This window comes from Chenopodium quinoa, unplaced genomic scaffold (assembly GCF_001683475.1).
Source record: "Chenopodium quinoa cultivar QQ74 unplaced genomic scaffold, ASM168347v1, whole genome shotgun sequence".
Taxonomy (NCBI): Eukaryota; Viridiplantae; Streptophyta; class Magnoliopsida; order Caryophyllales; family Amaranthaceae; genus Chenopodium; species Chenopodium quinoa.
The window spans coordinates 1,813,682-1,881,038 of NW_018742980.1; the positions used below are offsets into that span (position 1 = coordinate 1,813,682).

At 36.2% G+C, this 67,357-nt stretch overlaps 2 protein-coding genes and 1 long non-coding RNA gene across 12 annotated transcripts; 1 reads left to right on the forward strand and 2 right to left on the reverse strand.

Annotated features, from left to right (window-relative positions):
* Nucleotides 1-5,497: 5,497 nt before the first annotated feature.
* On the reverse strand, nt 5,498-8,176 carry LOC110729370 (fructose-bisphosphate aldolase, cytoplasmic isozyme). The gene is made up of 3 exons (XM_021909106.1): nt 8,024-8,176; nt 6,684-6,911; nt 5,498-6,588 (listed from the first exon to the last, which is right to left on the reverse strand). Exons 1-3 carry the CDS (start codon nt 8,049-8,051, stop codon nt 5,771-5,773), a joined length of 1,074 nt encoding a protein of 357 aa, XP_021764798.1. The 5' UTR covers nt 8,052-8,176; the 3' UTR covers nt 5,498-5,770.
* A 23,379-nt stretch (nt 8,177-31,555) lies between these two features.
* Nucleotides 31,556-35,233, reverse strand: LOC110729371 (laccase-4-like). Its single transcript, XM_021909107.1, has 7 exons — nt 35,022-35,233; nt 34,737-34,888; nt 34,411-34,647; nt 34,214-34,221; nt 33,087-33,215; nt 32,023-32,982; nt 31,556-31,924 (listed from the first exon to the last, which is right to left on the reverse strand). Exons 1-7 carry the CDS (start codon nt 35,154-35,156, stop codon nt 31,794-31,796), a joined length of 1,752 nt encoding a protein of 583 aa, XP_021764799.1. The 5' UTR covers nt 35,157-35,233; the 3' UTR covers nt 31,556-31,793.
* Nucleotides 35,234-36,545: 1,312 nt separating this feature from the next.
* On the forward strand, nt 36,546-48,781 carry LOC110729372. Of its 10 annotated transcripts, none has more exons than XR_002512899.1 (11): nt 36,546-37,337; nt 37,540-37,671; nt 37,971-38,059; nt 40,897-41,074; nt 42,099-42,163; nt 42,308-42,370; nt 42,450-42,506; nt 43,815-43,931; nt 44,187-44,298; nt 44,427-46,833; nt 46,929-48,777. It is a non-coding gene; the product is annotated as an uncharacterized LOC110729372 (long non-coding RNA). The 10 variants fall into 10 exon arrangements; XR_002512902.1 differs by lacking the exon at nt 42,099-42,163 and having other exon boundaries at nt 36,547-37,337; nt 44,427-45,215; nt 46,629-46,833; nt 46,929-48,781; XR_002512897.1 differs by lacking the exon at nt 42,099-42,163 and having other exon boundaries at nt 36,549-37,337; nt 44,427-45,215; nt 45,524-46,833; nt 46,929-48,774.
* The last annotated feature ends 18,576 nt before the right edge of the window (nt 48,782-67,357 follow it).

Genomic DNA, 67,357 nt, shown 5'->3' on the forward strand with positions numbered 1-67,357 from the left:
GCTATCATGATAAGTTTCAGGTGTACGTTCTTCATTAACATGATTTTGTAGGGGAAACTCAGTGAGTGTCTGATGCTGTGGAGGTGGTTGCAAAGACGTATTGCCCATTATTTGCAAGAACAATTGAAACTCGGGATTAGTTAGGAAATCATCACTAAAACCAGAAAATTGTTGATGGAAATTTGGGTTGTTTGGATCCATTAAAAGATTCTGCATCACAAAACAAAAAATAAATATTTTTAAAAAGATTAATTTAAACAACAAATTAAAATGACAACAAATCAAAAAAAATAATCTAATACCACTTAATTTATTAAATTTACAACATTCACGTTCAACAACATATAAACAAAACATATAATACATAATATAGTGTAACGAAATTAACTACCTACACAAAAATAACATATAAAATATAATTTATCATAACATATTACTTCACATATACAAAACAACAACCTAATTTCGAAAAAATTGGCAAATAAACTCAAATTAAATTAACTTCAAATTTATTAATGTATGAACAAAATATCAACAACTTCTAAATTCAATTATATATATAATTGCAAGTACATTACATGAACTATATTTTTTTATTTGCAAAAAATCATATATATACTAATTTTAATAAATAACTGAATTTATAAATAAATAAAAAAATCATATTTACCTGAATATCGGTGAAATACAACAAAAATCTTCTCTTAAAATTCCGAAATATTTTAAAAAATAAAAAATATGGATGATTTATGGAATTTTTGAAATTATACCAAAATGCATGTCTATTTATATAGAAAAAAAATTATATGACCGTTAGTAATTTTTTTTTTAATAAATATTTTTTTCAAAAATTGAATTACAAAAAATATAACCGTTGCAACAGCTATATTTTTCTTATTGGTCAAGACCCTGCGCATGCCACGTGGCGCTCGCGGATTGGATCACTGACTGACGCGTCAGTCAGTTTCTTTATTTTTTTTTCAAAATTTGCAGCTCAAAACGCTGCGTTTTGAGCAGCGGTCTTCTTCCATCCTTATTGAAGCGCTGCGTTTTGTTCACCTTCCCACCGAAATTTTTTTAATGCTGGCAGCAACTTGTGGGGCCCACCTTAGCACTATTCATCTTCAAATTTGCCCAACTCTTGGGCACTTTATCAAATGCTCATGAGCATTTCTTCATTAGCCCATCATTGTAATTCATGAGTTAATTTTTTGCCCACCAAAATGCCCATGACCATTTTTTTTGCTCACCATTGTCATTGCTCTTAGGGATCTCAATGTTGTGGGGCTGGTTATTCCGTACAACCGTACCACCACCAAGTTGTCACTAAATAATATGCAGCCCACTAGGATACTAGACTAATTTATTCACAACCCTTGTTATGTCTATTTTAGGTACTCCAATTATAAGGTTTAATGCTTCAAATATTGGGAGAATTTTGGTTAGAATGAGGTTAGTTAAGAGTTACGACCATTTAATTTTGTTGGTTAAAGTCTGTAACAATGACACCGAAATTTAGAGTTTAATCTTGTTTATATGGTTTGTCTATTGTGATTATCAAAACTAAAAAATAATTTACTACAGCAAGTAAGACCCTGTTCACTTCACCTTAAAAAAATATAATACTAAGTAAAAATAATTTCAATTCAGTAAACTCGGTTTTAATCAGTAAAAAATAATTTAAGTTCAGTAAAAATAATTTAATTTCATTTAAAATAAGTTCAGTTCAGTAAAAATAAGTTCAGTTCAGTAAAATTAATTTCAATTCAGCAAAAATAATTTCAGCAAAAATAATTTAAGTTCATGTACATTGATGCTTTTTTTAGTAGGATTTTTTATGTAAATTATTTATTCCATATATTGCAAAATATTGTCGTACAAGATTTTTGTTTTTATACTTCATATATTTTTTTATGCATCACTTTTGTCTACACTTTTATTACATATTGTATAGTTATAAAATATAATATCTTTTTTTTATCAAGTATAAAATATTATGTCTTATTGATAATATTGTAGTCGATTATTTTATAAATACAAGTACTATCTATAGCTATACACTAAAGGCAAATCAGGAATGACACGTGTCATCTCCTGATTAAATATTTTCCCGCCTTTTTTTTATTTTGGTCAAACCCCAATAATAATAATATTTTCTTTCCATATTTAAGGTATTATATGATTAGAATAGTATTTTAGCCAAGGACTATGTATAATCATTCTAATTTTTTTTCCCTCCAACTTTATTATTTTTGGCAATAAAGTTTATTTCAATTAGAGAAGAAAATATTTTAATAACATATATAATTGTATATTCTTTAATTTTCTAATCTTCATATTAATAATATCATAATGTGTCAAAATTTTGTGCAAAAAAATTTTCAACTAAGAAAATTATAATAATACAATACGTACTCAATCTTAACTAATCGACAGCCTATTATGTACACCCGGGTGTATCGTATACACGGGTCATTTGCTCATTCAACCAACAAATGAGTAAAAATATTATTTGCTCATTTGTTAAATAAATGAGCAAATGACCCCGGGTGTACGGTACACCCGGATGTATATAACAAATTCTATAACTAATCAATAAAAAAATATATAACTTGTCGGGAATACAATTATTCCATTTCTACTTCAACATAATAATGTTTAATTTGCAATAATAACCTATAAAAAATTAATTAAACAAATATTATTATATAAATAAAAATTTATATATACTACTCATATATTATGTAATAAAAAAAAAATAATAATAATAATAATAATAAAATAAAAAATAAAAAAAAAACCTTGTATATTTGTGTATGTGTTTATTAATTATTAATTATCACAAAGTAAAATAAAATCAAATAAATTTGCATAAAACATTGTGTCGAACAAGTATGTTAACAAATTAGGGACGAAGGGTATATCCATGTATGTTTTTATTACCCGGGTACTAATCTAAAATTTACATTTTTTAAGGGGTAGTATAAAACCTCATAATCCACAAATTTCTTTCATTTTATTTGATATGTTAAGTTTTTTGCATCAATAATCTTGATATCTTTGGCATGAGTATAAATTGAAATTCTAGCTTTTTTATTTCCTTTAAAAAATATACTTCGTGATATTTTTTGGTACATAATTGTTGCAATATAATTCACTATAAAATTTAGTAAAATCATGCATGGCATAGGACTTAAACTAGTATTTTATAAAAGGGTAACAAAATAGTTATATGCAATAAGAAGCAATCCTTGTAATAATTTATGATTATAATAAAGTTATGATTTTATTCTTATTATTATTATTAGTTTTATTGTTTTGGTATGTTTGGTGGTAAAGTTCGGCAACGAAAGGCAATATCCCTAAATCTAATATCATAAACAAATATATGTAATATATCATATATATCAAATACATATTCCCATAATTTTCCTAATAATGTCTTAATACATAAGCGATATACAATGACTATCCAAAGCTAATAATCTTTTATTATCGTTCATCATGGGTCCAAACTCCAAAGATTGATGGCAAATATATAAATGTATGCACTCAAATCACTTCCCTACCTATTTATCAAGGCTCCAAGTTCCATCTAAAGCATTTTTAGATCATGGACATTATTATAGACGGACAATTCTTTGCAAAAACTCTTAAATTGTCAATGTACATTATCGGTATAGACCAACCATTTTTATATATGATATTATATTTAAATTTATATGGTTGGCATAATATATTATCATTATATATGCCAACTATATAAATTACAAAAATAGATTATTTTACCTAATATATATATATATATTAAATCAGTAGAAATAATATTTAAATAAGTAAAAATAATATCAGTTCAATAAAAATAATTTCAGTTCAGTAAAAATAATTTCAGTTCAGCAAAATTAAGGTGAAGTGAACGAGGCCTAATTGGGTTGGAGTATCTATTAGGCATTTAGAAAACAAATTAAAACTTAATATTAGCCTGATTTTGTAACTGTGTGTGTTGCCTGTAGGTGGTCAATTTATGCATTGATTCGGATGAAACTCAACAGGGTTGCAATTAAAAGAAAATTCGAAGCCATATACTCACGCCACCTAGAGTACCTTACGATGGAAATGGGAGTGAGGTGGGTGTAACTGAGTCCATGCTCTCTCAGTACTTGCGATAGGCACCACTTTACCTAATACCAACCCTCATGGCCACCGCCCATTATCAATGACACCCTTGCAACCTTGCCGGTTTGGCTCTCCTACCATGAACCACCAGCCTTATTAGAGCATTAGTAGTAGTCAGATGGTTAACATGAGATAAGAAAATGCTCCATTCGTAATATCTATGTTTATACTCTTATCATACAGAAAGGTTACAAGCTATTTCAGAATACATCCACTCGTACAATGCAAAAATAGCTTTACTAGACAAACTAGGGATTAAATGCTAATTCCAGGGGTAAATGACTTACTGAGAATTGCTCGTGTGAATTGCTCATGTGAATTGCTAAACCACATCCGGTAAATACCGGATAACGCCCGTATTTACATGACTTTACAAACATGCCCCATATAAAATGTACCCTATTTACCATTCACTTTCACTTTCTTTAACCACTATCTAACTTGTTACCTCACCAAACAACCATCACCTACGAACAACCACCATGTCATAGTTTTTAAAAAAAATTGCTTTACTCTTCACCAATTAGCGTAAACGGTGAATGAACGAGTTTAAGGAAGCAACGACGCCACTAGAAAGGTTGTCGGAGCATACGGAGTGGTGAATGCTCTGAATTTTTGTCGGGTTTTTTTTTCATAATCATAGAAGGAACGTCTTAAATTTAAGAATCATTCTTGGAACATTCTAAAATTTCAGGCGTTCCCAACGCCTGAAATTTTAGAATGTTATGGGGGAAAATGCCTGAAATTTTAGAATATTGCGGGAGAGATTAAAAATGTAAAACAAGTACCTGCTCGCCAACCCCCTTACCTTTTCGATTTTTTGACATCGTCCCTTGTAGCCGGTCGCAACCCTTGGTGGTGATGGAATTGTGGTGGCTTTGCTTGGTGGTGACGAAATTGTGGTGGTTTGCTTGGTGGTGGTTGTGGATGAAATTTTTAAGGGTGAAAAGAGAGAAAAGTAAAAGTGAAAGTAAGAGAGAAAATTGAAAAGTTATTTAAGAATGGGTTACTTAAGGGAGTTCATATAAAAATACGGGCGTTACCTGGTAAGTATCCCCTTGCTCATCTATGAGATTTTCTCCTACGGTATCACCAAATAAATCTGGAGACGTTATACGAGTCAACAAACAACTGCAAAATACCACGTAATAATAGTACCAGTTAACAGCATAGAACAGGTGACATTGCAGCAGCATCAATTCATCCTCCCTGGGTTCACCAAGCTGCTGCATAAACAAACATCCTCAAAGCGACTAAACTTGGAGAAGTTAGAAAGCGAACCACCTTTATAGTGAAACAGCAAATGAAAGAAAGCACAAAATTGAAAAAGAAGCAAGTCACTTTGATTTGTATAGTGAGTACACTTTTAACCAATCTCAAAAACAATAAGATCCTCTTTTCACAAGGATAAATCTACTGCATAAATTTTTTATTTTTAGCCACATCAAAACTAAAAACCAAGTGAAATCGAAAAATAAGTCACTAAAGACAGCAACACACCGCTTCTAAGATTAGGGCGCCCTTCACAGGGAGTAAAAAAAAAAACTCGAAATTTACTGCAGAAACGATGGCAGGACAACGAACAAAACTTTGCTTAGTACTTGTAGTCCTTGACGTGAAGGCTCTCAGAGGCATCAGCTCCTCCAGCACCACCCTGGTATTTACCAAGAGTAGCTTCGGAGTTGGCCTTGGCCCTAGCGAGGAAGACCTCCTGGGCCTTTGGCACATTCTCTTCCTTGCCTGACCATGCCTTCAGGGTACTCTGCTGAAGTGCACGTCCGTATGAGAAAGATAGAGTCCATGGCTTCTTGGTTTGAAGCTTGTTCATGGCGTTGAGGTTGAGGGTTGCTTCCTCCTCACTCTGTCCACCAGACAAGAACATGACTCCGGGAACAGCTGGGGGAACAGTCCTCTGCAGGGTACGGACGGTGTACTCAGCAATCACCTCAGGGGCAACCTTCTTACTCTCTGATCCAGGGGTAACCATGTTTGGCTTCAAGAGGGTACCCTCAAGGAGAACATGGTGGTCATTAAGGGCTTTGTAGCAAGCTGCAAGCACACGCTCAGAAACCTCAGCACATCTGTCGATGTCGTGGGTTCCATCAACCAAGATCTCAGGCTCAACAATGGGGACCAATCCGTTCTCCTGGCAGATGATGGCATATCTGGCAAGACCGTTAGCGTTCTCCAAGATGGCTAGGGGGGATGGCTCAGTTGGGCCGATCTTGAGGACAGCACGCCATTTAGCGAAACGAGCACCAGCAGCATAGTACTGAGCACATCGTTGGCCAAGACCATCAAGACCTTGAGTGGTTGTCTCACCGTTGGTTCCAGCAAGCTCAACGGTACCCTTGTCAACCTTAATTCCGGGAAGGACACCACCTTCCTTCATCACATCAACGAAGGGCTTGCCTGGAACAAAGTCATGCATGTTAGCAATAAGATCAAATGATAGAAAAATGCATACAACAAGAATTTACAAATTAACTATGAATAAAAAAATTTACCATCAGCAGTCTTCTGGTAGAGAGTTTCCTCGAAAAGGATGACTCCACTAAGATATGGAAGGGCACCAGGGGTGGTAAAGAGAAGCTCACGAAGAGCTCTCCTGTTGCTCTCAACATTTTCAACATTGATACTGGCGAAACGCTTTCCAATGGTGCCAGTTGACTCATCAGCGGCAAGAATACCCTTTCCGGGGGTGGCAATGTAGGCAGCGTTGGTGATGAGCTCATCTGAAACATAATCAAAAAGGTTTCAGCTTCTGAACATTTTCTTTTATAGCCTTTCAAAGAGAAACATACAATACTTAACAAAGACAACAGAATAATGGAAACAAAGACTAACAGAGGGCAGGAGACATTGTAAAACAATTAAGTACGAAAAAAAATTAAATAATCAAACACAATAGAATAATGAACTCTTACACACCCTATAACATCATCACATCAAATTGTATGACCCTCAGAAACATATTCAACTTTTCATATCTCAAATTTCATCCTTAATGGTGTAGACAAAACTTGAACACTTCTATCACAAGACAACAACACGAAATAAACTGAACACCGATCCTCAATGCTAGGAAAACGACTAAGACGATCATTGATTCCATCACAAACACCACATAATTAAGAAAATTCAAATAACACTAGACATTTTAGTGGGGCAATATTGACACCTCAAATCATCCCAAATCAACAGTTCAACACAGAATAAACATTGAAGCAACTACAAACCTCACATAATTCAAGATTTCAGAATACAAAACCAGTATTATGTTTTTAGCATCTGAAATACAAATCTCTAATGCAAACAAAACAAAAATCAACAAACTGCAAGAAGCTTCGCATACAGAATATAAAAAAACATTTAATTGGCTTATTGAAATCATTGAAAGTGAATCTAGAACATAATATCAACCAAAAACTGCGTCAAATTCGTAGATAATTAGAATCATAGATCTAAGCAATTTGAGGCAAATTAAGCTTTAAAAAATCGCAAAAAAATCAGTACTTTCAAAGAAGTTCCATTAAACAGCACCAAATCACATACAACTACAAACATCTAAAAACTAACATTCATGAAGATCAAATATCGCAAAAATCGTAAATATTTTGCAATTAAACACAACAGAAACAGGATTCTAGCGTCGATCTAAACCAAAAACATCAAAAATTGAAGAAAAAAAATCTCAAAACATAGAAATCAATCCAAAAACAGACACAAACAAATCACATATCAGATCTAATTACAAACCAAACTGAACAAATTCATCAAATCAAAACAAAAAATAAAAAAACGAAGCAATGATAAGGTGATAGATCTACATAAGTAAAAAAGATACCAGCGTATTTGCCTCTGTAAGCAGTCATGGTTGCGAGAGAATTCTAGACAGAGAAAATGAGTTTTGTTTTAGAGAGAGAAAGGTTTGAAACAGAGAGAGAAATGGAGACGAAGGAAGAAGAAAGGAGAAAGATGGGATTTATATAAGGGAGCTTTTTGCCTAAACTAAAATCGCCGCAGATGCCTCGAGAATATCGGTGTAACCCGATTATTTGACCCGTTGTTGAATTGTTTTTCAGGAAACCGTTTGTCGGGTGTGGATGACCCGTTTTGTGTTTGACCCGTATTTGAATTCTTCTCCAAGGAAATAATCTATGTGTATTTTAAGGCGGCTATTATTTTATTAATATACCCAAAGTGTCCTCTCACTTTAATTTTTGACTTATTTTCATTTTATTTAATTTATCTTATTATTATTTTTAGGGGTGAAGGGGTTGGTGAGGTACACTCTCTATATTTAGGGGTTGCATACTTGCATAGCATATTTTTGGAGGAATTCTAATTTAGATGAAAAAGGATTCACTTGAGGGGTTAGGTGAGAATTTGAGGTTTGGTGATATTTTAAGCTTTGATTTCTAATAATATAAAACTTTTCTTTGTAAAGAAAAAAATATTAAACTTATGATTATTTTTGGACTTCTTAGGTTTATATTTTACCGATTAAAACTGAATGGAATAAACATAGATTTTTATCGGTTGAAATTGAATACTTGTAATGTTTATCTTTTTTTTATTTTATTGCGGTTAATGATTTCAATTATGAGATAGAGTGCACAATTATTTCACAAGAAAGATTGTGAAATAAGGGAAGGTCGACGTTGTTGTCGTTGGTTTGGTGAGCAAGGATTAAGCAGGATAGTAGAGGTCATGTCATGGTGCACGCTTAGCTTGGTGGACCTTTTTTGGTTAGCGGATGTTCTATTCAACTTACTTAATAAGTTGATATCAACTTACTTAATAAGTTGATATCAACTTATTCCAAAAACAATTAGATTGGATCAGATCTTAATTTATTGTTTGCATTTATTTTTCGTAAAATACCTTTATTTTTGTAATTAAAAAAATAATGAAAATTTCATATTTAGAAAAGCACATCATATCATATCACTAATAAATAAAGTCGGTCTCCCAGCTAGGCCACGAGATAGCGACACTTGACATTCCAATTTTTTCGCCAAGTGTCGCGCTACGTAGGCGACAAATATGTATTATTGTGACACATATGTTGCTAATTAAGTAAGCGATTCTTGGATAGATTTTTTTTAAGATAAAAAATGTTGTATAGAGTTTTATTATTACATACTTCTAATATTTCATTTATACAATTTTTATCATAACTTTTAATAAATAGGAAAAACTGATTCTAATAATCCCACCTTTGGCCGGTTCGCTTTCAATAATCCCGCCTTTATTATGCATTCTCTTCTATTGGTCCTTTGTGACCGGTAACCTATACATCAGGTATTTTTTTATTTGTGATTTCAGAAACACGTGCCACTATGTAAATGGTAAAAAAATAGGAAAAAAAAAAGAAAAATAAAAAAAAAACAACCACCTACGCGCCACCCTCCCGACAATTCTGTTCTACGTATCACTAGTAATCCATCTTTCCAAGTATCTTTTCTTCTTCCACTCTTCTTTTTCTTCAATCAACCCACAAAAACCACCATCATCACAACAACAGAAACAAACAACCCAAAAACCCAAAATGCCAAACAATTATTCTCAAGAACCCTAACTACTTCCCCAAATCAAATCCAAAAGCTACTTTCCACTCAATTAGACCTCCTTTAGCCAAAGAAATCTTCGATTTAGCTTCTCATCAACCTAATTTTCGTCTTTCTTGATCCACTTATCACACTTTAATTCTCAAATTAGGAAATGCCCGACAATTCTCTCTCATGAAAAAGTTTCTTCTTGAGCTCAAACGCCTTCGTTATCCCACTATTGCAGGTTTATTTTCAAGCATAATTTGCATTTATGGCGATTCCTAGATGCTCAAAATGTTGGTCGACGCTGAGGATGGGGAGAGGGGTGGTTTTTGTTGGGTGGGGTTGGGAATCGTGGTGGTTTTAGGGGGATTGGGGGCGGTAATTGTGGTGGTTTTAGGGGAAGGGGCTATTTCGTTGGGTGAGGGTGGGAAGGGGGGTTCCGCCGTGGTGGGGGTAGAGAGTGGGGATGCCGAGGATGGAGCGGGGGCGTGGTGGCTGGCCTGTTTTTCATTTTCTTTTGATTTTTTAATTTTTGTAGTTTTTCTTTTTGTTTTTTTAATTTTACAACCAATCACAAAGTGACACATAACTGTTTAACCTATTAAAACCGGTTACTAACAGGTTAGGGACAAAAAGAAGAGAATGCGCAATAAAGGTGAGATTATTAGATAATAATCTAAAGGTGGGATTATGAACAGCAATTCGGCTAAAGGTAGGATTATTAGAATCAATTTTTCCTAATAAATATCGTATAACTCAGTTTTATTTATTTCCATCATAAAATTCCTTTCAAAAAGTTCTTTAAAACAAGATCCATTTATAATATATTTAATTTAGTTAAAAAATAATAGAGCATTAGTAAAAATAAGTTTTAACCAATAAAAACAATTTTGGTTTGGTAAAAATACTTTCGGTTCATTAAAAATAATTTAAGTTCAATAATAATAATTTCAAGTCAATAATAACATAGATATCTATTTACAAACAAAACTACAAAAAATACACTATTATATGATATTGTATGTCTAAATATCTTGCATTTTCAAAAGGGATTATGTGCTCATATTTAACATGTAAACCAAAAGTTTATCCTAAGATTTTATAAACAATATGGGCATCGCTCAGGCACAAAACTAGTCATTAATAAATAAAGTCGATCTCGCAGCCAAGCCATGAGACAGCAACACTTGGCATTCCAATTTTTCGCCAAGTGTCGCGCCACGTAGGCAAAAAAATAGATATTATTATGAAACATATGTTACTGTGGCGGATCCAGAATTTGGGGAATGGGGGTACGGAATTAAGTTTTACCAAAAAAAAAAAAAAATTACAGATTGCAAAGTAATATGTGAAGCGTAATAATTTTGCCTATTGTATTAATACTTGCGTACACTATACAACATGACTTATAATTGAGTAACTAAATATGTTTGGGAGTAACTAAAAATATTATCTAAAAGACTTGTAATTTGTGACAATAGGTCTCTTTGATCAAAAGTACTGATCTAACAAATATCACCAAAGAGACCTGTTATTTGTAACAATAGGTCTCTTTGATCAAAAGTAGTAGTCTGGCGTGAAAAATAGTCAAATATCCTAAGATACCACTTTTTAAAATAGGAGGTCTCTTTAAATTTTACACAAAAAGGCGAGCTATTAAGTGCTGTGGCAAACTACATAGCAGTACTAAGAGACCGTCTATTTATACATGCGATTTCTTTTGTTATCAGTTTATTTTTTTTAATTTTTTTTTTTCGCTGAATGGGGGTACAGTTGTACCTCCTCGCCACTGATAGTAAGTAAGTGAATTTTAGATAGATTTTTTTAAGATAAAAATGTTGTATAGAATTTTATTATCAATATACTTCTAATATTTCATAAATACAAAATTAATCATAACTTTTGATAAATATCCTATAACTCGGTTCTATTTTCATCATAAAATTCGTTTTAAAAAGTTTTTAAAAATAAGATCCATTTATAATATATTTAATTTATTTTAAAAAAAATAGAGAATTAGTAAAAAAAACAAAACAATTTAAGTTCAATAAAAATAATTTCAAGTCGATAATAATAGATATTTATTCACAAACAAAACTACAAAAAGTACACTATTATTTAATTAAATTAGCAATATGTCATCTTATGTCTAAATATCCTACATTATGAAAAGGGATTGTAGGACCGTATTTTAAATTCAAGTAAAAAAGTTTATACTGAAATTTTATCAACAATTTGGGCATTGTCCGGGCACAAAACTAGTAACTAATATATAAAGCTAAACTTTTAGCCAGCCTACGAGACAACGACACTTGGCGTTTGTACTTTTCGCCAAGTGTCGTGCCACATAAGCAACAATTGGATATTAGTATGATTTATTTGAATATATTTTTGAAGAATAAAAAGTTGGATAAATTTTGATAGATTATGTAGGATAAAAAATTTGGTTTAGAATTTTATTTTCAATAAAATTTGGATAGATTTTGTAGGATAAAATTGTTGATTTAGAGCGAGTTATATTTTCGATAAAATACCAATTTTCATATGTACAAATTAAATTATAACTTTATTCAAAAAAAATTATTAAATTATAACTTTCAATAATCATCTTATAAATTTATTATTTTTACATCATAATATTCGTGTTAAAGAGTACTTCAAAATAAATCCGGATATATTTTAATAAGTAATCTAATATATATAAATAAAGTAGGCATTTTTAGAGAGCATTTGGCGCGCCACATAAGCAAAGGTATATTTTCGACCAATTAAAATTAGATTTCTATTTTATTTTGGAATTAAAAAATTCGTTTGTCACCTAAACAAAAGTGACGAATGAAATTTAAGAATTTTTCCACGTAAGTAAAAACAACGAATGTTGATTTATTAGGATTGTTTGGGGGTTTTTATGTGTCCTACGGGAGAGTTACAATTTCCTAGTATGCTCCTTCCTTCGCCTGTACCTGCACAAATAACGGAATACTCCGGCTGGGGCTGGGGTGTTCCGCCTCCGAAGATTAAGTTAGTCTCTTTCTAAATGTGGAAATAAGACAATAAATGCTTCTCGATTTGAGAGCGTTTGCAAGGGGATTTGTGTTTTGTTGGTTTGTGGGGAAATGAATCGATCCCCATTAATGAGGTCTGCCCTTACTATTTATAGTAGGGAGAACTGTACCTCAATTAGGGTAAAATGACACGTGTCGCAAAGGGATTGGGCCTTTGCTGACCGTTGCAAGCTTGACACGTGGCAGGCCTTTATTGGGCCACGTGTCTTAGGGTATTTTTACCCTAAACATCTGCCCCTCACAGGTGTGACGTGGAATGTCCACGTGTCACCTGTGACAAGTGTCAGACGCATGGGAGGAGACGGTTCGTCTCCTTCCCTCCTTTTTTCAAATTTCAAGTTTTCAGGGCAGAAGGCATCGTTTCGCCTTCTGCTCCTTCTATAAATACAAGACACGCTCTCTCTCCTCCTCACTTTGCATATTTTTCAAAAAAATTATGAGCGCGCTCTGCTACCGGCTGCATTATTTCCTTAGCTTTCCTGCATCCGGCACTTTCAAATTAAGCACATCCGGCGACCGGTTAGGTTCCCTTTCTTCAGTCTCTAAGGTACCGGCTGCCCTTTTTCTTTTTACTTTCTCATTGACGATTTCAAACATTTCACCCCATCCGGGTTGCATGCCGCCTGGGAGGCCCTTAACCCATATCCCATTTGTTGAATCTTCTCCCTCAGCCGGCATAGCCCCGTCTGAGGGGTTTTCAATTTTAAAGCATTATGCATTCTAAACACCCCCATCCGGATTAACACCGTCTGGGGTACTTCTGAGTTTTTATCAAGGACCGATTTCAAAAACCCCAACTGGTTTTGAAGCCGGTTGGGTCATCATCCTTGTCTCTTTGGATTTTTCAAAGAAGTTTTTAAGATGCGTTCAATGCACCCCTATCCGGCATTTTACAGCATGGGGGTTATTTAAGCAGCATTTGCTTTCTTAATCAACATTCAAATAGCCCCCATCCGGTATCTAACCGTATGGGGGTCGTTTGAGCAGCCTTGACTTGTTCTCAAACATCATTCAAATAGCCCCATCCGGTATTTCACCGTATGGGGGTCGTTTGAGCAGCCTTTAGCTTTTTCTCAAACATCCAAATATCCCCCATCCGGTAATTCACCGTATGGGGGTCGTTTGAGCAGCCTTTAGCTTTTTCTCAAACTTTCAAATTGCCCCCATCCGGCATCTTACCGTATGGGGGTTGTTTGAGCAGCCTTTAGCTTTTTCTCAAACATACAAATAGCCCCCATCCGGCATCTAACCGTATGGGGGTTGTTTGAGCAGCCTTGACTTTTTCTCAAACAACATTCAAATAACCCCCATCCGGTAAAATGTCGCATGGGGGTGGTTTGAGCAGCCTCTTGCTTTTTCTCAAACAACATTCAAATAACCCCCATCCGGTACATAACTGCATGGGGGTGGTTTGAGCAGCCTCTAGCTTTTTCTCAAACAACATTCAAGTAACCCCCATCCGGTACATAACCGCATGGGGGTGGTTTGAGCAGCCTTGGCTTTTTCTCAAACAACATTCAAATAACCCCCATCCGGTACATAACCGCATGGGGGTGGTTTGAGCAGCCTTGGCTTTTTCTCAAACATTCAAATAACCCCCATCCGGTACATAACCGCATGGGGGTGGTTTGAGCAGCCTTGGCTTTTTCTCAAACAACATTCAAATTGCCCCCATCCGGTACATAACCGCATGGGGGTTGTTTGAGCAGCCTTTAGCTTTTTCTCAAACATACAAATAGACCCCATCCGGCATCTAACCGTATGGGGGTTGTTTGAGCAACCTCTAGCTTTTTCTCAAACATACAAATAGACCCCATCCGGCATCTAACCGTATGGGGGTCTTTTGAATGAGTCCATTTAATATATCTGATCCTTTTTTCTTTATTTCAGCTTCAAACACATTCGGAGACTTCCGCCTATGGAGGTTTCAAGCCATCATAATCAAATCTCAATTTTCAAAGGTACCGCCTGCATCCTATATTTGTCACTTTCTTTTATTTCCGGTTGCATAGCATTAGGACATGGACTACACCAATGCACACACGGCACAACCTACGACTGTGGTCAGCCGGTCACCTGGAACGGCTAAGTCTAGGACTGAGATTGCCGTCTAGGGGTGCTTGGAACAACCTTCACCTACATCGAATCCGACCGTCTCTGTTCATGTGCAGGACAGAATGGCTCGGATCAGAGTGACGACAATCGACCCTGATTATCAGTCCGATGATGCAGTCGCTGACCCGGCTGACCCTATAAACCAAGAACAAGCCGAGGAACCGGCTGAGGTGGGTCCTAATGAGGAAGTTCCGCAAAATTCTCCAAGTACACCTAGTACCCCGGGTGACAGTATCTTGGATCGCTCTGGTTCCAACGCTGAGGAATCCGGAGAGGGGTCCGGAGAAGGATCCGGTGAAAAATCCGGAGAGGGATCCGGTGAAGGGTCAGCTGATAATGGGGAGTCCGGCCCCGCCCCTGATGAAGAGTCTTCCGAAGAGGCGGCTCCCTTTGAAGAAGAGGCCTACAAATGGCCGGCTAAGGGTGACCCGACTGATATGACCATGTCCGCCAGGGATGTGGTCACTTTGAACGCCACACTCCCTGCTTTTTTGCAGAAAAAGCCGGTTGGAGAGGGATGGGAAGTGGTCGTCCCGCCTGTAGAGGCAAGCGTCGTTTGGACCGACGACGTTGATCATGCCGACAACTTTTTCAGCTGCTATGAGGCGGCGTTTACAGCCGGCCTCCGGTTCCCCCTCCATCATTGCATAAAAGCCATACTGAAGGGGTATGACTTAGGTGTATGGCAGTTGACTCCTAATTCATGGGTCAACATTCTTGGATATATTGCCGCCTGCGAACTGCAGGGTGTCAAGCCAAGCTGACAGGCGTTTGCGCACATGCATTATTTAAGCAGAGCGCCGGGTGGGTGGAATGCGTGGTACACTCTCACCACGCTTCCTGAGTACATGATGACCTTGGACAAGCCATCCAAGTGGAGTAATTGGAAGAGTAATTTTTATGTAGTCTCTTCTCCCTCCCCCCAACTCAACCGCCGGCTGCGTAGATATAATAAGCACCCGGTCTTAATGGGTAGGAAATACACTCTCCCTAGAGTACCGGGAGAGGCATGGGACCAAATAATGCAGAAAGGTCTCTTTCTGAAGACAACCGCCCCACTAGATGACGGGGGCGAGATCGTAGTTCCCAAATTTTGGGTGCCCCATCCGGACTGGTTTAAGGATGAGGGTTTTTTGTCCCTTTGTAACTTGAGCACTATGTTCACCAAGGGTAGGTTTACTAATTAATCAAGTCTTTCCCGGATGGGTATGCTTTGTTTGATTTCTAGCCATGGTTACTTTTCTTGTTTTGCAGAAGAAGCAGAAAGAATGGTGCCGCCAGAGAAGACTCCGGCTACCTCTGCCATCCTCTTAAGGAAGAAACAGCTAGAGGAGAAGAAGACGGCGATGGCCGCCAAAAATGTCGGGGTAGTCTTTTCTGAACCATCTCTTTTTTTTTTTACCGGATGCAGTTTTTACCTTGTTACAAGGTTTTTACCGGATGCATCCTATTGTGACTGTTTTCAGGCTGAGAGCCAAGTCATACTTCGCTCTGTAGCGAGTATGCAGAAACGTCTGGCTGGGACTATTCCCACGCCAGCCGCCAAAGTGCCTAGGGTGGCGGCTCCTACCCCGGATGCAGGTCAGAAACAGAAGACGCCTGACAAGGACAGGCCAACAACTGCAGGGAAGAGCATGCAATTCACTCCCCACTTTGAAATGGTGGTGGAGTCAGCAAGGCCGGATGCTCGTACTCAGACGGGCTCCGGTTCATTAGCGGCTGGGGGGGCTTTGACCCTACAGTCCGAGAGAGGTAACACTTTTGCCTTCGATCCCCCCTGGCCGCTTGGGCATATGAGAGTAAAAACCCAAGCAAGCCAATCCGGGGATTCTTCTGGACACCGCCTGGATGTTGGCGAGGCATATGCCCAATACCTTACAGATGATTCTATGCTTGCAGATACCACCTCCAGCCGTCCAAACTACCAGCAATATGCGAAGAGGATGGTCAGGACCATCACTCGGTCAGAACGAGAAGCTGTGCCGGCTGTGCACACGGTCAATCTTGACCGGATCACTTTTCTTCTTGCTGAGGTACATAAATCGGATGGCCTATGTTTAAGCAATGCCCCTTTTTTTTTACAAAAAAAAACGGATGCATGTATTTTATCTTTAATCTTGCCTAACACTTTCCCCGGGTGATGCTACAGACGCTGCTGAGAGTTGATGGGCTTAGCGTCCCTCTTCGCAAGAAGCAGGAAGAGGTAAGAGACGCTCAGAAGCGCGCATCTGAGCTTATTGACGTTTGCCAATTCAATGCCATTTCATATGACTTGGAAACTGAACAAAGGAAGTTGCAACATGAGGAACTGTTGAAGAAGACGGCTGCAGCTGGGGGAGGCGGCATTGAAGAGAGTTGATGAGCTTGAGCTCCAGGTCAAAAATCTCCAAACTGACCTTAAAGCCCTGGAGAATGCTGACAAGGAAAATGTCAATCTCCGGAAGGACAGCAGCCGGCTGGTGACTGATCTTGCTAACAATCAGGCGGCTCGTAAGAAAGAGCTGGAATAGGAACAACTCCGCCTGATTGCTGAAAATGAGGCCGACTATGAGGAACGAATGAAGCTCTCTTGGAGCCTGATCCACCCGGATTTCGAGTACGAATACTGGAATCTTCGATACCAGTATGCCTCTGAAGTTTACGAGGCCAAGGTGCTCGGAACTGACCCCCCTCCCGCTTTCGACGAGTGGGTTGAGCGCAACAACGTGATTCAGCCGGATGGGGCTAATCAAGATGCTCAGGCGGAGGATCAGCAAGTGGTGGAGCAGTCGGCCGAAGTTCCAGTCGATGCAGTCCAGCAGCCGGATCCTCAACAGCAGCAAGCTCAACAACAACAAGCTCAACAGTAACAACCATAAACAATTTCCTATCTTCTTTTCCGGCCTGCGAGTCGAGTAACTTTTGATGTATCTTTCCCGGACGGGGGTCCGGTTAACATTCTTATTTATAAATATCTAATCTATTTAACCGACGCAGTCGGTTTTGCTATTTCTACTATTTGCGTTTGAATGCTTTTTTTTTTATTTATTATTATTTTTTTTTACTCATCCGGTTTATATGATCAGCCGTTCTATATATGCCGGATGAAGTAACGATACCATGTTATGCCCCTGAAATGGCCAACTGTTTACTCCAACGGTAAACAGGCAGTCGTTTCATGGCAGCCGGATGGGTGATCAATGATTGATCTAACCTTGCCCCGGCTGGTACAATGAAATGGCGGGTGGGTTATGAAACCGTTTAGGTGGCTTTTAGATAATACCCGGTTGCAGTAACCCTCTAGGAATTTAATTTTGCCGGATGGACCACTTTTGGGTCCTTGCCGGGTGAAACCTAGATGCAATGGATCATTTCTAACGGCTGTAAATTTTTTAAGAAAATGCCGTTTGAGTTATTGGATCGCTAGAACAATGTACCACCCGGAAGGGAGCTGTTCTCTTCAACGATTTCACCCGGATGGGTGTCGCCGGATGAATGCTCTTTTTGGAGCAGTGGTTTTAATCAAGTGTTCTTTCGTCTGTGATCTTGCCCTAAACAGGTGCAAATACAACTGTATGAATGGAAATTATATGCTTTCACATTTCAATACTTTTTACAAAAATTACAGAATCCTTAGAAGTAGTACTTTTTCAAGTTATCTACATTCCAGGTACGAGGCAGCCACATACCGTCTGGGGTTTCCAAGCGGTATGTGCCGTTTCTAACTTCTTCAAAAATCCGGTAGGGTCCTTCCCAGTTTGGGGTCAGTTTCCCTTGTTCGTGTGCCCTACCAGTTTCTTCAAGCTTCCGTAATACAAAATCTCCAACTTTGAGGGGGCGTTTACGCACCCTTTTGTTGTAGGACCTCGTCATTCGCAGACGGTAGATTTCATGACGCAAGGCGGCGTTGCCCCTTCTTTCTGGAAGAGTATCTAGAGCCAGGCGCATGGCTTCCCAATTTGCCTCTTCATCATATAACATGATTCGAAGTTTTGGCTCATACAATTCAATGGGAAGCACCGCCTCTGTGCCATATGCCATAAGAAATGGAGTTTCTCCGGTTGACCCCTTCTCAGTAGTTCTGATAGACCAAAGAACGTGAGTCAACTCCTCTGCCCAAAGATCGCCTGCCTTTTCAATCTTTTTCTTTATGCCGCCTGATATGAGCTTGTTAAAAGCTTCAACTTGACCGTTTGCTTGCGGACGGCCAACGAATGCAAAGTAATGGGAAATTCCTTGATCTTGCAACCAAGTCTTTAGGACAGGCGTTTCGAACTGGGGGCCATTGTCAAAGACCATTGACATTGGTACACCGAACCGGGTGATGACATTTCTCCAGATAAAGGAGATGACATCCTTAGTTTTGATGCCCTTAACCGCCTCGGCCTCAACCCACTTGGTGAAATAATCAACTGCCACCAAGATGTATCTTTTGCCGCCTGGGGGCAGGAGTGTATGGCCCCAAAATGTCCATGCCCCATTTTGCAAAGGGAATTGGGCTGTGAATAGCTGTTAAATCAGTTGCCGGCTGCCTGATCAGCCGGCCGAACCTCTGGCACTTGTCACATCTTTTAACCATGTCTAATGCATCCGCCTCAAGGGTAGGCCAAAAGTATCCTTGCCGCCTGGCTCTTTTGGCTAGGGTCTTTCCGCCAATGTGCGATCCACAGAAGCCGGCGTGCAGATCTTCCAGTATTTCCTTTCCCCTTTCTGGGGTCACACACTTGAATAGCGGCTGCAAGTAACCCATCCGGAAAAGTTCACCTTTGTGCATTACGAAGCTTAATGCTCGTCTTTTAAGAGCAGCCGCTTCTAATGAGACACCCGGTAGAGTGCCGTCTACTAGGTAATCCCGGATGAGGTCCATCCAAGTGGAGCTTCGATCTAGAACTCCAATGGGGTCATGTTCAATGCTTTTCTTTTCCATGACTTCCCAGAAGACTGACCTAGGCGTATCACATGTGGCGGATGATGTGAGTTTGGATAGTGCATCCGCATGATTATTCTCGGATCTGGGTACTTGACTTAGATTGAATTCATCAAATGCCTCAGCCTCCTCTTTGACCGCCTGAAGATACTTAATCATCACCGGATGGGTAGCCTCATAGTCACCGTTGTACTGGCTTACGATGAGTTGAGAATCTGAGCAGGAGTCAACTTTCCTAGCCCCGGCTGCCTTGCACATGCGGATTCTGGCTAGCAGGGCCTCGTATTCAGCTTCATTATTCGAAGCTTGAAACTTGAATCGTAGAGCATACTCGTATTTTTCCCCCTCTGGAGAATGACAAATTACGCCTGCCCCGCAACCATTCAGCGTAGAGCTCCCGTCTACATAAACCTTCCAAACTTGATCAGTTTTATCCAGCTGTATCGGCCTTGTCATTTCAACAATGAAGTCGGCAAACGCCTGACCCTTCACTGCCCGCCTGGGTTCGAAAGTGATTTCTAGACTTTGAATTTCCACAGCCCATTTAATCATTCTTCCGGATGACTCTAAAGTGGTCGTAGGCCTTTTGAGCGGCTGGTCAGTGTAGACGGTAACCGGATGAGCCAAGAAATACGGTTTCAACCGTTTGACTGCCTTGAACAATGCCAGACCGAATTTTTCAATCATGGGATATCGAAGTTCAGCATTTCGAAGGACATGACTTATAAAGTAGACCGGGAGCTAGTTGTCGTCTCTCTCAGCAAGGAGGACGGCACTCAAGGAATGATCCGAGACGGCCAAGTACATGTAGAGAGCCTCCTGGGGTAGGGGACTCACTAATCTTGGCAAAGAATGCAAGTGTTGCTTCAGCCGTTGAAATGCCGCCTCAGCCTCTTCACCCCATTCAAACCTTGACCTCTTTTTGATTGCTTGAAAGAAATACAGGCACTTGTCACCTGACCGGCTGAGGAATCTCCCCAATGCCGCCAGGCAACCGGTAAGCTTTTGAGCCTCCCTGACGGTACGAGGCGACTGCATGTCAATCACAGCCTGCACTTTGTCCGGATTAGCCTCTATGCCTCTCTGATCAATCAAAAATCCGAGAAACTTCCCAGACTCAACTCCAAAGACGCATTTTTTCGGATTTAACATGACTTTATGCCGCCTGAGGGTAGTGAAGGTTTCTCGGAGGTCGGCTAGATGATCCGCCTGTAGCTTTGACTTGACTATCATGTCATCGATGTACGCCTCCACGTTCCTTCCAATCTGATCATAAAAGACCGAGTTCATCATTCGTTGGAAAGTGGCAGGCGCATTCTTCAACCCAAACGGCATCACCATGTAGCAGTATAGCCCTTGATCTGTGACGAAAGCCGTATTCTCTTGGTCTTTCTTCCACAAGGGTATCTGATGGAAGCCGGAGTAGGCATCCATGAAACTCATCAGGGCATGGCCGGCTGTAGAGTCTACCAGATGATCTATCTTTGGAAGCGGGTAGCTATCTTTTGGACAAACCCTGTTCAGGTCCGTGTAATCTACACACATCCGTCAGGTTCCATTCGGCTTTTTCACAAGGACGACATTGGCTACCCAATCCGGGTAGTAACACTGCCGGATGAACCCAGCATCTAAGAGTTTCTTGACCTCGGTTGCTGCCGCCTGGGACCTTTCCTCGCCATGGTTTCTTTTCTTTTTCCTGACCGGCTTCTTTTTAGGATCCACAGCGAGTTTATGAATAGCAAGATCCGGATTCACACCCGGCATCTCTACTACTTCAAAGGCAAACACATCTTTGAACTCCTTCAGCAAAAGGAGCAAATCTGATCCCAAACTTTCAAACGCAACCGTCCTAATCTTGACGGTTCTGTTTGGCCGGCTGTCTTCAAGGACAATGTCAATTATTTCTCCAGCTGGCTGGGGGCGAAGGACGTCTGGCCTCTCCCCGGACAGTGATTGCTATTGTTTCTCCTTTACAGGCGCCAGTTGGTCCGTCTTCCTCTTTTTACCGGCTGGCTTAGTAGCAGGTAAGCTTTGATCACAGTCGTCAAGTTCAACTATTTCTTTCTCTTGACCGTCTGTGTCAAGCGTTGGTTTGATATCCGAGAGGTAACACTCCCTCGCCATCTTTTGGTCCCCACTCAAAAAACCGACTGTGCCATCATCCCTTTCAAACTTAATCAACATTAGAGATGGGATGATGACTGCCTTTGAGATGTTAAGGGTTGGGCGGCCAATAATCAAGTTGTAGGCAGTCAGCTCCCCTACAACAAGAAACTTGACAACCATGTGACGGCCCTTTCCCTTTTCTCCGAACCGGATGGGTAGATCAATCATGCCCACCGGATGTACTACTCCTCCCCCAAAACCTACAAGAGGATATGAGGCCGGATGCATGCTACTGGGCTTATACTTGAGTTTTTCCAAGCACCGGTAGTTGATGAGGTCGGATGAGCTCCCGGTATCAATCAAGATCCGTCCAACTCTTTGATTGGCGATTTTGCACTCGATGACTATTGGGTCATCATGAGGCCGCCTGACCTCTCCTCTATCTTTCTCGGAGATGTTAACTTCCGGAAATGAATATTCAGACGACTGGCCCTCATCCACTGAGTTGACCAGCTTTCGAATGTTATCCTTTGTGCCCCGGATGGTAGGCCCACCTCCCGCAAATCCACCGGCTATGGTCAGTATGGTTTCCTCATCCGTATCCGATTGAGTAGTCGGCTTCTTTGGGGGTGGTCCTTTTACTTGTTTGGGAGCACCCTTTGACTTGGAAAGGTATGATTTGAGAGCCCCCTCATCAGCCAGCCGGTCAAAGAGTTGTCTGAGGCTAAAGCAACCCTCAGTGTCATGGCCAATTTCCTCATGAAAAAGGCAATATTTGCTCTTATCCCGGGCGCCTAGGGGACTCTTCATAGGAGCCGGTTTTTCAAGATTCAACCGGTCTTTTACTTCGTTGAGAATGGAGGCACAATCCTTGTTGAACTCGTACTTTGGCACATACGGATCTGACCTCTTTCTTTTCTGGAAAGGTTGTCCGGATGAGTCTACCACCCATACCCCCTTTCTCTTGTCTTCCTTTTTGGCCGACTGGGTAGGCCGATTCTCTTTTTTATCGGATATTTTGTAATCCGTTGGAAGTTTCACAGCACACAACTCTATTGCCTCGTGAAGAGTAGAGACCCTCTTCCTAACTAAGTCAAACTTAAAAGTTGATCCGTCTTTTAAGCCTTTAAAGAAGTCAGTATAGGCAACGTCATCAGACAATCCATGGATTTGGATCCTCATCAGGTTAAACCGCCTAACATATGACCGGAGCCCCTCTTTATCTCCCTGCTGGATTGCCCCTAGATCAAGGCTTGTTTTCTTGGCAGGGATGTTCATAGAAAAGTTGGACGTAAACCAGTAGGCCAAGGTCCTGAAATTATTGATGCATCCGGCTAGGAGGTTACCAAACCAACGTTGAGCAATCCCTTTCAACGTTGCCGGGAAGCACCTGCACCATGAGGCGTCATCCAAATCCTGCAAATACATCAGGTTGGTGTATGCCATGAGGTGATCTTCCGGGTTGGTGGTACCGTCATAGGCGCCACCAACACGTTTTTAATTTTAGCCGGCTGGGTCATCTCGGTGATTTCCCTGGAAAACGCCGTTGGCTGTTCCCCAAGGTTGAGCAGCCGGAGCTGCCAGTCCATAGGCTGGAGAGGCGGCTGTTGATGCCCCCCGAAAAGACCCGGTTGGGCATAGGGAGATCCAAAAGGCGTGTATGGTGTCCCATGCAATGCCGGTTGGATCATATGAGGGCCGGATCGAGCGGAAACCTCGCTTGTCCGGCTGTCATTGTTTGTTCTCGAGTGCCTCCCTGATGTGGCATTGAAGCTGTCTCGAAAGGTTGACGTTGATGCTGACTCGGAGCGCTGCTGAGTCTTTTTATCCTGAATTAGCGTCCGGGCATCAGAATAGACTTTCTTGGTTCCATCCGGCTGAATGTGCCGGACGGGCTTTCTGACTCCATCTACGGGAGTGTGTATCTTTGAGAAATCAAAGGGCCTAGCCGACATTTTTGACTTCGGATGCGGGGTAGATGCTCTACCCTTGACTGTTTTGGCTGTCTTTTTTCCCAGACGCCTTTCTTCTGCCTGACCCTTACAGGGGCCGGCTGTATTTTCCAGAAGGCCTTTGATCTCTCCTTTGAAGCTCATCATCATGTTCATGAGTTCATCTCTGGAGACTGGGGTGGCTCCCTCTGAAGCAGGAGTCAACCCAAGCGGTCCCCTGGTAGGATGATTTGGGCCTGCCTGCTGCTCTGCTCGTTCCCTCTTGTCTTTGGAACGAGTATGCTTGGTTCTGAAGGAACCATCGGCTGCTGTGTAGGTTTCAATCTCATGATTGTCGGCTGTGTCTTGGTCCGAGTGGACCTCAACCTCACCAGCAGGTTGACTACTTTTACCCGGCTGTACCGGTTCTGAAGTCTAGAGAGAAAGTACTCTCCCCACAGACGGCGCCAGATGTTTGGGGGTTTTTATGTGTCCTACGGGAGAGTTACAATTTCCTAGTATGCTCCTTCCTTCGCCTGTACCTGCACAAATAACGGAATACTCCGGCTGGGGCTGGGGTGTTCCGCCTCCGAAGATTAAGTTAGTCTCTTTCTAAATGTGGAAATAAGACAATAAATGCTTCTCGATTTGAGAGCGTTTGCTAGGGGATTTGTGTTTTATTAGTTTGTGGGGAAATGAATCGATCCCCATTAATGAGGTCTGCCCTTACTATTTATAGTAGGGAGAACTGTACCTCAATTAGGGTAAAATGACACGTGTCGCAAACGGATTGGGCCTTTGCTGACCGTTGCAAGCTTGACACGTGGCAGGCCTTTATTGGGCCACGTGTCTTATGGTATTTTTACCCTAAACAAGGATTTAATTTATTTAAAAAACTAAAAGTTATCTTTTAAAATAATCATCTTTAGATATAGGATTTATATACCTACTATTATAAGATAAATTTTGATAGTGTTTATGATAAAATGAAAATTATTCCTTAATAATAATTAAATTAAAATTTATGATATTTACCATTATAAATTGACGCATCATATGACACCAACAAAATTTCGTATCAATGCAAAACCAAACCAAGCAAATTTTGTGTCATTAATTTTGTGTCAGTTTTATTAGGTCATCAATGGCTGGGTAATTCTTAGCCTAATTTTTAAAACCCATGTTTAAATGCATATATGTGATTATTGCTTAAATTGTGTTTATTTGGGATACTTAATGATTATATGTTTATGTTTTGTTTACTGAATTTTGTTTTTACAAGCATATCTAATTTGATCAGAGAATTATATTCGAGCAAAAATCTTTGGAATATCAAAGTACGAGTTTCTCGCCTCATGATCCTATTGGATGAAGAGGTATTATATCTTTATAAATCGTTTACATTTATTAAATCTTTTAATGAACCTTTTAGTTTTTATCAATTAATTTATGATTAAAACTAATTTTTTGTGATTTAGGTAGCTTAATTAAGTCATAAAATTAAATTAATTTTTTATTTTTAATTACAGGGTAATTACGTTCATGCTACAATTAAATTCAACTTTGTTCTACAATTTTGTAAAACTATAAAGATTAATTTTATATAATTTTATTTTTGCTAACATGTTCTATTTATCCACTTTTATTAGATGGAAGAGATATGGGTGTGAACAAAGTTGGTGATCCTATCGAATTTTTTTTTTAATTCAAATTTTTTTACATCAAAATATTACATCTAATAACTATTATTTCTAATGTTCTTTATCAAAATATTTATTAGGGGAATAAATTACATAAAATTAATAAAAAATTATCCTTAACAAACAATAGCAAAGTAATCAAAAATATTACGAGTATGATATAATTACAAAAATTATTTTATGAGATTTTATGTATAAAAAACCGTGAGATATTAGGATTTAAATTATTAAAAAATAAAAATTATCTTATGAAATTAATGGTTCTATCTAAATACCCGATTAATAAGATGTTTTTTTCATAAAAATAATTTAAAACTTATAACGCAATAAAAAAACTTTACCTTCTTTAAACATTTTATGTCTAAAAAATTAAAAAGACAGATAATTTGTTAGTGATCAAGAGATCACAAGAAATATACAAAACGATATATAGATTTGAGAGTTTAATTTCAAGTGTAAAAAGCAACGAATAATGATTTAGGATTTAAATTATTTTAAAAATAAAAAATTATTATCTTTTCACATTAAAGATTTTATCCTAATATGTAATCAATGAAATATCATATTTACAATTTTTTTTTGAAAGATATCATATTATTGTCATATAACTGACAACAACGAATAAAATACAAAACAACAATAAATTAAGTCGCATTATAAATTACATTAAAAAAATTATACTTTTGTAATTAGCAATATCATTTTAATTAAATTATTATTTTTTTTGTTTTTTTTTTTGTCTGAAATTTAAAAATTGTAAAATAAATCAAATAATTATAAAAAAAAAAACCTTAGAGTATATAGGAAAATATCTTTTCTTGAGATATATGTAGGAAACTTAGTGCGCCACGTAAGAAATATACTTATTTCGATTAATAAGAAGAAAGATGTGTATTTTATTTTTGAATTAAAAAATTATGTCGCCACCTAGATAAAAGTAACGAATTAGATTTGATATATCTAAAATTTTATGCCACGTAGATTATAATCCACGAATTAAATTATTTTAATGAAAAAAATAAAGTATAAAATATAGGAAAAGATAAATTTATTAATTCAATACTACGAGTATAAGAAACCCAAAAAAAATATACTAAAAAAATTTAAACGATAAACGCTTATAATAAAGTTCGATACTTATCATTGTAAGATAAATTTTGATAGTATTTATGATAAGAAATACAAATTGTTCATCAATTATAATTAAATTAAAATTTGTGATACCTACCACTATAAATTGACACATCATACGACACAAACAAAATTTCGTATCAATAAAAAACCCCATCAAACGAATTTTGTGTTAGTAAATTTGTGTTAATTTTTGGTCATCAATGGCCGGGTAATTTTTAGCTTAATTTTTAAAATCCTATGTTTGAATTAGTATTCTAATTATTACTTACATTGTATTAATTTGGGATACTCAACGGTTATATGTTTATGTTTATTTATTAAATGTTTTTTTATATGCAGATCTAACACATCATACGACACAAATAAAATTTCGAAGCGAATTTTGTGTTAGTAATTTTGTATTAATTTTAGGTCGTCAATGTCCGGGTAATTTTTATAATCTTATGTTTAAATTTATATTTTGTAATTATTAGTTACATTGTATTTATTTAGGATACTTAACGATTATTTGTTTATGTAATGGCATACGATTAGATGTTGTATACTTAATACATGGATGACTTTGGTTATTTTTGGAGATGATGAAAAAATTCTAATGCATAGATTTGATTTTTTATCGCAACAAATTTTCATTTATTGGTAAATATATTGATTTATTTTATATAAATGTAAAGATTTAATTTATATCAATTTCAGTTTGGCTAACATTTCACGGTTCAATTTATCAATTGATGTAGTAGGTTGGTTGTGGACGAGGTTGGTGATTCTATCGAAATAAAAGACATGGTAAAACAATGAATAATGATTTAAGATTTAAATTATTAAAAATTTATCATTTCACATTAAAGATTTTATATAACGAAAAAAATATCATATTTACAATTTATTTATATTTAATTACAGTAAAAAAAATTAAACTTTTGTAATTTTGTCTGAAATTATTAAATAAAATAAATCAAATAATTAAAAATCTTAGATGAAAAACCGTGCATCGCACGAGCTTCCATTTAGTTTAAAAATATTTCAGTCATTATTAAATATATAAAGTTGTACAATTAGTTAGGTCACGATACAACAAAACATAAGCTATAAGATTAGCTAGGGCACGGGACATCAACACTTGGCATTCCAACTATTGGTCAATTGTCGTGCCACGTAGGTAACAAGTAATCATTAGTTTGACACGCATGATTTATATATTTAGATAGATTTTTTAGGATTAAAAAGGTGGATATATTCGGAATAATTTTTTTATTATAAAATTTAGTTTAGAGTTTTATTTTCAATAAAATTTGAATACATTTTAGGATAAAACCACCTATAGATTTATGAGCGGTAGATTGTCGAGTGATTATTAATCCATGAGTAAAAAAATCGAAAAACATAGATACTTTTCTCATATATAGTGTATATATATATATATTTATAATATATATTGCGCTCTTACAAAGATCAATATCCTAAATCAAAAGGTATATATACTACTTACACAATCTGTTTATATCAATGATATGTTTTAAAATTTAGCATATATATATTAAAAGTTTATCTTAAAATTCATTAAACAACCCGAGTATTGCGCCGGCACAAAACTAGTATTAATATATGAATCTATGACATCTCATTTGATAATTTTTTTATCCAACTGATTAGAGTACAAATTAAGTTAAGTTTAGTCAAATCTTGAAATCATATCGGGTCAAGTCAGATCATATGAATTGAACATAGTCACGTGTGGTGGTAAGGAGTAGTAGATGGGTGTTTGAAAATTTATTTTAAAATACGAATTATAATTTTTTTTAAGTTAAGGTGTTTTTCTACTAATACGTTATGGAAAAATTAATTATGATAATAGTTGATAAGGATAATTTAATTTGCCAGGTAAGTAATTTCAGATTTGTAATATGTAATCAAGCGAGTTGAACATTTGAACAAGCCCTATCCTAAAAGCAAAAAATATACTAAAATAAAATTTGCTAGCTTGGAATAAGTACGCCAAATTTTATGTACTCCGTACATTATTTTGAAAAGTAATATCCTTCTTATTTTACCATTCATATAATTAGCCTGGAATAAATTCTATGTACGCCAAATTTTATATACTCCGTACATATTTTATTTATACAAAGTATTAATTTTTGAGTAGGTTATTATGGTTCACATCAAAATCATGACATCTAATTTTAGAACAATTTGGATATAGATAGATTTATCTAAATTGGGTTTATATTACAAGGTCCAAAATAATGGGGGTTATATCCAAATTTTTTTAGGATACAACTAAGTGATTGAATTTTGTCCCCTAAATTTCAAGTACCATCTTTTATCATCCTATAAGGTCCCATCTAAAAATCACAAAGTATCAAAAATATCAAAATATAAGAGGTGATTGAAAGAGAAATTAAGGTTATCTACTTATCTAGATTTGCACCACTAAAACAAAAGATATTTCCGGCTAGCCAGCCAACAAAAAATATAGCTAGAAACCAAAAGTGGGTTGAACCCAAATCCTGTGGGAGAGTGAGCCCATTGAAAATTGGTGGTTGGGAAATTACGCCTAAATATGAATGAAAGCGAAAACGGTGGGTTAGCTAGTAGTTTTTGGTTTTTTCTATAGAATATCGCGGTCTCAACTCTCAAAGTGGTGTGCTTTTAGCTTTCTTCAGCTGTTTTTTTTCTATTCTTCCTTTCACCTTTTACACTTTATTAGTTTGGTGTTTTCGCTTTAGAAAAGGGATGACAACTATCACATTGAACTTGACTGTAGAGTCACTAGTTTACGATAGACTTGATTCGAGTCATACATATGACGAGTCATTAGTTTTAATTTATGGTACACCTGCTTAAAATAACATATATTTTTCGTTTTGAAATTATATATTCTATAAGTTTTTCAATACGATATATATTTTGGGTTTGAATTTTTGAGTTATAACATGGAGAATAGACATGTTCTTTGCATTTAAACTACATGTTCTTTGTTATTTTTAGGGTTCACATATGTTCATTCGTTCTTAGTCTTATGTTCTTTTAAGATTTATGTTCATTTGTTTAAAAGTTTATATCCTTCAAAATTAGCCTTTATGTTCATTGAGTACACTATGAGTATTGTGCACTGGGTGTACCAAACAATAATTAATCTTATTAAAAGATAATTTGGAGCTCAAAATGCTCTTTTTTGATGAAATTACCTTTTTGGTTACTATTTACACTGAAGCAATTAATAATAAACAACTATTTAGTATTTGTCAAATTATTTAATACAACAAGCTAGCTTAGTCAAACCGATTAATACAAGCAGTTATATCTATTAACCACGAGCTAACTGCCAAATAGGGTCTATTATCGAATGTGAACGATTTATATACACCTAGTTAGTATCATTTGTAATTGATTGTGGAATTTGACTAAGCCAGTAAAATTAGTTTAATCATCCATCTTCATTCTAGATCACAAATTCAAATGTATGTTGTAAGAAATCCTACGAGTTAACCCAATAACCGAGAGTCCTAGACATGCATGTGACGGGTCTTGCTTAAAACGAAAGGAAAATAGATCTCATAAAAACAATTGAAATTCCGAGTTACTTATCTCGAGTGAAGTTGGGAACTTGGGATACGTACTCTTCCCATAACAAGACGATGACGACGTTTTTTTCTGGCATTATCACGCTCTTTTTCCTCATTATAAAAAAAACCCATCAATTATTGATAATATACTACTAGTGGTGGACTTATTTTTATCGTTATCACTCATATAATAAACATTATTCTAATTAAAAAAGCGGCAACTTCTCAGTGCAACTAAAGGCTGAAAACTAGTAATTGGTCAATAAATTGACAGTTTGAATATAAATAAATTGATGAAAGGTCTTAAAAATGGCAGGATTCTAGAATAATTAATTGGAATAATGAAGTCAGTGAAGAAGTTGCCTCAGCTGTTGCCTGGTGGTCTGGTACATGCTTCTTGTTGCATAACAATATTAATTCATGCTAATTATCGTGGCTAAATAATCACAACTTAGAATATGCTTTTGCTTAACCACGCATGTGATTACACGTAATAGTGGAATCATTCCCATTTGCTATCTTTACTCTTTCAACTTGATCAGTTAGTTGATTGATCCTGACAATTAGGATAAATAACTGGACTATACTCCCAATAATTGAAACTACACCTTTTTCTTTTTATTAGGAAATAGTTAACGCAGCATTAAAGATGACACAAGGTCATGCAGCGATGTCAAGTATAGTTGATTGGTCACTCACAAACTGGACCACCCACGACAAGGGAAGCCCAATACGTGCTTTAAGCAAACTTCTAATCTAGGCCCAAGGCACGAACAACATGCCCACTTATAAATGTTTATGAAAGATCAGATCATATAAATGTTTACGTACTTTTTTTTTTTTGGTGTTTCACCCGATTCATCCTTTGAATCGAACATGCAGTCCTTCCTATCAAGTACAGTCCCAATCACCACTGCACCACACAACCAATTGGTATAAATGTGTTTACGTACTAAGTAGTGTTAGCTCAAATGCTTATGAAAGATCAGCATGAGTCCGACATAACACAATTTTTTCTTAACGCGTTTCAACTTTCAAGCACATTCTACTTCACCACGAGACCCTCTACCACGGCCCAATCTATGCCCAGCTCAGTAACTTTTACATTACTTTGATGTAAGGTATCCAAAGACTAGTACAACTACACTGTCTACAAGGTCCATGTCCAATAACTTGGATGATTTGCAAGCAATTGGGTTGATCTGCATCACTAGCCCAATTGCCAGCATTAGCAGACTCCTTTAATTCGTTGTAACTTATTGGATTATAGTTTCCCATCACGGCAAATTTAATAGTTGGACAAAAAACTTACACTATCATCTTTATAAATCGTACAAAATTGAATTAATCATGTATTCAAGAATGAATTTACAACGTATTCTAGATTTCTAGCTGCATAATTGCTCTTGAAATTTTTGGGTTTATACTAAGCTTATACTCACTAGTACTAAAATTCTGTTCTGTTTCGTTGCCTCTCTAGGCTTCACAGAAATAAGCATCCTAAACAACATTTATATGAATTTCCAACAATCATCAACATTTGGGGAGATCCGAAGGCGGTGGTGGCAATTTTTGGTTCTTCTCCTTTCCATCCTGTACAATCCATGCCATCTTCAGTCCCCAACTCGTGTGAACTTCCAAATGACAATGCATAAACCAAGCACCTGTTCATATTCATGTCACCATAAGTTAAGCTAAGTATATGATTTTTTTTTTCTTTCACTAAAATTGGACTTATACTGTCTAGGAACATTTGCATTACCTGGATTGTCTGCACGAAATCTGATAGCTACCCATCCACCAGATGGTACACCAACCGTGTTTCTCTCAATAGGATCGACGAGGTTAAACTTTGCAGGATCATTCTTGGAATCAAAGTTACCAACCCCTTGACCTACGACGAAGAAATTAAAACCATGAAGGTGAAGAGGGTGACTTTCAGCCCCAATAATGCTAGTGTCCTGCAATACTAGCTCAACACTTGTGTTAAATGGTAAGACAATTGTTTTAGTACCGCGGCTGAGCATAAGGTTGTTGGGTGGTGTACCAGTGTAGTTAAATTTAAAGGGTGGTTTTGTTGGAAAATCTGTGCTAAACACTCCATTTGTTTGGAAGAAATGGGCTTGAAGTAATGCAATATTAGGCTGTACAAACGAAACATTATTGACCGCGGCTGCTACCATTGTGTTGTTGGGTCCTTGACAGGTTTGAATCTTAGGGCAGGGGAGTAATCCGAGGCCAACAGTGAAGAAGAATTGCCTGTCAATCTTTTTAGGTACATTGGCAGGGAAATTTGAGTTTGCAAGGCTTCTTAACTTGCTGTTAAACTTAGCCGCGAATGAAGTGTCATTAAAGAAAGGGAGTTTTGGTTTGAGTAGTGGAAGTTTAGTGTGTGTGTCTTTCTGAGAAGGATCACGAGCATACACGAGTATGGCAGCTGTGGTTGTATTGTCGAATGTTGCAGGTCCGGTTGCATAAGGCCGCGCTGCCATGAGGAAGGATGCATTAGGATGGTGGTTCTGGGCCGTAAGAAGAACATTAGTAGTTTGTCCAGGAGTTATGAGGATAGTGTTGGTTCTGAATGGCTTAGTATAGATGGCATCTGCTTCGACAACTGTGAGTGTATGGTTGGCGATGCTGAAGAAAAGCTCGTCGTTGAGTGCAGCATTGATCAGACGAAGAAGGTAAGTCTTGCCCGGCTTCACCTTGAGCTTAAATGCATCTACATAATGAGTAGTGCAGTAATCAGATGACAGATACTGCTAGAAAGTCATAGTAATCAATACTATAAATCATACTTCATAGGATTAGATGTATGTTTTGTACCTTTTATTGAGCAATTGTACAAGGGTCCAGGAAGCCCGTTAATAGTGAACGCGTCTGAAAGATTAGGGGCTGATCCTGTTTTCATTGCTTGGTTAATCACTAATTCAGTGTCTGCTTTCCACCATTCCCCTGTTTTTTTAAAATTTAATAAATTGACATCAATTATTTTAGGAAAATTTGCAAATTACCACCCACAAAGTATACCTATTTTGATATAACCACCCAAAAAAAAAAAAATTTGTAAAATACCACCCACTAATTTAAAAAAACGCTCAGATTGCCACCCATTTAGAATTTCCGGTGGAATTTCGGTTTGTGGATCCCACTCAACGGCTAATAACAACTATTTTTTGGTTTTTAACTCATTGCTTCCCCGATTTTTTCCCATTAAACACTTCTCCATAGTAAAACACCATCTTCTTCTTCAAATTTTCCCAAAATTTCACAAAAAAACGCTTCCCCTAATTGCAGAAGCATCCACAAGAATTGTAATTGGGGAAAAAATGGGGGATTAGTTAATTAGGGTTCTTGTTGCCCTTGAATTGGGGAAAATTGGGGAATTAGTTGTGTTATTTCAACAATTAGGGTACCTGTATTATTGAATTTGGAAGTGGTGGCGATTTCTGGCTCAATTGCGGGCCAAAGTTGGAACAATGGTGGCGATTTGGTGCGGTGGTGGCGATTTGGTGCGATTGGTGGCAATTTGGTGCGATTTGGTGTGTGTGGGTTAACATGGGCAGTTTTGCACGGATTTGGTGGCGATTTTGTGGTGCTTGGTGGCTCAATTGCAGGCTGTAGGTGGAACGGTGGTGGCGATTTGGTGCGGTGGTGGCGATTTGGAACGAAGGAGGCAGTGGCGGAACTAAGGGGGGGCTGGCGAACGGAATTGATGGTTTTTTCAGGGGTTGGGGGGAAGGGGAGGGGTGGTTTTCGGTGTTGCTGGAAAAGGAGATAGGTGATTTGCTAGAAAAGGTGGAGCAATGGTGGTGGTGGTGGTTGGGAAGAAGAAAGAAAAAAGGTAGGAAGAAGAAGAGTGAAAAATCGGGGAGAGAGAGTGAGAAATCCGTAAAATAGAAGAAAAAAAAGGAAAAAAATAAAAAAGTGGGGCCCACAGACGGAAATTCCACCGGAAATTCTAAATGGGTGGCAATCTGAGCGTTTTTTTAAATTAGTGGGTGGTATTTTACAATATTTTTTTTTTGGGTGGTTATATCAAAATAGGTATATTTTGTGGGTGGTAATTTGCAAATTTTCCATTATTTTATCAAAATTTGATTGAAAAGGTAAAATTATCATAAAAATACTACGAAAATTTACCAAAAACAATTGAACTTCCTTGTAAGGCTGAGGGAATGGATAAGGAACACCATGCTTTGGTAGAATTATAATGGGGCCATAAAGAGTAGCCCTAAGCCATGAAATATGAGCATGCCAAAACAAGGTTCCTCTTTGATCTGCGACTCTAAATTTATACACATATTTTTGACCAGTTTGAGTTGGGCATTGTGTGACATAAGCCGGTCCATCAGCCCATCCACTCCTCAGTTGTCTAATGCCATGCCTGTTCCGTGATATTAAATGGTACATTTAGATTTATGTTATGTTAAATGTATACGAATATTTGTTTTTTCGTACAAAGATGTTACTTACCAGTGAACTGTAACGTTGTACTTAATGTTATTCACCATAGTAATTTCAAGTCTATCACCTTCCCTGGTGACAATTTTTGGCCCTGGGAACTGCCCATTAATGGTTACAATGCTCTTTGTTTGGCATAATCTCGTCACATTTTGCATCTTGACCTACATGCACGATGAAAGGATAAGTTACAATGTGCCTAAGTAACAAAAAATCTGCTTTCGTAGTTAAACAGCTAATAGGGTCAATATATCTTATATAGTAAATTTTGTACACTTATAAAACAGTTTTGCTTACCTCAAAATTGTAGCGTCGAGTTATGCCAGTATGCTTAGCCATAACAAGCTTAGAGCTAACCAAGCAAGTACAAAGTAGTAGGAAGAGTGTAGTGTATAAGTAAGATGATGAATGTGTAAGCCAAATGTACCCCATTTTAGCTTCTCAAAATTTGTTTTGAGGTAATGGTAAATTAATTGCTTACGAGACCGAAAAACCAAAACAAATGTAAGATGATTAAGGTGAGTGGTGTAACACAAAGAAAATGAGGTGATTTATAATAAGAGGAAGAATAGATAGTGAGAGATTGAGTAAATGTGATGGTTAAGTTTGGTGATTTAGTGGATAATTAAGCAAGTAATAGACATGTAGATGTGGCTTTCAACCAAATGAACCGTTAAACCAACCAGCTGCTGGTTGATTTTTTGGGTTAAGTGGGATGTCCAACTCAATTTGCATATTCTTCAGGATTTTGAAGGAAAGATGTGTATGTAGGTGTTAAGGTGTATGTGATTTGACTTATTACTGGAAAGTCAGCGTTTAATTATAATGGAAAATTATAAATAAATTAAAAATAAAAGTGGCTACAATTATCCAACCTAAAAGTGTTTAATCAAGCTTGTGTTTTACACAAAATTCATCATCATGAATTCATGACTGTTGTTTAGGAGCAAATCAAATAAGAATACTACATGATGTAGATTTCTACTGCAGAGTATTTCCTTTGGCACTATTTTTTTTTATATTTTTTTTACGCATATATATATATATATGTTTTAAGATGCGTCTTGTAGACCGTGAAAAGTCAAATGGGCAAAAAATAGAAACCGAGGGAGTATTATCTATACCCTCAGTCTTTATTTGTTCTTCTTAATTTTTTTTTTTTTTTGTCTGAAAAATAAATTACACTGGTAAGAAGGAAGAGTAAGGGTAGATGTGTAATGTGTTTAAATAATATTTTGATTAATAGTTGTTCATCTACTTTTTCTAATTAAATTAAAATATTTGGTGTACACTATGTGTACAATATTTTTAGTGTAAATCAAACAGTTTTAGGTAACTGTTCATCCTCTTTGGATAATTATTACCCTGTTTTCAGGTAACTTTAAACCTTTTATGATTTAAATGTAAATATTTCATGAGATAACTCTGATAAGGATATAATATAATTACCTTTACACTCTAGCTTGGGATTTACTTATTGTAGAGTAAGTTTCGATTTTTTTAAAAAAATTTACCATTGTTGGTTGTACATTATATTGTACACTGGATTAAAAGTAAAAACTAACCATATACTTCCTCCGTTTTTTAATAGTTGCAAACTTGCAACAGTTTGACTAGTTTTAATGATTTACAGCTATGTAAAAAATATAGTCATGTGAGATCTTGTTAGGTTCGCCTCGATTTATACTATTTTAATATCAAATGTTTATAATTTTTATATATTGATAATTAAAGATATTAACGGTTGAAATCATGCATCGACAAACGTGAAAAAAGAAGTATTGCAACTATAAAAAAAACGAAGGAAGTAGGTAACATTTTACGGAGTACATTGTAACATTTGTTTTCATGTAAAGTTAGAAAATCCTAGTCAAAGTTTGACTTATGAATTATCAAAAATCAAAGTGATGTAAGTATTTTAAATAAAACCAAATATGTAAAAAGATTACAATGTACATATTCCTCCATTTCATAAAAATTGTAACACTTTTTTAGTCAAAATGTAATTTTTTTTTTTTTTTTTTTTTGAAACGAAGAAAGTATATAATAACGTAAAATTAAAAGTGCTTACCAACTACATGGATCTATAACCTAACCCTTACTAAAATATGAGCACTTCTACTGTAGATTAGCAACAGTGCATTTCCCGTAGTGCCCTTAATGCTCAAAATTCCTTCTTTGCCCTTGGTCCAAGTTGATTTGATGCCTGACTCTTGTCTTCTCTTCTTCCTTTTTCCTGAATTCCTCTGATTGTTATCAGAAATTGCTCCATCCTCTCAATTTCTAGCATCCTCTCTCCTCTTTCTCCCTTAATTTCCTCCCCTCCATATCTCCGATTCTCAATTACATGATGAAAATCAGAATTTCTGGCGGTGTTAATTCTCTTGCTTCACTCCATTGAAGGAACTTCTGAGCTTTTCCTCTCTCTTAAATTCATTCAAGTAATAGATTATCCTGTAAACCCTAATGTACTCGAAATTATCAGAAAAGGCATTGGGTTTGTGGAATTTGGGGGTAATTTCTCCCTGCTCTATTGAAGGCTTGAAGCACGTACTCTGAATCCTCCATTGATGCGGCTTCTGAGCTTTCCCATCAGTTGAAGCAACTTCTGAGGTAAGATCTTTCTTCTTCTATGTTCGTCTCTTCCAATTCCTGTGTATACTGTGAATTGTTTGTCTAAATCAAAAGTAATCCCAAAAAAATAAAAAAAAAAATAAAAATTAGCTAGTAATGTTTACTTTTGGATTTAACAATTTTGTTTGTGTAATATGTGAATTGAATTGGTTTTGTTTCTCTGGTGATAAATTGATTGCAGAAATTGGTTCAACATCAGCCAACTCAATATCCAACATCCGAAGAACTTAGTGTTGGAAAAATCAAGTTCAAGGCCTTTGATTTGGTAGGGCATCAGATTGCTCGCCGGGTTTGGAAAGATTACTATGCTAAAGTAAATTTATATTCTTGTATATTTTGGTATGTCAATAATTATATTTGGTGACTGATTGATTATGTTGTGTGTCGAAAATTATCAGGGTGTTTTGTTGGTCATTCTAATTGTGCTTAGTGTTTTAAAAACTAATTTTCCAAATTGCCACATCAAAAACCTTTATTTGAGCTTAACCCTCTGGATGGTTTGTGGAAGCTACTTCTAAATGGTTTCTTTGTCAATTACATTCTAAGTACTAGGGAAAATATCTATCTTTGTGTCTTAAATCTTAGATTAATTGATTCTGATTCTATATGCAGAACCAAGAGTCTCAAGTTGGTAATGGCAATAAGTACAAAGCAGGCTCTGATTTCATGAGAAAAGCTTTTACCTCATATCATCAAAGTCAGTAAGTGGCTTCTTGATTCATAATTTTATTATAGAAATTGTGACGTATCTTGATAAGAGGATTTTTTTTTGGACAAATTAATGGCAAGAGTATGGAAAAAGACTCCTTCAATGATTTAGGCTGTAGGTAATTTTACATAGAGATAAAGATGGTAGTTTTTCAAGATAAAGAAACAGATTTGATGAAGTTAATTGACTTGATTAGTGTGTAAAATATTTGATAGCTAACTGATTTTAAGTAAGAGGAAATTTATCGGGACTAAGGAACAGTATGCCATAACTACTACAATTCTTGAAGTAAAATTCCATGGTTTTAAACGTATGGTCTTATTATTCCTTATGATCTTGGTTTTAAAATTCCACATCTGGATTAACAGGGACTATTGAGTAAGATTCTCGAGTCATATAACAGTGACAATCTACTCTTATAATCTTATATGGCTTTGGTTGATGAGATGAAGGATAGACATATCTCTCTATCTATAACGACTATAAGGGTGCATTATTTTTGTCTCAACTTATTAGTCCTAAACTCCTAATGATCTTAGCGATGAAACCTTTGTAGCAATAGCTAATAGCTAAGGATAATAAAGATGCATCTCAACAACTATATGATGCCATGGTATAAACATGCTTACCAAATCTGATTCATCATCCAAATTCTAATTTTAAAGGGTCATGGATTATTTATTTTGACTAAAATGTACTCCGTTTATTTGCATTCATTTATTAGAATGTTTACCAAAATCTTTGAATGAAGTTCATTAAACAAATGGAGCAGATTAGGGAATACTAAATCTGATTTCATCATCCAAACTCTAATTTTAAAGGGTCATATGGATTATTTATTTGACTAAAATGTACTCTGTATATTTGCTTTCATTTATTAGAATGTTTACCAAAATTTTTGAATGAAGTTCAGTAAATATATAAATGAAGCAGATTAGGGAATCATTTTTATTAAGGTTCAATCAATTTTTTAATTTGGTTCCTTTAATTTGAAAATTTGATTCATACCCTTGTTGATTTTATGCTTTATTTTGGACCCTTTTGCTTAATTTTGTTGATGATATTTTATTTAGATTTCTTGGGTTATGCATATTGTTTTGATAGGCGTGTCGCGTACCTATCAAAAATAACCTAACAGACCAATACTAATGTAGACCGGCAAGTAAGGGTCGGATCCCAAGAGACTAAGGTTCAAAAATAATTAAATAGACTCGAATTTCTACTAAGTAAGAATCAATAATGATCGATTAACTAAGGAACTAATGTATGAAAAATTCAAAAATAAACTAAATGAGATGATTAAATCAAGTATTTAAAACATCCAAGATCTAGTTTCACCACAATTATTATCGATGCAATTGTAATTCTACCCTTAACATACAATTTCAATCGAACGGGGAAAAGTAAACCCTATTAAATACCAAGGATCTCTCTCGAGTATCAATGGCTTCCCTAACATACAATCAATCCTATTCTCATGGTATCATGCATATTAAAGACATTAAACACATTACTCTGACTTCCCAATTGTCAAACATAACTACTCTCGTGATATGAATCAAACCCTAAATTAATTTACTCAAATCCGTTTATACCCAACTCTCGCTGTGATAAAAACAATGGAATAATCGCAATATTATAGTTACGTCTAACCTAGCATTGGCATAATCACAATCAATTTAGCAATTCAATTGTTAAAGTTATTAAAGAATTTAAAGATTTAATTCATGCATCAATAATAATAGGGCTACACTAGACCTTGAATTAAAGAATCTACTCACACATGATTAAAGAAACAAAAACAATAATAAATAATGAAAACAATAATAAATAATGAAAACATAATTAAATAACAAGGGATGAAAAATAAATACCAAATCTTGAATAAAATTGAAAGTAGAAAGTTTGAATCTTGAATTACAAAAACTTGGAAAATAATAATGGAGAACTAGTTCTTAAGGAGAGAATAATAAAAAAAATAAAAACAAGGCTTAATTAATGAATCGTCCTCAAAACAAGGCTAAAAGGTTTATAAACAAACCTAAAAAGATAAGATTTAACTCCTAAGTTTGGCGCACTGAAATTCCAGGAGGCACGGACGTGCCTAGTGTGAGGCACGGACGTGCCTCTCTAAAAATAAAAACGCTGCTGAGTCTGTCTTCCTGCTGGCCACGGACGTGCCTGCAGGCACGGACGTGCTGGGTGTTTAAACATGGGCGTGCTTGCTTCTTTACCTGGGCACGGACGTGCCTCATAGTAGGCACGGACGTGCCTCATAGTAGGCACGGACGTGCCTCATAGTAGGCACGGACGTGCCTCATAGTAGGCACGGCCGTGCCTACCTCTAAAAGGGCCTTTTCTTCAATTTTTCAACTTCATGGGCCTTGGCTTACTTCATGGATCCATAACTCATCCAAATTAATTCCATTATTCCTGAAATTCATCAAAAACAACACAACTACCCATAAAAGCATCGAATTATCCAAACTAAAGCAAAATACGCCAAAACGGACTCAAATACTCAACTAAACTAACAAAACTAACTAAAAATAAGCCAAATAATATACACAAAACACGACATATCATTTTTCTGAATTGTTAGTGATTAGATTAATCTGTGAATTTTAGAGTAATAGGTTGATTAAGTTGTGGGATGTCGAAGAGCTGATTTGTTTGATTTGCTCTCGACTTTGGTCAAGGAATGCAATTTCTTCATTCTCAGGGAATACTTCGCCATGATTTAAAATCAGAAAATCTTCTTCTCAAAAATGATATGTGTGTGAAAGTAGCTGATTTTGGTATCTCATGCTTAGATACTCAAATTGGCAGTGCAATATGATTCACTGGAACCTATCGCTGGATGGATCTGGAAATGATAAGAGAAAAGCACCATACAAAGAGAGTTGATGTTTAATGTTTTGGCATCATCTCGTGGGAGATCTTGACTTCATTGACGCCCTTAGATGATATGACTCCAGAACAGGCTGCTTTTGTTGTTTGCCAGAAGGTATTTACTACATTGATCAGCTAAAATTACTTCAATATTCCACTCTTTCTTTCATGTAACTGTTTCTCTGATCTAAGTATGTGTCACTTGAAATCTTGAACTGTTTAGAGAGGTGCAAAAGAATTAACTTAGACAACTGTCTAAAATCTACTATGAAATTTTGGGTTTTGGAACAGTGTGTTCTGATCCATCCATAAGTTAAATCAATCCTAACCCGTGATATCACCGGTTTTAGATAAAATGTTATGACTCGATGTAAATGACTTGGCAGAAAGCCGACCTGAGGTCCCGGTCAACAGGTCTAGCTGGTCTGTGAGTTGGGTAATGTTTTTCTTTAAGAGTCTAATATACATGTTGCTGAAGTTGTGATCTGTGCAGCCACATAATTCTGCTGTTCTTGGATGCCTTGATGTTTGATTGTTTACACCTAGCTTAGAATGCACCTTCCACAATAATGGAATCTGAGACAGTGATCTTGTGTAATAAATGGGCAGATATTTGTGGGGTTAAATTACCATTATATATTAATTTGTTGAATTGCTTTTTTCCTTACATTGACATCTATATTGAGTAATTGGCGGGGTAAAGTTTCAGAAAGTAATTTCTGGCTGAACAACATCAACTATTGATTCATGGTCCTAAATAAAATTTGCAGAATAATCAATTACTGGTTCATGGTCCTAAATAAAATTTGCAGAATAATTAATTACTGGTTCATGGTCCTATAATAACATCGTCGATTGAAAGGGAATGAGGGGTCTTTCATTAATCATGCAAGAATTAATAATTCATAAATGTAACTAGGTGCAACTCTCATGTACTCGGATTCGCACAATCATGCGAGGCAAACCCACCTTTGTGGGTGTTTTACAAATATTTCCGCAATATATTGTATCTAATGAAGTTCCAAGTGTATATATCCATGAATCTGTTTTTTTATTTTTTATCTTTTCTTTTTTTGGGCTCATCCTTGCATCTGAACAAAATGTAGTTTAGATAAAAATTAGTAATATTGTTTTTTCAGGATAATATTGGTAGATCTCTATTTAAGTAGGTAATTTTGGCTGGGTAATTCTTTTTTTCAGGAAGGTTAGTAATTGTCTTTTTTTTTTTTTTTTTTTTTTTTTTCCAATTTTATTATTTTTAAAAATTTTTCTTTGTATTGTTTCCGGCCTTGTGATTCGCAGGTCTAGAAATTAATTGATCATATGAGTTATGTTTTAAATGTTGCAGGCATAGCCGAAAACCTTGGGACAAAATTTAATGCTGACAATAAAACATATGGCAGTTCCAGAGGTGTTATTCTTGGTCATTTGACGTTTAAATCCAATATTGACAAAATAAAATTGCTAATTGTAATTGATCTGGATTGCAGGTTACTGACTTTGTTGATAATGATCACCAGAAATGGCTCACTGCTAAAGAAGCAATGGTAAAACTTAAAATTCTATGATTTCTGCTCCAATCTATATTTTGCTTTCTTTGTGATATCTTTTTAATTTTTTTTCCAATCTACATGGTCAAATAACTCCATGTAAATTTAGATGGATAACATCATAACCAAAATTGAGCTACTTTCTCTCTGTCTTGTTAGTCTTCTTACTAGGTGAAGTTAATGAGTATGACGCAGTTTTTCTAATGCATTACGTCTTCAACATAAATTATGACTTCTTAGGTTTCTGCTTGAATGACATTAAAAACAGTAATTATATATGAGAATCTTATTTTAGTTGTTCCATCAGAATCAAAGATCTTGGACCTAAATTATTGATTAGGGTCAAGGGCGGTTGAAACATCGTTTCTTTTTTGATTCGAATAGAACTATGATCAATAAAGCTAGAAGCAGTCTCTTATTTTTGAAAAATTACTCTGTATGTTGAAGTTGGGGTACTGTGATGTTTCTTTTATATTTTTTGTACTTAATTTACTTGATACATGCATTCGGGGTCTCTGCCAGTTTTATTTAGTGACAATACATTCCTTATTATACAAGCAATCTTCAAGAGATTTCAGATGTAGACGTTCTTATCTTCTTGGTTTATTCAATTTCCTACATTTGTTTCTTAAATTTATTGCAACAGAATTTTTTAATGGTGTAATTTCATCACACTATTGGTACCTGTGTCCAATTGTTTTAGGGATGTTGAATTCTTTATGGTACTAAGTGGTTGCGTCTTTAGGTTAGTGAATTGTATTATTCTACTTTGATTATTGTTGAGTGAGATTTAGTACGAGGAAAGTCCAATTTGGCATTATCAGTGATGGGGGCAAGTGTGAGGGTGACTAGGTTGATGCTATATGAGTGTGACCATGTTGTTAGTTTGTTTAGTTGATGTGGCTTATTGAACTTGATTCAAATTTAGCATCTGTCCTCACTCCTCACCTATATGTACCCTTTTAAAGAATTTAGAAGAAAGATTATTGGATATAAGTCATAGTCTTTGTATATTCTATGGATTATAGCTATTTTGGCTTTGCCCTGTTTGCTATTTTGGCTTTGCCCTGTTTGCTATTCAATTGTTTTGTATGTGTAGTAGGGCTCTGTTTGCTATAGATGCTATAGTTGTTTTGTATGGTACTGTTGTATTCGTATTTGACTAAAATCTGTTGATATGTCTTGCAAACATACTGTATGTTGAATTTCTTGTAATGTAGTGGGGTGGTTTTGCAGATGCATGCATAAATTTTGCTATGGATTTTTATTTCTTTTGGTTTAGTGAGGTCTTGTTTATTTATGCAGGTAAGCCATGGTGAGGCATAATAATGTTGTGTGTGCCTAATGCCCATTTCAAGAAGCACTGGCAAAACTATGTCAAGACTTGGTTCAATCAGCCTGCTTGTAAAACTAGAAGAGTGTGTAAGCTATAAGTTTATGATTCTAAACATTGATTATAGAAATTAATTGTTATTAGTTGAAAGATGCAAATTTTAGTTTATAAGTTGTTTGCACACTGTCATTGATTAGATAATTCAACCTTCTGCACAATTAATCGTGGAGCATGAATCAATCATACCAGGAAAAGTACAATAGCTACCTTGATGCATGTACTTGACAATGAAATAAAAGCAAAAAATAAGTTACCAACTTATATTGAGATACTTTCTGGTATAGTCATGTGCAGGACATCTCTAGAGTGCCAAGATGTTTCTCTGGCTCGTTATGGATTTAGGAAGGCGTGGCCAATCGTTTTGTGTAATGCTAAGTCATCTGCTCCTGCAATAAGGTATTAACATTTTCATCATTTGTCTGCATTATCTTAGGCTAAGTCATCTGCTCCTACCTGAGATGTGGTTTTTTCATTATAATGCTAAGTCATCTGCTCCTACCTGAGATGTGGTTTTTTCATTATAGGAAAAGTATATTATTAAAAGGTTCAGATTTTGGACGAACAACATCAATCTTGAATTAAATAAGCAAAAAGAGAGAGAGAGAGAAACAAGATAATGAGGTGGCAGCAGTACGACAAAGGCAGCAGCAGCAAGAAGAAAACAGCAGACCAGGCTGGTTGCGGTAGTCTATAGAGGCTGCAACAGCAACCTATAAACCAAAAGTGAGAGGATGCTGTGAGAGATTCAAGGTTTGGGGTTCTCGTTAATTCATTTGTTAATTCACAAATGCAACGGAGATTCATGGTCTGCGGTATCTACTTTTTTAGTGGAAATAATTGAGGAAATTTTGTCTAGAACTACCCGCAAGATAGGGTCATTTGTGAACAACTACCCCCCCTTTTTTTTATTTGTTTAGAACTACCCGCAAGTTTGAAAACATTTGGGTAGCACTACCCATTAATGTTTTCCGTCCAATTTACACGTTATTGGGTAACTATTCCCACCCAATTAACTCCCCCCCAACTACCTTCTCTCCTCCCTAATTAATTTCCTTCCATTATCACCCTCTTCTCTCACCTTCCTCATTTGACCTTGATTCTCTGACCTAAGCAGCGAATCTTCACCATCATCTTCCTCTCCTTTTCAGAAATTTGGCAGCCCTACCATCCCTTTCTTTGTTATCTCTCTCTCTTCCAACTCATCTTGTTGCTTTTTTGGGTAACTCGAAGTAAATGAGTGAAACTACAGCAATGAAAAAGGGGGAAAGTGAAGTAAATACACAAATTATTGCAGCACAACAAGGACGAACAAGGTACATTGGTGTAATCACCTTAAATTTCTGTCCTTTACCTTTAATAATATAAAAAATGTGAAAACCCTTAATATTTAAATACTTGAAATTGGAACCCTAATTTTTTAATTGACAAAATTGACCGGACAATTAAACAATTGCAACACTTTATCACATAATTAATTAACAATTGAGGTTGCTGTTGAGCTTAGATAATTGTGCATTACTCGCTTAGTTGTTATGTCCTGCATGTTGTTTGAGTGAATGTTGTTTGACTGAATTTAGCCACATTGTTATTGAATATTAATTGTTATATATCAATGTTGTAGGGAGCTTCAATCTTATGTTGATATGAATATTTGGGTTGGTAGGGAATTTAAATACAGAAAGGGTAAGACAGAATATATGGGGGGAGGAATGTATATGAGAATGAGTTGTTGGTTGAAGGAACTTAATGTTGGGACTTTGAGAAGGTGGGTGATACAAGCATATGATTTAGTGTGTAGCAGGTACCCCAAAATTTCCCCAAAATTTCAGTGTGGTACAGGTTAAATGGCAGAAATTTGACTAATGGAAGAAGAAAAGTTTGAGACATTGATGACATTATCAATTTGGTCAACAGCAGGGATAAAGAGATAATTTGGGCCTTACTTGAGAAGTCAAACCCAATCCAACAAATCGAACAGGCCAAGGTCCAAGGATAAAGAACTGTAGCTTTGTACCTACTTTCACTCCCAAACCAAAACCCCCAACTATCAAACCAGCACAAAACTGAAGCCCATTAAAAAAAGGTTCAACTTGTTAGGTGGAGCTTAAGGTTATCTCCCAAAAAAGGCATAATACATGATGATGATGATAATAGGGAAGCTGTAGTGATTACCCAAGCTGAGTATAATAGCCATTTTAGGTAGGTACAAAAAAGCCCAATGTTATCCTCACAATGCTCAGAACCTTATTTGTCTCCTTGTTAACAAAAAACAAGTCAAGAACAAAACCCTTTCCCAAATTCTTCTTCTGTACCTTCTTTGAACCCTAGCAACTCTTCTCCTGCAAAAACCTACCCTAAGAAAGAAAACAATTGCTCAAAAGGGGAAGTCAAAGAAGAGTGTAGCTTCAAAGGGAAAGCAGGTTAGGAAAGAAGGCAGATTTATGCCTTATGTTGCCAAGGTATTCCAATTTGTGTGGACATTTGGGAAGTGGACTACCATAATGATAGATATGTAGTCAATTTGGGGGAGAGAACATGTAGCTTCAGATGGGATCCCATGTGCACATGCTTGGGCTTGCATTGTAAGAAAATTTTGTTGATAATTTCTACTTAGAGGCAAACACACCATGTATTAGACCTATGCAGGGCATGAAACAATGGGAGAAAATGTCTGATATGATGCAACCCATACCACCTGTAATAAGGTTTTCAGGTTTTTGTGGCAGACCCTCCCATAAGAAAAGGAAGCAGGAAATTGGTGAGTAGTGCCAAAGAGCTAAGAAACTGCCAAAGTGCTCAAATTGTGGACACCTAGGGCATTATAAGAACAAGTGCTAGAATCCACCTCCTGACTTAGGTGGCAGGCCCCCATCAATGAACCCTTGGAATGTGTTACAAAGGCAAAAGAATTGGGAAAGAGCTGGGAAAAAGGTATGTGGGGACTCAAGCTAGGTTGTATCTTTTAAGATTAATGAACCATGCTCTAAATGTGTTATAATTTGTTTTAAATTTTTTTTTTTTCTCAGGGTAAGATTAACCCTCAAAATTGGCACATCCACATCACAAATTGCTCCATCTCAGCAAAGCTCACAGGATGTAGCTTCTGGTCCACCATAACCTACTCAACCAACCCCAACACCCCAGCCCTGCCTCAAACAACCGGCATAGGGAAGTCCTAAGGCAGCACAATCAAAAGCAAAGCTTCCAATTAAGCCAAAAATGAAGAATCAGCCTACGTGGAAGCCATAGATTATGATGTGATTTGGTTATTTTTTGTATTTTGTGTTAATAACAATCTTTATATATTTTGGGGGGCTACATGTACTTCAACCTAATATTACATTGTTGTAGCCTATATTTTATTAAGTGTTGATGAACAAATCCACTTTGACCTTGTAATTATTTTGGATGATGAAATGCAAGGCTTTTTCAATATAAATGTGCTCAAAATTTATGTCTTAAATTGCATTGTAAAGGTAGTAATCAAAACACCATTCCATTTCATTGTAATGACAATATTACGACCTAAAATTGATAAAGGTCGTGCACTTTGTTTACATATCAAAATCTATGACATTTGCCACTAATACAATGCAAATGTAATACCAATCATTAACTAATTGCCTACTACATCAATGTCCTTCCTAAATACACTAACACCAATCCAATAATAACAATTATCACTACGCCATCCCTATCACCTGCCTTTGCCTTCTTCATAGCTGCAGAAAGTATCTTGCATTTCTTGTTAAATCTTTCTTTTTCAATCTCCACCCTTGCCTTTTGGTCTTGAAGCAGGCAAACCTGTTGTTTCAGTAAAGCAATCTCATTTTTCATAAGCTTTTGTCCAACACAAGTTGATTAGTAACAACCCTCTGCCACTTAAATATTTCTTCATCAATCCATCTGAAAAATTTGCATCCTCTTGTACCAGATGCAGCATTATAGAATTTACAAGCCAAAAATCTTCTCCTAGGGTTTTTTGTAGTCCACGACATCTCCAATTTTGGTGGAATACTACAATTGCACTTGTTTGGATGATATTGCATAGCGAAGTGGTATGAAGAATTGGACATCCTACCAATTACAATGTCAATTAGTAAATAAAATGCTTCAAAATTCAATCTCAAATACAAAATAACCGATTCCCAGAACTCAATTGAACCCCAAGCCCTAGAAATCAAAACCCCCAAATTTGATTGAGCACATAAACCCTAATCTGAATCAGTAATTTAAACCCTAATTCTTTAATTTGCATTCAATTAAACCTTGTAAACAAATGCGAAAAACAATGTATTAGAAGGAAAGTGTGAAAGATGACCTGAATTTGTGTTCAATTGCTTGATTTCTTCAATCAGATTTTTTGAGTGACGATGGAGGGAAAAAAAAATTATAGAGGAGAGAGGAGGAGAGAAGGTAGTTGGGGGGGGGGGAGTTAATTGGGTGGGAAAAGTTAAAAGTGAGCTCTAATAACGTGTAAATAGGACGGAAAACATTAATGGGTAGTGCTACCCAAACGTTTTCAAACTTGCGGGTAGTTCTAAATAATTAAAACAAAAATGGGTAGTTGTTCACAAATGACCCTATCTTGCGGGTAGTTCTAGACAAAATTTCCAATAATTGATTAGTTTTGTTGGGTTTTAATAATAGATTATAGGTGTTGCATAATTTTTGCCACAGGTTATTTTCTTTTGAAGATAAGTAAATAAATCCATCTAAGTATTTTAGGGGAAAATTCAAGTTGATCTTTCAGATAAATTTGTAAATACATCCCCTCTCACAATATATTGTTTTTCTTTGATTTTTTAAATAATAAAAGTGAAATAATAAAGTGGCACAGACATCTATACATAAAGTTATGAGAGGAGATAAACTAAAATGTCAATCTCGGGTTCCCTTGTATTTTAGTTTACAATAGCTTAAAACGTCCTTGAATAGTTTCTTGCATTTGATGTTACCAGATGGATATTCTGAGAATTTTAGATTAATCCTACTTTTTGGCTATGTTCTTTCATTTGCATGTACAGCGTTACATATCATGTTATGTATACTTTTCCAAATTTATTATGCACGAACACATTTTTCTACATAGCAATTATGATTCCAGGTGAATTGCCCAATTAACATAAATTAAATCAGTCAACAAACAAGGTAAATAACTAAGAATAAGTATCTCGGAAGTATTGACTACTTAATGATCCCGTAAAAATTGGGAAAGCATTTCACCTACTTTTTATTTGTTGTGTACTTCTGTATTAGAATGATCATTGACTAATAATTCAATAATAAATTTACCATATATGGTGGTTTGATTACAAAATAAATAACATTTTATTGTTAGCTAATTAATTAACCTGTAGTCATTATAAAAGCATTTAGGATTAAAAAAATAAATAATTAAATAAAAAATCATCTATCTTGGATTGGGGTAAGATTATTAAAAATATGTAATACGCAACCAAATTCTCAAGCAAATAGGCAATCAAATAAATATTCTATCCCCTATGCAAAACCTTTGAGAACAAGTTAGAGTTGGGGTAAATGAATGGCAAGGGATCAAATTGAAAAAGGTTATTTGAAATTTGCAAACATATAGAAGACGAATGAGTATTCGTTGAAGAAAAAAGACGCATTGTCTTACATTCAATGTTTACACGACAATAATAGTACTCTTTTTTTTTACGGGAACAAACGTACTCTTTGAATAACATATTTAGTTGAGCAATTTAGAATTCACCTTATTTTATTGGTTAAGGTCCTTAGAGTTCTTTTGTAAAACAATCCAAAGAACAACTTATATATGATTTTAAGTTAGTTAAAGAATGACCTTGAAGTAATTGTTTAATAAACATAGCTTATAATAATCACAAACTTAATAATTAACAAGTAATAAATATGCATCAAAAGCGTTTTTCCTAAATATTTTTTGCAAAATTGGGAGTGTAATTATATAAACAATATTACTACAAATTGTTCCCTTTTTTTTTTTTTTTTTTTTTTTTGGTATATATTTCAAACAAATGCCTTATATTTTTGGATTAATACCGTTTTTTAATCCCAACTTTCACCAATTTATTTTCATTAATCCCAACTTTGGATTATTCCTCAATAATCCCAACTTTAAGGTGGTCTATTATTCTTCAATTCCAAAAACTGGTTACCGGTTAAATGGGATATTTTTTTTTTGTTAAAGTGACACGTGTCACAAATTAATTGGTTAAAAATTTTTTTAAAAAAAAACCAAAATTAAAAAAGAAAAACCACCCAAAATAAAAAAACACAAGCAAATCACCCAACCCTCCACCCCAGCTCACCGGAACCCCCAACCCCTACTCAGACCGCGAAACTTGACCTCGACCCTCTCCCACCCCGGAAAACACCATCTCCACCCCCTATCTAACTTCCCTCATCCCGAAACCCCTTACCCCAGCCACCGAACCACTCTTTCCTTTGCGAATCACCACCATGGACCTTGAAACCATCGTCGAACCACCCTATCCTTGCTGAACGACCACCACCACCACTATCTTCACTCTCAATTCAATTTTCTCTCTCCTCAACCAATAGATCCATAGCCCACCGACCAACACTCCCAATCTAACCTCCGATTGTTCCCTGAAAATCATCTTCCTCCTTGTTCAACGACCACTTTACCAACCAAACAACCACCATAAATAGGCTGCCTTCACCCCATAACTCTAATTTCTCTCTCCTTTACCATTTTCACTATCAACAATTCAAGTGGAAAAGGAAATCACATCTGAAATTTGCAAATGGTGGTGGTTTGATTTCTTAATTTCTTTCTTCTTTCAACAATTTAAGCCCAATTTTATGGTCAGACAAGGGTGGTGGTGGTTTGAATGAAGATGGTGGGTTGCGACTAGTTAGATGTCGTGAAATGAGTGTAATGGCTGGTGGTTGGTGGGATGAGGAGGTGGTTTGAAGAGTTAAGGAATTAGTGTCGATGGTGGACCGAAGGTGGTTTGCAGAGTTGAGAAATTGGTGTCAATTTTCTCTCTCCTCAACCAATAGATCCATAGCCCACCGGACCAGGCTAGAGGGGAAGCCAACAACGGGTTTTTATTGGTGGTTGCGTGGGAGTTTCGGGGAGGGGGGATGGTGGTTTAGATGGTAGCGGCCGGAGCGGAAACTCTAGTGGAGGGGAAGGTCCAGCGGTCCGACGAGGGAGGTGGCTGGCTAGGCGGCCGCCGGAACTCTCGGGTGGTTGGGGTTTTGGCTGGGTGGTTTTTTTTTTTAATTTTGTTTTTGTTTTTTTTTTTGTTATTTTTTTTTTGTTAATTTTTTTTTAATTTTTTGACCAATCAGGACTTGACACGTGTTCAGTGACCTGAAATAACAGGTTTAGTTACCGGTTGGGTATGAAGAATGATAGACCACCTTAAAGTTGGGATTATTGAGGAATAATCCAAAGTTGGGATTAATGAAAATAAATTGGTGAAAGTTGGGATTGAAAAACGGTATTAATCCTATATTTTAAATTAAAATAGTATATGGAGCACATTATAACCGATTTAATAATTTTGGAAACCGAGATATATTTAGGGGCTGTTTGGTTCGCAAAGTGGAATCAGAATGGAATGGGGAAAGGGTATGGAGGAGAATGGAATGAAACCCTTGAAATTTGCGATGTTGTTTGTTTTGATAACAAAGGGAAACAAATCCCACTAATCCCGCCACCACCACACAACCACCTAATTCTTTAACTTTCCACCTTTTCCAGCCACCATCCATCCACCAAACCAGTCACCGCCTCCCCCACCATTCGCCACCCTACGCGAGCCCTCCCCCACCCCTGCGCAGCTCATCCCTCCCCCAAAAAACCTCCCTTAGCCCAGAAAAACCCTAGAATCTAATCTCACCCACCGTAAAACCCATCGGCTGGCCCCCCCCCACCCTCGAAACCCTAGAGCGCCTAGGGTTTCGATGGTGGGGGAGGGCCGGTCGGCCGTTTTACAGTGAGGGAGATGGGTTTTTTTTTAGGTTTTTTAGGTTTTTCGATGGTGGGTTTCGAGAGTGAATGGCCGACGAAGGGAGAGGAGGTGCGGCGAGGGGTGGGGGAGAGGCGGCGAGTGATGACGTGGCTGGTTGTGGTGCGGCGAGGGGTAAAGGAGAGGCGACCGACGGATCTAAGTGGAGGGAGAGGGTTATGCGTGGGTGACGGAATGATTTTCCGATGAGAGGAGGGGCGGCGAGGGTCGGGGGATGGCGGCGAAATTCCGGTGAGGGGCGGCGAAGTTCTGGCGAGAAGTGGGTGAGGGTGGCTGATGTGGGTAAGGTGGTGGTTGGGGAAAGGGAATGGAAAAGGCTAGGGTGGTTGGGGAATGGGAGTAGAAGGTTTTTGGGTAATCAAAGGGGAAAGAGAATGATAGAAATGGGAAAAAAACAACAACAAAGGGAATGATTTCCATGGAATCCCATTCCCTTTGATTATTACTGTGAACCAAATGACCCCTTAAGTTATTCGTCTACTTTCCTTTTAGCCATTTTATTAACGGTATTATTGTTCTTTTTTTTTTCAAATTTAAAAGCTTTTCACTTAGCTTCATTTGTAATATGTTTTTCATTAAATATCGCTCTAACGATCAACAATTATACATTTAGTACATCAAGTTTAATTCCACAAAATTGGGGGGGGGGGGGGGGTGCCCGCGTTGTGGGCGCTCCCACAACTAGATTAATTAAATGTGAAAAGTTGTGATGCCCTTCATAAACAGAGGTCATACACGACCCAATGCACGTTGCGTGTCGTGTCGTGTCGTCGAGCATGCAGGCCGGTCTGCCGTGCTCAAGCCGGGTTGATTTCATGTTAAACATAAGAAATTATGTCCATGCATGATCCACAAGTGTGCCTCTTGTGCCGTACTCTACTTTTGGCGGGCTCATATTGGGTTGGTCAGGCACAACACAAAAATAGTCTCGATTGTTGGTTATGGTACCACTACAAGAATTCCATCCAAAAAAGAGTTTATAAAGCCTCAAAGGCTCAGATATGTATTTCACCCATTTTGTACAATTTATGCTCTTTTTAGCAATTTTGATTTAAATGTTTTTGATAATTGCAAATTCAACAATAAATCTCAATTTTTCTACAGATTTTAATAACATTTCTTCTGAAAGTGGGGAAGTTGAAGCCGTAATATGCATTTCTTATGGCAAACATGAGCCTGAAATATACTACATACAAATAAGGGATGAACATGTAAACATATTTGAGTCATGATCAACACTTTTTTTGACATATTACGTCAACTAGTAGCAAAATTGACAAATAAGAAAAATAAAAGGTAATTAAATATACTCAGTAATAAAATTTATGAAGAATAATAATTTCAATAAACTAATAAAAGAAATGTACTTAAAATCAATTTTTTTAGACATAATCTTCATTCTTTCTTTTTATTATAGGATCATTTGTTTGATCATAGAAGTAAAGCATTAATAAAACTAACATTTTTCTTAGACTTTCTCTTTCTAGGGCTCTGGTGCATCTTTAGGGCGATCACTATCATGTACTGATCTCCATAGATGGCGAGGAAGAAGAAATCAGTTTCAAATAATCCATTAGAGACTATTGCTTCAACAAGTAGTAGTCTTAGTGGTAATGGAACTGGATCCGGTGGGAAGGAGGGTCTTAAGTCGATGGTTGAAGGGGATGGTATGGGTGGTCAGCTGGAACTTGTTCGCTCACCATTAGTTCATCCGAGTGCTGGGCTTATCACAAGGGAGGAGTATGAGAACCTGGTGGCGCAGAATCGGATATTGGGTATTCCAATAGTGAATAGTGAATCTAATGAAACAGTACCTAGATTTCAGAATTTGGGGAAAAACGTTGCCTAGATTTGCTGGTAATGATTCTGATCCTTTGATGGAGGATGAAACCCATCGATTGAACTCTACGGGTGTTATTGTTATGAGAATCAAGCACCGGTAGTGAAGAAGGAGACTATAGGTAGTGTGCAAGCAGGTTCAGCGTCGGCTTGAAATGGAGGCTATTAGCAACTCCGGGCCTACTTGGACAAGTTTCTTTCAGTGCTCTCCGTTGACAAGCAAGGGTGTGGCTGTGCAATTTGTTGCTCTGATTGTGAAGGAAGGGAAGAAGGTGCGCAGATGCAAAAAACTGAGATTGAAGCTATGAACATGAAATGGCTCTCTTCAATCATCACATATGTGGCTGGAGATACACCCACTCTTACTGCGGTTAAAAGGTACATTGCTTTGATCTGGAATCAAGTTCAAATGCCAAATGTATTTTTGCATGATGATGGATATTTCTTAGTCCAGTTTAACTCTATTGCACATAGAGACATGATTTTGACTGGTGGCCCTTATTATTTCTTGAATAAACCTTTGATAATCAAGCCTTGGTCTGCGGACTTTAATTTCTATGAGGAAATTTTGAAGGTTATTCCCCTATGGATTAGGCTTCCTAATTTTCCCCTTAATTGCTAGAGTGCAAACTCCTTGAGGAGAATTGCTAGTACTCTTGGTGTTCCTCTATTTGCAGATGATTGTACTACTTGACAACAAAGAGTCTCTTTTGCTCGTATTTTGGTAGAAATGGATGTTACCACAACTCTTCCTGATCATGTCTGGATAGAAGATGAGATGGGGATTGAATTTAAGCATAAGATTGTTTATGATTGGAAGCCAGTTTATTGTAAAAAAATGTCAAATACCAGGGCATGATTGTGATGCGTACACTAAGCCATATAAGCCTCCTGTTCCTATGAAGTAATAAATCCCAAAGTAACTTTGGGTTCCTAAGAAGCAGCAACAACAAACTCAGCAAGTTGGCCATCAACATGAGCAGCCGGCTAGTGTCTCTGCTGTGGCTACTTTTGAGCATCAGACGATTGTTGGTACTTAGTCTGGTGCTGATGCGGGTTGGAGAGTTGCTACCAAAAAGGCTAAAAATAGAGAAGTTCCTATTCCTTCTTCTAATTCTTTCAATACTGTTAATGAAATATAATGAAGATGACTGAAGTGGAGACTGTGGTAACGGAGGATACTTTTGCTTAGGTTGTACCCTGGGACCCTCCAGATGATTGATGATTAATCTTTGCACTTGGAATATAAGGGGTCTAAATGACCCTTCTAAGGTGAGGGTGAGGTTAAAAAGCTGATTCGTACTAATAATATAAAAGTAATTGCTTTGTTAGAAACTAGAGTTAAACTGCAAAATTGTAGCAAGTATATAAAGAAGTTTGGTAGGCATTGACAATGGGAAATGAATTATTCTTGCTGTGATAGGGGCAGAATCTAGTTGGGCGGGCAGCCTAATGTTGTTACTGTTTCAATTATCTTTGTTACTTCTCTAATCATTCATTGTGAAATCACTGATCACACTCTTGGCCACTTTTTTCTCTTTGCTGCTATCTATGGTCTTCATACTATTGATATCAGGAAAGCTTTGTGGTTTGAATTGGGAAATATTCATACTTCTGTGGGTAATCAAGCCTGGCTAATTTCTGGAGACTTTAATACTATGCTAAATATTTCTGATCGAATTAATGGGTCTGTTGTTACTTTGCATGAGATTCAGGATTTTTCTGATTTTATTGCTGCTCATAGTTTCACTGCACTCAAGAGTGTTGGTCACTATTACTCTTGGCATAATTTAAGGGAGGTGTGAGCACTAATACTGCTAGCAGAATTGATTGGTGTCTTGGGAACACTAAGTGGATGATGACTAAAAGTGATATTATTGCTAAATATCTTAATCCCTCTATTTCTGATCACGGTCCAATTTTGTTGAACTGTATTGAGAATGTTGTTGGTGGTGGGAGACTTTTTAAGTTCTTTGATTACTAAGCTGATCATAAGAACTTTATCCCTATTGCTGAAGAGTGTTTGGAAAGCTGAGGTTATAAGCACTATTATGTTTTCTGTCTGGGCAAGATTGAAGATGATAAAGGAAAGCTCAAAGGCTTGCATATATAGGAATTTAAGGGTATTGTAGAGAAAATTTAGTTAGCCAGAGCATATTTAGCTGGTATTCAAACTCAATTACAAAATGATTACTCTGATACTTTCCTTCTGCAGTAGGAAAGTGTTAAGGTTGCTACCCTTAAAAAATGGTTAAAAGTTGATGAACCTGCTTTGAGGCAAAAGTCTAGAATTCAATGGCTTCATATTGGGGATTCTAATCATCAATTCTTCTATTCTTTTGTCAAAGAGAGGAACAGAATCAATAGAATATCCATTATCTATAATGAACAAAATGAGAAATTGACAAAGCATGATGATATTCATCATGAGGCTGTCAGATTCTATGGTGGTTTGCTTGGTTCTTGTGTTTCTCAACTCCCTATGGTTGACCTCCCTATAATGAGATTTGGTGCTAGGCTTTCTGTTGACCAGAGACTTCTTCTTTGTCAACCTATGACTGATCTTGAGATAGAGAGTGCATTGAATGGTATTGATGACAGGAAAGCTCCTGGGCTTGATGGGTTGAATTCTGTCTTCTTCAAAAAGGCTTGGGTCATCATGAAACAGGATATTTGTGCAGCTGTTAAGGAGTTTATTTGATAAACAACATCTTCTCAGATAGGTTAATTGCACTTCTATCACCTTGGTTCCTAAAATCCCCAATCCTTCCAAAATTAAAGATTTTAGGCCAATTGCATGTTGTTATGTCATTTATAAAATCATTGCAAAGATTTTAACTTTAAGGCTTCAGTTGGTGGTTGACACATTGGTGATAATATTCTTCTAGCAACATAACTCATCAAGGGTTATACCAGGAAGCATCTTTCTCCAAGATGCATGATTAAGGTGGACCTAAAAAAGGCTTATGACTCTATTGAATGGAATTTTTTGAGAAGTGTTATGCAGGAGCAATTATTCCTGGATTGGATCTTTGCTCGTCTTTCTTTTGTCTTTTATAGCATTCTTATTAATGGGAAGCCTAGCCCTTCTTTTCCCGCTAAAAAGGGTTTAAGACAAGGAGACCCCTCTCTCCTTTTTTATTTGCAATAGGCATGGAATACTTGTCTAGAAATATGGCTCATTTGAAGAATGACTCAAACTTTAATTTCCATCCAAGATGTGAAAAATTGAACCTCACTCATATCCTGTTTGTAGATGATTTGTTGATGTTTTGCAGTGCTGATATCATGTCTGCTACAATGCTTTTTCAAGCTTTTAAGCAGTTCTCTTGTGCTTCCGGCTTAGAAGCTAATTTGGAGAAAAGTAATGTGTATATTGGTGGAGTTAAGTGGGAAGTTCAGCAATAAATTCTTAACAGTTTACAAATTCCTGATGGTACCTTTCCCTTTAATTAGGTACTTAGGTGTCCCTTTGGCTACAAAAAAGCTTTCTTATGCTGAGTGTAAACCTTTGGTTGACAAGGTGATTGCTAGAGAAAAGACATCTTTCAATTTATGGTACATATTCACAACCACGTGTTCCAGATTATCTATTACTTCGCTGAATATTTTCTGTATTAGTGCGTCACTGACAAGTTTCGTTAACCAACCTTTTTTACCTAAAAACTTTGGTGCTGATATTTTTAAACCCTTTGTATGCATTTCTGGTGGTGACAACTGCAAATTGCATAACATATAGGAATATTACAAATACAACAATTGATAATCCAAATAATACATGAAGTACAAATTAAACCACTATATCTGTTTTCCCAAGTTCTAAACTATATAACATGTTTCTCGACCGCAACCATCATCTTAAGTTTTTTTTATTCAGATGATCCTTTAACTTGGTATCAAGAGTCAACGTGATAAGTACCATCACTTTAAGTCCTTTAAGATACACATTTATTGTTTGATTTTTTTTTAAACGTGGAATTTTACTAGTTACATATTAGTAAATTTTTTATAAAAAAAAAGGTTTGTAATATTTTTACAACTCAAATGATATAAATATATATAATAGAGAGTAATTTTTTATATTAATGGTCGAAGTAGTGAATTGACAAACGTATATAGTCAGTTGATACAAATATTAGGAAAGAGAGAAAACATATCTTAAAACATGCATGCATTATTATTTAGAAAAGAGCGAGGTAGAGAAAAGTTGAGTTACCATGGGCATTGAAGCATCATCTTTATGAGCACCAGCGGCATTGAAAACTTTCTTCACTTGTCCCCGTAATATTCCGGCGTTGGCCATCTTCCCTGTGAAGTAATCCAAGGCGTCGATCCAATGTTGAAGGTCAGATTTCATCATGTTAATGAGCATAGTAAAGATATGTTGGAGGTGTTGTTGCTCTCTATATCCATATATGAATGTGGATTAGGGTCAGCCAAACATCTTGCTAACATTCTAAAGTCCAACTCAACACCCAAAATGAATTCATTTTTAAAATGACTATTAATACTACGAGGATTATCAGTTGGGAAACACCAAACAAGTAGCCAATACCAAAGGGTTAACAAACTGACCGTAAACTTAGGGTGTTGGTGAATATGCGCAAAACCATCTCTTAACGTGCTTGTACTATTCTTGTTCATGCCACTCGCATCCACTAGGTAGCGGTGTTGGTAATCCTTGAGGACTTGGTTGATTGACACAATCTCTTCTATCAAGGAATGGAGCTCGCCCGTCCAAACCTCGTGCCGGATGCCAGAGTCCAAGATGATGCAATTGAATTGTGTTGCTATTTCAGGGATGATAGGGATGTTGGTGTGTGGATCATGAATGGCTAAACGAAGAGGGTTCATGTACTTGTAGATGGACTCCATTGCGTGGAGTGTCTTCGTAGTACCCCTCAATTTATTGGCTTCTTTGTTTGTTAGATCCGCCAAGAACCATGCTAATTTGCATTGCCATAGGGACAATACCAAGGCAGAATTTGACTCCGCTGATCCTCTCATGATGATTCTTTGTGAATTGTGTTGATGATTAACAAATTCAACTGCATACAAATACATTAATAAATTGGTGAGAAATCATCTAACATAGTTCCTCCGTTTTTTATTATTGCATCATACATGTTGGGTACAAAAATTTGGTTGTGCAAAAACGGAAGAGAGAGAAACGTAAAATTCAAAATTGTCCATGTGATGTAAAGATAAAATAAAAAATACGTAGTAAGTGTGAAAAGGTAAGGATATGTTAGGTATTTGCAGTGTGAACAATGATATTTTTTTGTCCTAAAATGAAAAGTGATGTAATATTTGCAAAACTTCCTAGACAAGTGATACAATATTAAAAGAATGGAGGAAGTATACACTATTTACTTATGAACGACTACCAAATAATAAATTGCGCTTTAAGCATGGATATAGGAGAAACAAGAAAGAAAAGCCACTAAAAAAGCCCATAGCAAGGTACTATATTTCAAAAACCAATTGGCAAACATTAGGAGAAGCAATAACCCATTACTTGGGTACCTTTATACACTTATACTCACTCCTAACACTACAACTCACAAACTTGAATTTTTGGTATTATGAAAATATATACTGTGACGATAGTTTATAAAATTACTTGACCAGTGGCGGATCCAATGTGGGTTCATTGAACCCACCGATCTTTTGAAAAAAATTGAAAAGTTTTTTTTTTTTAAAAAAAAAACAAAAACCGACAAACGCTTAAAAGGAATATTTGTGTAATATATGTCAAGAAGTTAAGCTGCAGCCCAGCATTACTGCTTTAGTGCTTCCTTATAAATGAACGACAAAACACTAGAACAACTTCCTCATTTCCCCCAAATTGTAAAACCCTAACTCCCCTAAATCCCTAGCCCCCGCCGTTGAGTTCACCGGTGCACAGTCTCGCTGTCCCGCAGGCGACGCTTCATCAAGTGCTTCGACCTCCGTGGCTCCGTGCTTACGTCAGTGAATTTTTAAGGTTTTGCACTCAGATTTTCGACTCTGAATATCTAATTATTTGCCACCCAAAATGGATAATAATGTTGTTTATCTTGAATTTCACCGCTTTGTTCTTATCGTGATTTAATGTTTCATATAGAATTCATTTTATTAGTGTTGATTATTCGGGGTAACAATGTGCATTGTATATGTTTGATAAAATGCTTATGAGAAATTTAAATGGCATAATAATGGTTATGAAGGACTATTGGAACATATCATGTATTAAGTTGGATGCTTTAATTTGACTTATCTTCATTATAAGTCCCAAATGATTTTTTTTTTTTAATTTTTAATATGATTAGCCGATTAGGCATATTAGGTATAAGGTATGTATGAATGTTCAATGTAAGATTTTTGGTATGTTTTTTAGTTTTTAGCTTGATTTAGAGCTTGATTTAGCCGATTAGCCGATTTAGAGCTTGAATGTTGTGAGTTGTGACCAGATATTTGACTATTTAAGTATTTGAGCCCTATTATTTCTGTTCAATTGATATTGATTATTATTTCAAATTTTCTGTTTAATTGATATTGATTATTGAATTTATTATCGTTATGCATTTTTTTTCATTTTTCTATGTGTAATCTATTTATAATCCATAATGTGAACTTATGTACCGAATATTTAATTATTATATTTTTATTCCTGTGTTAATTACGATTCCAAACTTCCGAAGTTTCGAACCCCACACTTCGGAAATCCTGGAGACGCCACTGCTTAGTATAATGATATTAAGTAAAGAGAAAATATAGGAACAAAACGCGGTTCAAACGAAAATCCTATCTAGGCCCAACTCGTCCATGTGATCACCTCTCCATTACAACTCACAAGTACAGAGTATAAAAAGAAAGAAACCCTAGCTAGGCTCAGAATAGTCGTGCTCTTCTCTTATTTCACTTTGATAATCTCTAATCTAATCGAGTTAATTTGGGTAATTTAGTGTCTTTCTAAACTTCAAATCAATCTTATTGCTTTCTAACTTCCTGTAATTTATGACTTTGGTTTTTCTAGTACTAGTATTTGCTGTATATAATAGGGCATCGTCCATAATCTTATTACTTCAAATTGGTATTATTATTGATTGATTGATACATAGATATGCTTTTAACTTTAGGAAGTTGGATATGGATGCTGTGAAATTGATACAAAAATACCGACATGTTTCAAGGGAAGAAATAGAGGGGATAAGAAAAAGAAATGATCACGAGGGGTTGAGTAATTCCATTGTCGAGTCTACTGTAGACATCCTTGATAGCTTGAGAGAGTATGAAAGGATAAACGGAAAAGAATCTGTTCTGGTTGGTCCTCTAATTTATCTGTAGTTGGTAAAGTTTCTACCTAATAGCTTGCAAGATACACCCCCACCATCTCTGGTAGGATATACACTAAGTTTGGTGATTTTGAAGTTGTTGGATTAGATGGCAATGGCTTTTTGAAACTTAGCGACCGACAATCATCTTGGCCTTTGACGTGTATGCCTTATCATTGTACCCGTTTTGTGGTTGATCTTGCTATGGGGGGCAAGACTTTAGGTAAGAGATACATTTCCTATGAAGAGGATACAACTGATTTTGAACAAGTCGACGAGAAAGTTGTTGTTACTGAGATTGGCGATTTCAGTTTGCGCTACATTGCCATGCCGTTTGCTATTTATGCTCGTGTGCGAGTGACCTTTCATCACAAGCAAGATTGTAAGTTAGAGGGTTCAAATCACAGTTTCCTTGACATCAAGGGAAAAATCATTGCAAGTTATGGCGGCAACACTTGCAATTTAGAAGCCTGTATTCTCTTTGATAAAGAATCTGATGACTTTCAACGACTTGATTTTGAGAAACAAGTATATCCTCTAGAAAGTGTTTACATGAATTTGTCTCGGTGTTGGGTTGGTTTACCGGCATATTCATCGATTATTCTTGATGTAAATCTAATGGAACTCAGATCGGGAGACAAACTTATTAAAGAAATCTTGGAATTTCCGGTTGGAAACAAATATTTTTCATATAAAACCTTTATTGTTGGTGACATCCTCATCAAAGTTGGTGTGGTATGGAATTCACCAATGCAAAATGACAAGGAGCGTGCTATAATGTCTGAGGATGAGGTATTTTAAAGATTTGGTCGTTTTGTTGTCTAACAAAAATTTCCTTGTCTATTTTTCCTTCTATTATGACTAACCTGTATCATATTCATATCTCAACAAGTCTTCTGAGGAGTATATGTGTGCCCAAGGGACAAGTGAAGACGATAGTGATGATGAGCAAATGATTGAGGTCTAATAATGTTTCTCTCAAACAACATTAATATCTTTAGATAATTGCTTCCAATTCTATATTTTTGCACGGATTTAATACTATTCTCTCTTTTCTTGTGTAGTCTGGTGTAGCCGAAACATCATCAAAATGTAAGGATCGGAAGAGGTCACTACGACTCTCACTAAATCACCAACTCAAGACAATCAACCAAATATCCAATCCAATCAACCCAAAATATCACACAACAAGAATATGAAATATGGACAGCAATATTTCACTCACAAAGCATCAATAATAAGCGGAATAAGATGCAAACAATACACACGAATTATACGTGGAAAACCCCTTCGATGTGAAGGATAAAAACCACGGGACCTCTTGAGGAGTCCACCCTTAATATTCTCTTATTAATGATAAAATTGAGGTTAAAATGAACCCAATATAGTTCACAACAATTCACAACCCACCAACAACAATAAACAATAAGAGATTGAAAATTAGAGAGCAAAAGAGTAGAATTCACCCAAAAACAGCAGTTCTGTCCAGAGACGACTGTGACCAAACTAGAGCTCAAACCGACGATCCAACCATCCAAAATGAAGCCCTAGGTGTCAGGAACAAGCTGTCAAAATTTGAGGATGATCCAACGGTGCAATTTCCGGCAACGGACAAATTACAGAAGTCTGCCCTGAAAACTCCGAAAATGAAAACCTCACTTCTCTCTCTATTTTTGTGTGTGTGTACAGCTCCTAGCTGCCTCATTTAGTCACTTGTTTTTTACAAGTTTTCCCCCATCAAAAGCTTACAAGAGAAGCCACAACTTAAGTCCCTAAATTGGACTTAATTCAAGCTAGTAAAATGTAATAAAAATGGACCAAAACAAAATACATTTTACTTCAATTGGGCTGGACCCATAACACAAAACTCATGCACCCTTGGTATGCATTCTGTTTTATATTTATTTTTAAGAGATACTTCCTCCGTAACAAAATAGATGTTACACTTTGATAATAAATGTGAGAGATATTTTATGTTAAAGTGTAACATCTATTTCGTTACGGGGGAAGAATTAGATATACATGCATGTTTAAGCATACTGTTACTATTAGATTGGTCATTGTATTATACAATCTGTTTTTTTCCAGCTAATTCTCTAATAAAAAGAATTTTAAACAAAGATTATGAAAAAATGCATTATGTTTTTTAACGTGTAGTTGATATGTAGATCATGAGGTTGTCAATCTTGAATAAATATGTGGATTTCAGGCTTGGAGTACATCGGAGTATGCTGTTTCCAAGTTCTATGGTTGAAATATATGCCGTTTACATTGGTCGTGACAAGCTCAAAGCTTTGCAGCTCTATGGATCCATTGAAGTCTCAACTCTTGGTAAATAGAGAAGCAAGTGATGCTTTGGATTGTTAGAAGGGAGCAAAAATTTACCTTTCCTTGATGGATCTCTGGAGTATGATGATTGTGACTCATTTAAAATGAAAATTGATCTCAAAGATGTCGAAGGTCTTTTGTGCATTAGAGGTTACGTAAATTGGGATGATAGGACCCTTGAATATGGCACGCGATGGTTTAATAAACCTCTATGCTCATTCGTTGAAGGTCAACATGGTTTTGCTGCCATATGTTACTCATTTTTTCCACAAGCAGTGAAAGCAAATCTAATGGTTTTGTGTGCACCGAAACAGAAAATTAGCAGTGAGAGTTTTGAAGGCTTTCCTAGAATTTACGGTAGTATTACAGCTCAGCACGGCTACTTTAACTACACTAGCCGCTACAACAAAGATTATTTTCGAGTTACATTGTTTGAGAGGAGTGCAGGGAATGCAATGCAAACAAGTGCCGATGGTGTGATCTCGCTTTCAAGATCAATAGTTGTTGTTCCATTGGACTCGACACTTGTGGTTGGATTAGATTTGTCTATGTGTATCGGAGATAATCAAGTCTCGTTCAACTCTTCAGCACATCTTAAGGTTGGCGCAAGTAACTTCAGTGTGGAAAGTGAAAGCAATGACTATTCGGTTCATATAAATGTAAAATGGCTGGACTAGAAGTAGTACTTTAATGGTCAGTCTTATTACTAGTTTATTTTAAATTTTCATCAGTCAAAATTTTCATCAGTGTCGTCCCACCTTTACACTAGGTGAGCCACTGCGTTACATGATCCCTTAGTATGTGAGAAGGTACAAACATTATCGAAACAAGAGCTCTAACTCCTAATATCATCATAAACTATAGAAATGAGAGAAAAATCACAAACACAATTTTTTCATGATCAAAATAATACAATGTTGTCATATTCAAGGTCACTTTCTTGGCCATGACAGAAAAAAGTGACAAAAAACCTGATTTTAAGCCTGACAACTTAATTATCATTATTAATTTTGTTTTATAAGAACCAATTTTGGCACTTCCAATATTGATTTGGCACTTCTAATATGCGGAAAATACCTAAATTCGAATGCCAAAAAAAAGCTACGAAGACTAAAATAAATTGGAGAAAAAGTGTCCGACTTTATTAATTGCTGAATGAATGCCTTTCGCAAAACGATTCATTCCCTTGGCTATTATATGACCCAAATGAGAACTTCGTGAACAAAGTGTACAACTCCGTTACCAACTTGTTTGGCGATATGTACAACTTCATGACCAACTTCATCCGCAACCTCTGGAATTTCTTCCGCAACCTCTGGACTGCTAAAAATCTTGCTTAGTCTGGCAGACAGCAGTTGGTTAAGGTAATTTTACTGAGTTTGCAGTCATATTGGTGCCAAATTTTCATCATTCCTAAGAAAGTTATCAAGGAATTCAGAGAGTTTGTAGACTATTCTTATGGACTGGCAACATCAACTCTTCAAAAAAAAAGCTCCTATTTTTTGGAGTATTCTTTGCCTGCCTAGAGTAGCTGGTGGTTGGAACATTAAAGACATGCCTCTTTGGAACAAAGCTGCTATTTGTAAGCTCCTTTGGGATATTTCCTATAAAAAGGACAAGCTTTGGGTGAAATGGGTTGATGCTTATTATATAAAGAATAGGGATCTTGCTATTGTTAGCTGCCCTGCTAATAGTTCTTGGGCATTAAGGAAAATTTTTGATTGTATGCAAATCATTTTGTCTGCTGGACGTTGGAGCAAATTTCTGAAGAATGGCTCCTTCTCTATTAAGGAAATGTATAAGCATCTTCAAGGGGATCATGATAGAGATTCCTGGTCCAGAGTTCTTTGTCAAAACCAGGCCTCTCCTAGAAGTTTATTTATTGCTTGGCTGGCTATTCATATCATACTTCCTATTCGAGATAGATTGTCAGCTTGGGGTACTGTGCCTACTTTGACTTACTGCTTGTGTAATGTTGCTCCTGAAATAGTTGAACACTTGTTCTTTCAGTGTGAAATAGTTGTTTTCTGGTGGTTTGGTTGTTTCTGATCTGTGAGTCAGTTTTTTGGGTGTGTGGTTGTTATGGTTTTTTGTTCTTCCTTTGGTAATTGATAAAATTTTCTTTAATTGCCAAAAAAATTACTTAAATTTTTTGAATAACAGAGAAACATGATTTTCAAGATTTAAAATTACTTAAATTCATAAATCTAAGATAAAAAAAAATTAAAAAAAAACTATGGGTAAGATTGGTTCCTTTCTTAAATGAATATAATTGAATATAATTTTCATGTAGTCATAAAAAATTTTAAATGCGAAGTACTCATACTAACTATGAGATTGTATTTTATACTCCGTATCAATAGAGTTGAGCAATACGGAGTATAATTTGTCGAACACTAAACTTTGAGGGAATAAATAGAGTAGCAACTTGTACAAGTACAACTTTTAAGTTTTAACAACCAGGAGTACTCTAGTTAACAACTTTTTTGCCTAAAGAGATGCTCCTTGTTGCTTGCTTGAGGCCAACAACCTAAGTTCAGTTACTCAAGTCAGAATATTCGTTACTGTCCTATTTTGTTAGCAACAAAGAAGCATATGTGCTACATTACTCATTCTGTCTCTTAATAATTTTAACATTTTAGACAGAAACATATACGTAGTATGAAACATTTATCTCAAAATAATTAAAATACTTCTTAATTTGGTGGGATTTTATTCTTTTACCATATTTTAAACTCGTTATTTTTTATTTTAGATCTATTTTAACAACTTTATACTCCGTATAATTCAACCTTAACTTATACAGAAGTGTACGAAGTAACATAGGATAGAATAATATTTTCCTCTAGAATATGAGACTAATACTATCTCATCATCGATCTAAGGCTAAACTTCAAGCCAATTGGCCATACATAGGGGCAAAAATAGATCAATTACTATTACTAAATTGCTAGACCTTTCATGTTTTACAGTATAATTAAAGAATTCACTTTCAATGTTAGTAATTTAGTGTGCATGGCTATGTTAACATTTTTTAACAATTAGTGGGTTTGTAATAAGTTTTGTAAGTGTCTCTAAAGATCGGAGTAGGTTTATTTTTGTAAATTCTTTTTCATCTATGCAAATTTTATCCGATGCTAAAAGATAAATAAATAAATACTCCTTATTATATTCAACATTTAAGATATGATATGCAGTCCTTAGCTTATTGCTAGTTTAATTTAACTACCCGACACAAGATAGTGAAGATACATAAGAATATAACGAAGCAGAAAAAGAATTGAAGAGTTAGCGAATGAAAGTCTATATTTCTCTTTCAACCTGGACCAAATGAATACATGCTCGTTAATTAGTACTTATAGAGGCCCTTGATTAATACTTATAGAGGACTATGTTTCTTAGTGAAGGACACACATTTAAGAGATACCAATATATCAAGATAACATGTGCCTTTGTACTTTAATGTGTTCGTTCGATATCTCTAGCAATAAATAATAAGGACATTTTCAATGGAAAAGAGGTTGTTAAATGTACTTATTGGTATTGATCTAAAACACATGGAAAGTGCATACCCTACAAACTCAAACTTATACAATCATGTCTAAAGAATCGACCAACTCATATAATATTATTTTGTATCATTACAATACAATACAATTCATGTAGGGACACAACTCACACAAGATCATATATGCCATGCATCACTCAATTCAAGTGGGGGAATGTAATAATGACAAATGAGGACCTCCCAACATTGTCCAAATATAATGACCAATTTTGTAGCTGATTGTAAACATTTGTCATTAAAATAAATTTAAATGTCGTTTGTCAAGCAAAACAACATCTCATATCCATAATAATGCAACCTCATCTCAAATTTGGGCTTTTTTTTCCATAAATTATTAGTTATTGGTTCATGTGATACTTGAGTTATTAATGAGATAATATCGAATAATATATTTT

What these genes read in the sequence shown, in the direction of transcription:
- LOC110729370 (XM_021909106.1), bottom strand. Translation starts at nt 8,051, where the DNA reads ATGACTGCTTACAGAGGCAAATACGCTG. An exon ending in TTACAGAGGCAAATACGCTG is followed by an intron (nt 6,912 to 8,023) that starts GTATCTTTTTTA and finishes ATTATGTTTCAG; the next exon opens with ATGAGCTCATCACCAACGCT. An exon ending in CTACCAGAAGACTGCTGATG is followed by an intron (nt 6,589 to 6,683) that starts GTAAATTTTTTT and finishes ACTTTGTTCCAG; the next exon opens with GCAAGCCCTTCGTTGATGTG.
- LOC110729371 (XM_021909107.1), bottom strand. Translation starts at nt 35,156, where the DNA reads ATGGGGTACATTTGGCTTACACATTCATCATCTTACTTATACACTACA. An exon ending in TACAACGTTACAGTTCACTG is followed by an intron (nt 34,648 to 34,736) that starts GTAAGTAACATC and finishes ATCACGGAACAG; the next exon opens with GCATGGCATTAGACAACTGA. An exon ending in ATTTCGTGCAGACAATCCAG is followed by an intron (nt 31,925 to 32,022) that starts GTAATGCAAATG and finishes GAATATGAACAG; the next exon opens with GTGCTTGGTTTATGCATTGT.